The following is a 72,089-nucleotide window of genomic DNA, read 5'->3' as shown; positions in this document are numbered from 1 at the left end:
TATAATTGCGATGCTTTTCTGTACTGTATATATGTCTTTTCGTCCATATCGTGTTCTTGTCTGCATCAGGATGCTCCGTTACCAACGTATCAAAAACTGGTCCAGTGAGTTATTGTGCTCGAAGAGGCGGCGAAATCTATGAGATAAGCGCATCCTTTCTGGCTTGGAATAGTTCAGGTTCCCACTTTGAGCGAGACAGTTATGGTGTTCGTTGCCGGGGATTACTTCCTTCCATCCCTGTCTCCTACCTCTTTGCAGCCGTGTCCTCTACGGACTTCCTTGTAGCTGTATGGTCTTGGCAGCAATAAGCAATATGCTCCAATTCGGAGCTCCTGCTGCCGACTCGGCCAGCGAAAAGCAGTAAAGAAGTTTTTGTTTGTGGTTCGATGAAACTCAGCGACGAGCTTGCTTGATTCGAACCAAATGGTCGATGGGGTCTGTGAGCGTTTCTTACTACATAGCGCACGTTAATACTCGGCTGAAGTGTCTACATTTACAAGTCCAGCAAATTAAGCGTTCTGCAGGAGACGTCAGGCAACGTTCCATCAGCAATTTGCGCGGTTTCGACTCTGATTTGTACGCTGAAAAAGCATGTAGGGCGTTATAGGCAAATAACTCTAGGAGACCATCACATGCTATGATTTCATGTTCTTATTTGAAGGAGTTCACATCCTCTTATTGCGCAGCTTTGGCAACTGCAATTGCATCACATGCGTTCGTTGTCCTTGCTTTGCCGACGTGGCTGTTAGAAATGCTAACGCCATTTCTTAAACCTCACTGAGAAAATGTCACGGAACGGGGAGACAACTTCCTATATCTCCTACCTGCCAAACAACAACCCGAGAGAAGGTACGTCAGGACTAGATAAAACGTTAAGTTTTATTTCGCTCTGTGCGCTTGTCCCGCACGTCCATCCTGCACACGCACGTCGCTTCACCTCTCGACGTCCCGCCTGTCCAGCGCCGAATCCCGAGCGGCCAGCCGAGAGAGTGTCTGACTTGCTTCCGCGTCCGACCTAAGCAGGCACCCCGGATGCAAAGCTTGCCGCGTGGCTTCCCCCCCTGCCCACTTTCCGACCAGCTCTCGCCTTCCTTTCTAAGCGCGCTGCGTGCAGCGACCGGCAATAGACGGCGTCGGCGGACAGTCACTTCCTAGATCGCTGGCTCCGAAAACAGGGCTGACCCACTTCCACAGCTCGGACGCCGTGCGTAGCCGCTTTCGCTTTCGTCCGTTCACAGATCGCTTCCACCTCGCAGCGTTCTTTTCTTTCTTCTATATTTCTTTTTCTGGAGACTGATTTTCTATTGCTTTGGTTGTCAGTTTGTATACGCGCCTTTTCCTTGCCTATAGCATTGTGACTTTCTTTTCTCTTCCCTTCATCTAAAACTTGGTTCCTGCTTCTAGGTTTTCTCTATCCACAATTCATCAGTAAGAAGAAACAAAAATGAGTGTCGAGTGCGTAACCCGCGTCCCGGAAAAAGACGGAATTAGAAGAGCGTCGTGCGGGCTTCGTGCACCGTTGAACACGCGTCTACCCCACGGGCGAGGCGCTTCCGCCATAAAGATATCCGTGTAGAGGTACCGGCTTTTTGGCTGAGTCCTTTAAGAAACACCATAGACGTGGAATCTTGCACACTTTGGACACGCGGCACAATGCACGTTGGTGACTCAAGGTTCAGAATAGGTCGGTCCCCTGACGGCAATCCTCTAGGCTCTTCCCCATAGCTTCTAACTTGTTGTAACACATATGCAGTGACATGGATCCATAGCGCTGCGTGTTGCCTCATGTGCCATCTATTTCAGTCTCGCTGCGCCTGCGCTATATGCAACGTATTATAAGATAACCTATATCAGCAAGCCCATAAAGCTACCCTCACCCACATGGGCCTGCCAAAAAATCCCTAATAACCATCATGCATTCGTTGTCATAGTGTCGTCGTGATGTGGTCGTGTTCGTTCCATCGTGGTACTTAAAACTTCGTCATCCCACTCTCGTCATGCCGTCGTCGTCACACAGTCGTCGTCACACTGTTGTCGTCATGCCGTCGTTGTCACGCTGCTGTTTTACCATCGTCACCCCTTCAGAAACATCATCCCATTGTCGTCGTCCTGTCGTTGTACTGCGTTCGTGTTTCCATCAACATAATTCCTTCTGCGTCATACTAGCGTAATCGTACCGTCGTCATTCAATAGTGATTATGCCGCCGTTGTCATGCCGTTGTCATGATTGTGCCGTCGTCAAACAGTCGCTGTCACGCATTCGTTATCATGCCGCTTTGGCAGTGCCATCGTCGTCTTTCCAGCTTCGTCAGCTGGTTGTTGTCATACACTAGTCGCCATCCCATTGTCCTCATGACGTCGCTATCACGCTGTCCTCATTGTAACATCGCCATTATTTCTGAATTTTCATCTCAATGTCGTCATGCCACCTTTGCCGTTCCGTCGGCGCCTCTCCAGTCTTCGTCATTTCTCCATGCTTATGGGGGACCTTGGCAGGCGAGTGCCATACCAAAATAAGCGAGTGTCGGAGACAGTGAATGTTCCGTACAGTCGAAGCAACGAAGTCCCAGAATGGTCACTGCAGAATTTAAATAAAATTCACTTTAGGAATGCGGTGTGTCGCTGCATTGCTTGAATGCTAACCCGTTAGCATCGACAGTCATCGTGAGATGAGTTCTGCCGTAGTTCTTTTTTCTTTCTTTCTATCTCCATACACTTCTTGCTTAGCTAACCTATGGCACTAGTGCACCTAGAGGAACCTAGAAACAAGAGATTCCACATTGACATCGCTTGAACTGAGTAGGACCAAGTGCCGCCCTAACAAACGAATGAATCTGAGAATGACAGTGACGAAAAATGATAAATGAAAAAAAAATTACCATGACGAAAGAAAGATATCCGCTCGCATATTATGTTTGTTTAGATTCTGTGTGGTCGAGAAGCTTTCTCAAGAAAATCATTCATTGCTGTCACAATCAGAGATAAATATATGCAAGCCTACGTGTATATTCAGGTGGTACGCAAGTTTCCTCAGCTTTCCTCTCGACGCGACAAGGAAGGAAGTGTCGAGCGCTCCATTTCATCGCGCCTACGATAGAGTTCCAAAAGGGAGAAACTTGAGGAAAAGCAAGAGCTTGCGGAAAAAAAGGATTCCCAGACCCGCGTGTGCAAACCCTGGTGTTTCCGGAAAGGTCTACCGTAGCTCGGAAGGAAGTGTCGCTCGCGTGCCAGTCGTTTTTCTGCGTGGCACCTTCTGCTGCGCTCTTGGCGAGTTGCATCTGCATTTAGGTAAGAGACACTTGGGTGTAGTAATTGTTTGCTTAAACTGACACAGGTTAAGCCCGCCTGCATATACCACCGTCACCACCACCGCCGTCAAGAAACAGCGCAATATTACTGGTGCATTGGTGCGACCAAGTTTGTCTCTTATAGAGCGTAACTCATGTCAAAGAAAACTTTAAGTTCCTTGTCCACTATCTTTTTATGCCTCATAACTATGCACATTCATAAACAAACGAATATATTCACAGTGGTGTTGGATAATGTAACAATTCTTTCGAGAACGGAACCTAGCTTGAGTATAAACTTCAGTTTATAATTTGATGCTAAACTCGAGTCTGAACCGAACATTACATTTCTGGTGCTGAAGAGCAAAGCAGTGCACGCAGTGGCGTGCTTATCGCTTTATTCAGCGAGCATTATTGCGAGCTTCAACGAGCAGTATGATCGACGTACGCGTAATTTCTCCCCCTTTTACTACGAAATAAAACTTCAGAAGAAAACAAAGGAAGAACACGCCGGCTGCTTCGGCGGTGACTGCGACCACGTATTCGGAAAAGAGTGTTCGAGCGAAAAATAAAATTACACATCGAGGTTAACAGTAATGGCGGTGCTTAATATTAGTGCGAGAATCACAAACAAAATAATGAACAAGTTTAATTTAATTGTTTTGGTGCTCATAATGAACTTGCTGAGTTGAAGCCCGTGTTAGTTCGAGTAGTGTACTACATAACTGACCAGGGCTTTTGACAGCACCAGTTTCTAGATCGTTCTGCAAGTGGCAGCGAAACGTCATTAGCGCACTGCTCATAACTTTCCCACGAAGCCGTTCTTGCGCAATGTGAGGCAACGCTGCGTGGAAAAGCAATGACTTTCGTAGCTAATTTCGTGGACTGACGAAAATAAGGCCATTGTCATAATTATTACTTAATGGGCATGTCTCCAGTGCTGATCGTGGCTTGAGTTCCACATGCTAGTTACCAAATAAATTGAGTTAGCTATATATTCCTAATTAATTAGCGTATTGACGAGTAACGCGGAACATCTGTTGTGCGAAACACCGCTGGATATGACTCACCAAGAATGATTGTTTTATCTCAAATACCACATACTTACTTTTCTTCTTCTTTTTACTGGCATGATATAATAGGAGAGGCTGGCGCCTTTATGTGGCACCGGCTGCTTCTCGTTGCTTCACAAAGAAAAGTATTGTCTCAAAATTTGTAACGAAATGCAGCACAAAAGAATCACAAAAGCAGGCACGCAGCAATATAAAAAAGTTCTGTACATGAGTCCAGGGACCCACAGTTGCACATGTGTACAGTTGCACATGTAAACACATGTGCTTTGTTGTTGTTGTTGCCTATCACGTGTGCGGCTCCTACCCACGATGGAGGATTGGCCAAGAAATGGGTGGATTATTGTATTGTTCGAGAAGGCAAAGAAGTTCAGTTTCACAGGCGAGCGCACAGATCGCCAGTATAACCACACGTAGCATACTGCATGAACTATTGACAAACTTACAAGGATGGAGTTACATCATACATGTATCTTTCAGCGGGCACTAGCATTTAAAACAGATCCAAGATACTGGCGTTTTCTAACAAAAGGTTTAAAGCCACGAGTGTTTTTTTCTGACACCCCGTTGTTGGCCATGGGCGAATGGTCCTGGATCTAACAACATCGGTTATATCAGTTACGTTCTTCAATAACGAAGTCTGGCCTATGTACTCCCAGAGGGCGCTAGCGCTGAAACCTTGCTGTTTCTCGCAGATCGATCGGTCGAGGCTCTGCGGGGACTTGGCTGGAGATGCTTTGACTTCTGCCGTTTCATTTTATTGCTTCCACGAGGAATGGGCATAAGAATCTGTGCAACAGAAACGACGAGATGGGGATAAAGAAACCGCCTGTGTGTCAAGGAACACCGAGACGACCTTGCATGCTAGACGCGACGCTACGGTCCGGATAAATGCAGTCCGTGTGTATAACCCTCTGCATACATAAGTGGAGCTCGTACCAGAAATCATTATCGGGTCCCTTCAATGACACGATTGCCATCGGCGCGCCGCCGCTTTGATTATGCAACGTTGTTTCTTTACTCACATTCTTCTTTGTTAGTTTTCTATACGCATGGTGGAAGGGGAAGACAAAAAAGGTGAGAAGTGATAATGACAAGACAAATGTCACCTGTGTTGAGCCTTAATTCAAAGGCAAGAAGAAAAAAAAAGGCCCTATCTAAGGGCGGTGTGAAGGTATGGACATATGCTGGGTCTCCTACGTAACTTCCGCCAAACTTAAGCTGAACAGAACTAAGGGGATGTTGTTTGTCGTTGTTTGGAGATACTCAGATTATTTCTTGTATTACACCTAATTACATAATTAGTTTTGATTAATGAGCTTCCCAAATATTTTACTTAAATGAAAAGTGTAAATGAGAAAATTGTTGAGCAACATGAGAAACTCCCGATACAGCTTTCTGTTGCTCAATACGTGATACATAAACGTGTTTTTCTAAGCATGAGTGAAGCTCGCGAATACACGCTAAGTGCCTCCAGCGGCAAGCCGCGCGATAATTTTTCACTCACTCAATCGGCAGTTCTTAAAGGCTGGTAACGTGGCCTTACGACTTGTTTTTTTTTTTTTCCACGCCCCTTAATTCGGCCTTCGCGGGGCCGTAAGATGTGGTCTAATTAACCGTAAGGTCGAATTAACAAGCGGTGGCAAAATGCCACGAGACGCTTTGATGAACGGACGAAGCCGAGGGCTGAATGTTAATACAAGCGGGAACAGATGGTTTCACGGGCGGAAGGAGCGTCGGCCACTAAAAGATAAAAATAGGAAAGTTTTATGCCTCGGGAAACAGTAACGCCGTCTGCTGAATTTCTTGCGTTTTTAACCATTTAGTAGCCGTTGCGTCCACGAGAAGGCGCCGATGGGGGCCGTTGGGAGTCGAATTAACCGGAGCGGCATGCTTTCGCGTTCGTGCTAAACGTGATTTTATTCCATAGCAGCGTGTGCTTTCTCGCAGGGACGCTCCCGGGTGTTCAAACTAAGCAAAATAATCGAATTATCCGATGTTGAATTAAGTGGAGTCGACTGTATTAGGCGTCGGCGCATCTAATTCTTTGGTATGATACCTAACTCACTTTATCTGTTCAGAGAAGCTCACGCGGCTATAGATTCGTATATTGACCTAACACGACCACTTACTGCAGAAAGAAACCTTTAAAGATCGCTATCTTTGCGTCTCACAGAAAACCAAGGTTGCTCTGTTGCAATAAAATAGCGAATCCTATGTGAGCGTTTACTGCGGTTTCATCAAACTCCTCCTTACGTTAGCCGAAGTCCACTGTTTTGTTGCATGTTTTAAACTCAATATTTGGGATGATGATGACGGCTCGTCGTAATATTAATAACTCTCTAGTGTACGAGAAGTATACACCTCTATTAAATTTAGTGACAGTTACATAAATATACAGGCAGGAACCCTGAATAGCCGCCGTATTTGATATTTCATGTACAATTAATCTTGCCTTCTTCGAGTGTGCTGCGTAACGGCTGAACTGTAACAAGACACGGCATGACTAGTTGATACTAGGTTTTGTTATTATTAGATAGCCCGCATCGGAATTCCAGCCAAACCACAAGGAGTAAATATATAATCTTGCCTTCTTTGAGTGTGCTACATAAGGGCTGAACTGTATCAAGATACGACGGTAACTGGTTGCTACGTGTTGTTAATAGTAAATAGTCCGCATCGAAACCCAATGCAAACCACAAGGAGTAAATATGTAATCTTGCCTTCTTTAAGTGTGCTGCGTAACGGCTGAACTGTATCAAGATACGAAGTTCACTAGTTCTTGCGTGTTGTTACTATTAAATAGTCCGCATCGAAAACCCAGCCAAACAACGCGGAGTAAATGGTGAGGCCAATGCTGTGTATACAGACACAGTTATAAAGGCCTCTTCGTAGTCCGCAGGGCGTTTACGTTCGGAAGGAGCCGATAAGCCGGAGCTTTGTAGAATTACCCGGCAAGATGTTAAAGAAAGAAAATAACAATAATTTGTATACATTGAAAACAAGCAGGTTTAGGCTTGTTCCGCAAGGTCCGACGGCTTCATTATCTTTCCGGCGGTAAAAACCTGCTGCAGATGTAAGCAGCACTCCGATGACGCACATGTGTACGGAAGAAATGTCGGGCTGTATTTTACTCGACGTTTGACGTCGTCGCAAGATGGCAATTGTGACGCAGGAATGGAGACGAATAATGGTGTTAAGGAAGCTCAAGTTTAGCCGCTAGATCGATGCAAGCAGCTGCCACGACACCATATCAATATTTATAACGAGGCACTGCATTATCGAAAGGTGTTGCGAAAGCACCAAGACACGTCATTACGGAGCGCTTAGTAATGCTTCACGCGGAAGGCGGGATCGACTGGCGCAGAGCGACACTCTACGGAAAACTACGAATATGGGCAGATTATCGCCTGGTGTAGCCGGCGCCACTTCTGATAATGTCAAGCGCCTTGCTGCGGTTATTTTTTTCTTTCTCTCTCGTCCTCTCAATCCTCTCAATAGTCGCGATATAAAAGAACGGACGTTGATCGCTTTATAGAAGTTCTTGCCTAAGTGTGTAGTTCGCACAGTAAAGGCTTTACAAGAGGTCACGAGACAAGCACTGCTTCCTTACACCAGCGTTAAACGTTTAGAAAATAGTGTGAACACGGGAAATTTGTTGCCATGTAAGCGCGAAGCAAGCAGTGAAAGCAAACAAAAAAAGAAAAAACGTTGCTGTAAGAAAGATAATAATGGGAAGCATTTCGCGAATAAATATTTATTGATATATATATATATATATATATATATATATATATATATATATATATATATATATATGTATATATATATATATATATATATTTTAAATTTGGCTGACAAACACGTTGGGGTACACTCTGACATGTATTGTGTAAAACGAGCTTATTTCTTTCCAAAATGCGCGGCGTGAAGTACAGAGAAGTGATACTCACAGCAGCTGCGCCACACTGACCCTGGGTTGCCGTCCATGGCCGGCCTTGCCATGAGCCACGCTGCAAAACTTAATCCAATCGATGCGTCTCGGCCGAACTCGTGCAAGGATCGCGCCGTGGGTGCCTGCGTTTCACTGCACAGGCACGCCGGCGAAGCAGCGCCGCACCGACCATGAACCACGCTCGCGCACTGCGAACCGGCGCCGTTCGGAGACGCTCAAGAGCGAACGGAACGGGAGTCGCCGACGACGCGAGGCACGGGCTCTCAGTTCAACGGCCCGTCCCTTCCCCTCTCATTGAGCGAAGGCGGAGAGACGTTGCAGCGCGTTTCGCAGCGCGGCAAGCCTGGTCCCGCAAACAGCCGGTAAAAACAGTACTCTCCCTCGTTTCTCGGTGACGTCACTGTTGTTTCTCAGTCCGCGCGTTGTCACTTCACCGTACTCTGCCATGAGGAGGGTTTCTTGCGGCGCGAATTCGGAGCAACCGCGGAGGCAGAGAGACGAGCGATAGGCGCTACTTTCTCCTCAGTGCCTTCTCTCTTTCTTACGCTCTCTTTGTAGGAAGAGCTTGCGGCGAGGGCACTATTCCGATGCCCAAGAGGAAAGCGACAAGGGGTCGTCTTCCTGGGGTCCGCGCAGGCCGTTACAGGTTGTCGTTTTTGGCACCTTTCATTTTCTTTTCCTTCCTTACCCGGCGTTGCTGTTGTCGCGATCGTTTGGTTTATGGCGTTGTATGTAAGTGTGCGTGCGTGCGTGCCTGCGTGCGTCTGCGCGTGTTATTTCCGCCTCGGTTCTCGCACCGCGGTGTTGTACATGTGCGCACGCTGCTACTTGCGTTCTTTTGTTTCCCTTCTCCTCGTTCCTTCCGTGTATAGGACGCGTGTGGATGCTTTCCTTCGACTCCACATCTTTGTACCCGGCTTCTTTGTACCCGGCCTTGAGACTAAACAAGCGAAGATTCGCTTCGACGCCACCTCGCGCGGTTTCAATAGCGAATGGACCTTTCGTATTCCGCGCTTTCCAAGGAAATGAGGAGGCCCACTGTGTGGTGACCTTGAGCTTGTCATTGTGAGCTCGGTGAGTGCTGCACTACTGTTCTTCTGCGTAAGTGTTGCTCGAATCGGCGAGTTCTGCGCATGCCGTACTGTAAAAATCATAATACTGTATTCTAGAGGCTAGGATTGAAAGCAACGTTTTACTTTTGAAATTTTCATTAAAATTTTGTCATGATGGGAAGTTATCCTTAATAGGGATAAAAATGGCTGGTGTCATAGACTGAAAAGCTTCCTGGCACATCACCTCATTTATACACTAGCTACCGAAGTATGTTGAAGAATCTGGGTAATCTTTACATACTTTCTGTTACAAGCAACAAAGACTGCTGTCGCTCTGTTCTTCGAATTGTGTATTCCATTTCAACAACCCGTTTCAAGGAAATTTGCCCATTCTCCTGCTGTTATATAGGTAAAGCCTGCTGTTAAATCCACTGCAGCTATGTATTAATAAATGGCCCTTAACATTACATAGACCTTGTGTCTAAACGACGCCCCCTGCATGCCAATGATATGATCTTCCTCACTTTTGGCAGCATGGACACAGAAACTTAACGTGATGAAAAGCCAGCTAGGAAGGTACACAAAGCAGGTCAGGTGCGTGACCAGGTGCAGTAAGGGGCGTTCTTGCGTCAGCAGAGAACCCCCCCCCCCCCGCCCTCGCCCCCTTTAAGTGTTATTTTAACCCGTAAAACAACTCCTCCGTCACAAATGAAAGAGTGGCGAGAACATTCACTACGCCCAATCGAATTAAGTGACATATAGGGCCTTATGGGTGTTGCATCACTGCAATTCTCAATATGTTACTCCCTTGGCCATACAGATGGGTCAAATAATGCTTCTGTCGTCAAAACTTGAATACTAATAATGCATAATGGGGGGTACTCAGCGCCAGTCCAATCAAGTATGTCATTCTAACAGAAAACTTATTTTGCAATAGGCACGTCTACTTCTCACGCTTATACTCGCGGACTGCTTTCTGTAGCAATGAAGGGAAAGCTACGGGTGCGAAGCTTCTGCACGTGTACTACTGCGCCAAGTGTTCCGGCAGGGTTTGACAGCGCTTTTGATTGCTTGAAACGGATACGGGGGGGGGGGGGGGGGGGGAATGGATCAGCGTAGCTCGTGCGGCGCTTTCCCCCATTTACCGAAACTCGCAGGGAAAAGCTTAAAAATAAGTCAGAGCTTACGCTCAATGGTGTATTTTCTTTTATTTTGATGTTGCTAATAATATGTGTTAATGCGTTCTCTTCCCCAGTTTAGGCTAATGTGGATGAAAATGAATGGCTCTTTTCCGGAGAGCTTTCACTGGCATGCGCTTTGTATCCTTCGCTTTCCATTCGTTGCCACATAAAGATTTCCGTGAGTATAGCAACATCTTGAATGATAATTAATTAAGTAATAAATAATTAATTCGTAAATAATTATTTGACTAATAATTCGTATACATTTAGGGTCATAGGGTGTTTCAGTAGGCTGTGGGAACATTAAAAAAACACATCACAGTAACACGTTATGAATAAAATGGAGGGGATTCCAATCATTGCAAGATTAAGGAACGAAGGAATGAAAGTGGTGGTGGTGGTGGGGGGGGGGGGGGGGATTAGTGTGGCAACGAGGAACAAACATCTTATGCCGATGGCCGATACGAAATGATATGAATGAAGGATGGGTAAGTAAGTCTTACTTAAACAGGGTATTATGGCAATAAATCGTATGAAATAAGGCGAAACGTGCAATTTTTCTACGTGAAGAAAGCGATGGAAGTCGTAACGCTGTTTTCATAGATGAAAGACTGGAAAGATGAGAACAGTTAGAGAAAATTTTCTTCGTTCATTCGGGCTATCCGTTTACATTAACAGTCATCGAAGATGGTTTCTGCTAAGTTCGAAAATTAAGGGGAGAGTAAACAAATTGTATATATATATTAGCGGCCAACAAACAAAGAGACGAAGGACAACACAGAGGAAATTACTTCAACCTAGTAATTGAATTAAAGAAATGAGGAATTATTAAAAATGAAAGTGGATGAAAGAACTTGCCGCAAGTGGGGAACGATCACTCGTCTTCGCATCACGCGTGCGATGCTCTACCAATTGACCTACCGCGGGGCGGTTCTCCCACCCACTTTCTGGGGTACTTGTGTTACTACTAGAGCTAACCCTGGAAGTGTTAGCCAGCGCTACCAGTCACAAGAATTGCTTTCACAGTTGCCTCCACCCCAAAAAAGATCACGTACTCGTGACGCCTGCGGCTGAAAGAATGTTCCACATCCACCGCCAACGTTTCTGAGCGGTGGCGCTGGCTAAGACTTCCAGGGTTAGTTCTAGTAGTAACGCATAAACACCCCGGAATGTATATGGGAGAACCGCGCCGCGGTAGCTAAATTGGTAGAGCATCGCACGCGTAATGCGAAAACGTGGGATCGTTCCCGACCTGCGGCAAGTTTTTTCATCTACTTTCAATTCTAATAATTAATCATTTATTTAATTCAATGATTAAATAAGTAATTTCCCCTGTGTTGCCCTTGGTGTCCTTGTCGACCTTTTATGCTTTGAGTAATAAATATTGGGCCCCTAGGTTAACCCCCTTTCTTTACACACACACACACACACACACACACACACACACACACACACACACACACACACACACACACACACACACACACACACACACACACACACACACACACACATATATATATATATATATATATATATATATATATATATATATATATATATATATATATATATGTATTGAAGGTGTTTATTAGTGACCGGCGTTTCGGACCGACCGTTAGAGTACGAGCGCGAGCGCTGAAGAGAACGACCCACTAGAAAGCACTGGAGAGGACAACCCACTACACCGCTCCCAATGCTTCTCTACAATTACCCCCGGGAACAAAAAGGGAGCCACCCTTTGTCCCGCAACGTGCATCTCGTTCACAACGCAGGTCGTCGCAAGGTAGGAGCATTGAATATACTGAAACAAATAAACAAGGACAAGATCGAAGCAAGCTTCGTGGACGCAGCTGCATAAAGAGACGGCAAAGCTTTTGCGGTTTCCGTCGTGGACACGCTGGGCAAAGTCATCAACTGTGCTTCCGTCCGGACGACGAACCCCGAGGTGGCCGAGAAAGTTGGCATTGCACTCGCCATGCAAGATGGTCGGAGAGAAAGGGTGTATAGCGATTCGAAAGTGGCCGTCAGGGCATTCCAGAAAGGCCGGGTAGCCCGGCAGGTAATTTAAATTCTGAAAGGCGCCAAACACGACATCTCCATATACTCCATCTTTTGATTCCCTGCCCACGTGGGGGCGATTGAGGGGGTTCCTCTGAACCTCAAGGAGTCTGCCCACGAGGCTGCGCGTGGCTTTACTGACCGCGCTGCCCACGGATCGGGCGACTGTTTCCCCGGACACAGAGACGCTCCTATCACGCACGATGAACTTACTAAATTATTTTACTTAGAGAGAAGGGTGTTCCCGCCCCCTCACTCCAAGCTAAGCAGGCCGCAGGCGGTCGCGCTCAGATTCTTGCAAATGAACTCCTACCCAAATCCGGTGTCTCTTAACAGCATATATCCCGACATGTATCCGAATTGATCTTGCGTGGCCTGTGGTGAGGTTGCTACTTTGCCTCATATGCTTTAGGAGTGTGGGTCGCTGGACCCGAATTTCACCAAGGAAGAGTGGGACGCGCTCCTGCGAAGTCCCGTCTTTGAGGATCAAATCCTGGCCGTCCAGCGTGCCCGCGATCGGGCCGGCAGGCTTGATCTGTTAGTCCCGTGGTGGGATTAGCCGGGTGCGCGTTTTATAGCGTCTTGCTGGATCCAATAAAGGTTTATTTACTCACTCACCCGGCGACCTAACAGCTTGTTACTATTACTGGGTCATAGTAGGTCTTGAGGCGGACGAGACAAGGTCTCGTCCACGACGGCGTATGTCTGTAGATAGTTTAACAGGTTCGATCACGTAGTTGACGGGGGATGCGCGTTCGACGACACCGTAGGGCCCTTCATACTTGGGTAGTAGTATTAAAAAGAGATCAGGTGTAGCGGAAGGAACCGAAAGCCACACAAGCACTCCAGGAACGAAGGTGGGCGCAGAAGTGGTGTTACCGCGAGTGCTCTTCTGGCGCTCTAGGTCATTGGAGGTAAAGGCCCGAGCGATATCGCGGCACTCTTCAGCATGTCTGGCCGTGGCAGAAATGGGAGCACATTCTGATGTATCCAGCGGGTAGGGTAGAATTGTGTCGATGGTGTGCGACGGGTGCCAAAAAGGGTGAAAAGCCGTTGGTGTTCTGAGTAGCGGTGCTGTACGCGCAGGTCACGAAGGGCAGAATGACGTCCAAATTTTTCTGCTCCGAGGCGACGTACATGGCAAGCTTGTCGCCTAGCGTACCGTTGAAGCGTTCCGTATGGCCATTGGTGTGAATCGACGAGGCAGGAAGGAGGCAACATCGCGCGCTGTAGCGGGGGGAGGGCGGCAGTTTCAGCGTATGGCGAGAGGTGGTCGACTGCCACAATGGCCCAGCGGTTTCCAGCCGATGTCAGGGGAAGGGGCCCATATATATCCATGCCGACGCGCCCAGACGGCCGGGTAGGGCAAGGTAAATGTTGCAAAATGGCTGGCGAGAGGCGGGTGAAGATTTCCGGCACTGACAATCGGGGCAAGAGCGAAGGAACTTCTGAACGTAGCTGTACATCCCTCGCCAGTAGTAGCGCTGTAGAAGGCGCTGGTACGTTTTGAAAACTCCCGAGTGGGCACACTGTGGATCGGCGTGGAAAGCTGTGCATATCTCGCACGTAGACTGCAAGGTACTACTAACAACTAGTGGCGCCCGTCGGGGTTATAACTGCATCGGTGAAGCAGCGTGTCGCGAATGGCGAAATGGTGAACTTGACGGCGCAACGTGCAAGTGGTTGTTGTGCCGATGAACCAGAAAGCAAGTCTATAAGGGAGACAATCCAATGGTCCTTGCGCTGCTCGGAAGCGATGGTGGTAAGGTCGAACGAAGAAACGGTAAACTGGGATAGTGAGAAGCAAGCATTGTCGTCAGGTAAGGGCGAGCACGAGAGGGCGTCGGCGTCAGAATGCTGGCGTCCGCTGCGGCACAGCATGTGGATATCGTACTCCTGCAGGCGAAGTGCCCACCAGGCAAGACGGCCTGAGGGATCTTTGGAGGACCACAGCCAACATAGTGCACGGTGGTCTGTGACTACATCAAACGGAAGGTCATACAGATAAGGCCGGAACTTAGTAAGAACCCAGATGATGGCCGGACACTCTTTTTCCGTCATAGTGTAGTTGGTCTCAGTTTTGTAAGCGGACGACTTGCATAAACCACGACATATTCATAAACCCTTGCTTGCGCAGGGCAAGCACAGCGCCGAGGCCAACACCGCTGGCATCTGTGCGAGCCTCGGTAGGGGCTGTCGGGTTATCATGGTGCAAAATTGGCGGAAACGTTAACAAACGACGGAGCTTTGTGATGGGCTCGTCGCACCCGGACGACCACGAAGTGAGGGGTCTGTTCCTTCTAAGCAGCTTCGTCAGGGGCGATATGATGGCGGCGAAATTGTGGTTGAAGCGTCTGAAGTAATAACAGAGACCTACGAAATCGCGCCATTCTTCGACGGACGTTGGTTTATGGTTTAGGAGGTTGGCTTAGGGATTTAGGTGATTGCCCCCGAAGTTTGGATGGATTGGGGAGTATTCCATCCTTGAAAACGACGTAACCTAGAACAGTCAGCTGCCGAACTGCGAATCGGCACTTCTTTAGGTTTAGTTGTAGACCAGCGTTTGTTAAACACGTCAAAACACTGGGACCATTGAAGGTACGCGGTGAAGTCAGGAGCAAAACTACAATTTCGTCAAAATAGTACAAGCACATGTGCCACTTCAAGCCGCGTAGAACTGTGTCCATCATGCGCTCTAATGTTGCCGGTGCATTACAAAGTCCTAAAGGCATTACGTCAAATTCGTATAAGCCGTCGAGTGTGACAAAGGCTGCCATTGGCCAACCGGCGTCCGCCATTTGTACTTGCCAATACCCTGAGCGCAAATCTACAGATGAAACGAATTCTGCGCCTTGTAGACTGTCATTCGCGTCGTCTATGCGAGGGAGAGGGTAGACGTCCTTGCGGGTGATCTTGTTGAGGCGCCGGTAGTGCACAGAGAACCAGAACCACCTTTCTTCTTAACACTGACGACAGGCGATGCCCATAGACTGTTAGAAGGTCTTATCACCTGGCGGCCAATAATGTCGTCGACTTGTTGGTTGATTACGTGACCTTCTGCAGGAGATACACGGTACGGGCGTTGCTGCAATGGCGGTTGCGAGCCAGTGTCAATCCTATGAGCAATAATTGACGTCCGGCCTATAGGGGAGATTGCCTTACATCGAATGAAGAACAAAATTGTTCTGAGAGGCACAAAAGCTGAGACAGCTGGACCGGTGTAAGGCCATCGGCAATAGAATAACCGAACCCATTACTGGGCGATAGTTCACACGTAGAAACAGCACTGAGCGCACAGCAACTAGCACAGTAACGGTCATCGTTCACGTCCATAACTTGCACGTCCTCGATCGCTTCTACATTGCCAGGACATTCCCGTCGGAGCAGCATCACAGGGTATGGGAACGGGTTGCAAACTAAAATGGTGCTGGAGCCCTGTGTGATGTCCACTGTCGCACAAGGTAGGAGCAGACCTTTCCGAGTGAGAAAGAGGTCAGATGGAGACAGTAGTGCAACAGCGTCTGAGATTCCGCTGCATTACATGGGCATGACCATTGACGCATTCGGAGGAACGTGGTAGTCGGCTTGGACAAGTAGGTTCTCCAAAAGCGAAGAAATGTCGGTGAGCGGCAATTCTAAAAGCGGCAAGAGTTGTATTTCCGCCCGTGCGCAATGGATAATGGCATTGTGGCGCGAGAGAAAATCCCAGCCGAGGATAACGTCATGAGAGCACGAGGAAAGGATTATGAATTCTACGGCGTATAGAACATCAGCAATGTCAACACGAGCAGTGCAAGCTGCTAAGGGGTGAATATTCTGTGCACTGGCTGTGCGGAGGGACAGCCCAGAAAGGGGCGTCGTGTCTTTCCGAAGTATACGGCAAAGCTTAGCGTCCATAACACATACGGTGTATCCTGTGTCCACTAGTGCAGATGCTCGAACACCGTCAACAAACACGTCGATTACGTTCGAGGGACTGCGTTAAGGGCTTTGACATTTCGGCAGTGTCGCAGCCATTGCTTCTTGGACTGCGACGATGAGCTGTTCTCGTCCCGATTGACGGGGCGAGTTCGTATTGGCGACAGAGAGCGACGGCGAGGAGACGGCGAACGGCGGGTAGTTGGCGTCGGGCGCAATGTCGGCGACATAGCCGACGAGTGTTTGTTATATGGTTGGTTGGGCTGGCTGGTAACGGGCGATGCGGCGCTAGGCGGCTGCTTACGATTACCAAAACGTGCGATGTGACCGGCGTAGCCGCACGCAAAGTATGTGGGCCGGTTGTGAGTTTTTTTGTGCACGTGATCTTTTTGGGTGACTGCAACCGGTCAATAAACCCACACATGCTACTTGAAGGCATCAATGTTGCCGGATTCGAGACCGTCGTTATGTAATGAACGTTCTCGTGACGCCTGCGGCAGAAAGGATGTTCCACGTCTGCCGTCAAGGTCTGTGAGTGGTGGCGCTGGCTAACACTCCCAGGGTTCTACTAGGAAACATAAGTACCCAAGAAAGTGGATGGTGAAACGGTGCCGCAGTAGCTCAATTGGTAGAGCATCACACGCGAAATGCGAAGGTTATGGGATCGTTTTCCACCTGCGGGAAGTTTTTTTTTCATCCAGTTTCATTTCCATTACTTTATCGTGTTTCTTTATTTCATTTATTAAGCACAAGTAATTTCCCCTATGTTGTCCTCGGTGTCACTGTTTGTTTGCTTCCTATATATATATATATATATATATATATATATATATATATATATATATATATATATATATATATATATATATATATATATATATATATATATATATATATATATATAGTTGAAGAAACGAAGGAGCACACTTACGAAAATTCCATTTTTAATGTTGTAACGTTTCGGCCGTGGCACGGCCTTCGTCAGAATACACATATACATATATATATATATATATATATATATATATATATATATATATATATATATATATACATATATATATATATATATATATATATAGTCATTTTTTTTCAAGACAGACAGGTAGGAAGGAAAGGAGGGAGGCAGAGAGCTTAACCAGAGCGGTTGAACCGGTTTGCTCTCCTACACCGGGTAATGGGTACGTAGAATGATAAGTGGAATGCAGAGCTTAATGGATAAAGCGAACATACACACGATTTTAGCCGGCCACAATCCTCGCACACTATCGCAGCAATGTATCACGGGAACACGAACGCCAATGAAGGCTGGAGCCGTTTATTCAGGTTTGTCGTCCTTAATAATCGCAGCAGTGCTTTCGTCCCGTTCTGTCGCGATCGCTTAAGGTCGGCATTCCAGAGTGGCTTGTTTTGACAATAGTCTGTGATGAAAACGAGCTGGCGCAGTAAGGAGTGGTCGTTTCCATGCACTGTAGTGAAGACAGTCCCACAGAACGTGTTCGAGGGCTCTTTCGCGACCCCAATCATCACCACAGTCATCACACAGCCATTGGAATGCGAAAGGCAAGGGACTTCGCAAAGGCCACCCCCAGTTATGGTCGACAAAGCAGGGTAGCGGTAATTCAAAAGCGCTCACAGAAAGTATCAAATCAATTCTAGCTTGACGGCCGCACCAGAGCACACACGTGTTATTCAGGAACACTTGGGGCAGAAGGGAGAAAGTGGGCTTTAAAGGGGGCTTTGCTTCAAGATTTCGGGAGGGCATCACTGAAACGGGGTCATGTGTGGCTGCTGGGGCATCGGAATGGCTTCGAAGCTTCAAATCTGCTTCGATCTCGGTGAGATGATCAAAAAGGGCGTTTTATACACCACACACCTGCCTTCTCACCCATTCTTCGCGTGATATATTCAAGCGTGCAAAGATAGTAGCCGTTTTCGCAACTCATTGTGCAAGACCACATAAACACGCAGAAAGGGAACGGAACACGAGCGCTAAGCCGCGTGTGTGAAATGAAGTGCGGGCATCCGCAAGAGCAGTTTTACTTTTGCACATGAGATTATGGAAATGTGCTATAACTATTCGCAATTTGAAGGAAGTATTGATTGGTCCTTCGACGTGTCCTTCGTGTTTGGTTGGTACTGACCGTTGCGGAAACTGCTAAATTATCGATAACAAAAAACAAAAAACAAAAGAAAACGAAAAGAACATGAGACTTGTTCTGCTTGCAGATTTATATATAAGTTTGCACGCTAGCCAGTTCTGTAAGAACAGGCTCTGACCAATAACACTTGTAAACATGATGGTAATGGAGCTGGCAACTAATGACAAGCAGCGTTTATTAAGTTGGACCGTAAAAACGTTGAGTATCTGAAAAATGACTGCTACCAGGGTGTCGTACTGCGTATCCACTGTATATGACAAGATCTTTCAACCATGCTGGTTTAATGTGCCGTGATAGATTTTTATTTCTTGCTGTTACTTTTATGTCTCGTTCATTTTTGTTTATCACCGCGCCGTTACTAGAAGGAGAAAATCGGGCCGTAACCTTACTTTCTTGGAAGTATGTCGTATGCACTTCAGTTGCGCCAAAAATATTTTCTCCTTTCGTGTTTATTTTCAACATCACTTCGTATCAGGTCAAATAATCGAAGTCCTCGAAGGCCATATCCTTGCGATCGCATGCAGTTTTACTAACCAATACAACTGTTTCGCTTCTGAACGTTCCAAGTTGCGTCTTGGAGGGCAAACTCGAAAAGCGGCAAAGCACCTTTTCGTTGGCGCGGAACTATCGCCTTCGGATGTTGGCTGCACGCCGTCAATCGGTATCTCATGAAGTGCGCAGTGCCGAAACGGAGTTCTCCCGCTCTGTGCCCCTGTTCTCGACACTGCAGAAAGGTAGACGAATCAACCCTCGCCAAAGCCCCCCCCCCCCTCCCCCCTGCTCCTGAGCAGCGTACCGTTTTCGTAAACACAGTCGCGTCCTTGTAGCTCACGATCAGCTCCTTGATAACTGCTGCCCGGAGGGAGTGCCAACCGCTCGGAGAGATTACGATCGCTCCCGATCGAACGTCATCAGCCCAGACGTGCCTGCTGTGCGAACACCCTTGAACCTTACACAGTGAATGCACTACTCTGTGCCCAGTTATGATGCAGAACTGTACCGGTTGTCCCGTATATAGGGTCTCCCAAGTAACTTGATCCAAACTTTAAATATATGCAAGCGCCACGCAGCTGTAGAGAACGAAGGTAATGCTGTTTGCCGTCGATCGCTTGGAGATACTCGAATTATCTTTTTCATTCCGCCTAATTCAAACGTAGTCTTAACTTCTGAAATATTATAATTTGATGAAAAGTGTCAGTGAGAAAATTGCAGAGCAGCATGAAAGACTCCCGATACGGCTTTCGGTTGCTTAATACGGCCTATATAAAAGTGTTTTTCAAGAATGAAAGGACCCCGCGAATTCACGCGAAGTGCCTCGAGCGGCCAGTTGTGCGGCGATTTTTCGTGTATTCTTGGGCTTCTTTCATACTTAGAAAAACACTTTATTTAGCCCGTATTTAGCAACTGAAAGCTGTATTAGGAGTTTTATTGCCATAACAACTATATGGACACTTCAGGCGCATTTATGCCGTCGGCGTCACCGTGATATTCCGCATAAAGTCCAAGGGCGATAACATCGTCACCACGCACCATATGCTGTATGTGCGAGCCTGCGAGAGTGACTCGACGATGGCGGCTCAATCTCGCGCATGCAAATAGAGGAAATTGGGGAGGAAGCACGCCGTCTTCCGTCGCGTGCGCGGCACCAGAGATAGGGAGGCCTTCTACTCTGGGGGCGGCTGCGTATGGTGCGGCGCGCGGGCCCTACCTTGAAAGCGATCTGTGATGGAGGCAGAGTACACTGAGGGCTGATAGCTTTGTGTGCACTGTGTTTTCGCCGCATGAAGTCCAAGGGCGATAACATCGTCGCCATGCACCATATACTGTATGTGCGAGCCTGCGAGGGTGACCCAACGATGGCGGCTCCATCTCGCGCGCGCAAATAGAGGAAAGCGGGGAGGAAGCGCGTCATCTTCCATCGCGCGCAAGGCACCGGAAATAGGGAGGCTTTCTACTCAGGCGGCGGCTGCGTATGGTGCGGAGCGCGGGGCCTACCTCGAAAGCGATCTGTGATTGAGGCAGAGTACACTGAGGGCTGATAGCTTCATGTTCACTGTGTTCTCGCCGCATCGTTTGTGTTGAAGCCAGAGGCAGCACGGATGTCAATTAGCCGACGATGACTGCTCAATCTCGCGCGCGCATGGGAGGAAAGCAGGGAGGAAGTGCATCGTATGCCGTCGCGCACAAGGCACCGAAGAGAGGCGAAGGAGGAGGAGGGGGGAGACCCTCTCTTGAAAGCGCCCTGCGACGAGTACAGATTCTAGTTGCGCTGTCACCTCATAGCTTCGTGTACTCTGTGTGTTTTCGCCGCTTAGTTCGCATTGAAGCGACAGGCAGCACCACGATAAATTCGCTCGCGGCTGCAGCCGCGCTTCCTCACTCTTGCGTTTTTACGAGTTTCCGTGGTCATCGAGTGAGATGCGTTCAAGTTTGCTTGTGTGCCCGTGACACCATGCTCGTTAATTTAGTCAGTAAGCGAATGTTTGCAAGTTCATACGGGCGATAAAGCTACTATCGTTACTTCGTATAGCTCTCTACTGATTCGCTATCGCAATCGATGCTTCGCCTTTCGGGCGAAACTGCGACTGTTTAACGAACCACGAGCATTCAAAAGGCGCAGCGCGACTGAGACGGACGTAAAGAAACACGAAACCACATCACAAGCGCTGAATGACAATTGGTGTAATTTGCACCAAAACCCGCCTATTTAGGCGCGAAGGCTTGCCACATGACACCATATGTGGCAAGCCTTCGTGGTTTTTTGTTTCTTGGTGTCCGTCTCAGTCGCGCTGCGCCTCTTGAATAACCATCAATTTCCTAAATCAAAGTTTTACTGTAACCGAAAGCATTTCGTATGTGCTAACAACCATACATGTGCCGTTTGCTCCGTTGTGTCTGCTGTACCTCAGAGCAGCATTGTTGGGTCGCTCCTATTTCTAATCTACATCAATGACTTGCAATTTCCTATAGCCTCTAGAATACGAATTCTTGCTGATAATTGTGTACTGTACTGTCCTGTCAATAACCTCACCGCCGTCTCTTTCTTCCAGGAAGAGACGGCATATTTCATATTGAAGACTGGTCGGCTACATGGATTATGTCCCTGAACACTAGTAAGACTGCACAGGTTTCATTCCATCATCGAACTTACATCCCCAGTGCTTACAAGATCAATAACTGTACTACATCTACCACCGACTATACAAGTACTTAGGCATTCCCCTCTCCAAAGATTTGTCTTGGTCAGATCATGTAACTCATATAATCAGTTCCGCAAACAATATTATTGGTTATCTTCGCTGCAATCTCTTCATGGCACGGCCATCCGTAAAATCAGTCTTCTATAAAACGCTTGTACGACCAAAACTTGAATATGCATGTGCTATCTTTGACTCACACCACTATAATCTAACTAAAGCTCTCGAATCCTTTCAAAATTATTCTTTGACTATTCGAACCAAACTGGGGGGCGTTTCTTCACTAAAATCTAGACTACAGCTGTCGCCTCTTGCCTCTCGTCGTCGCATCTCTCGCCTCTGCTTCTATCACAGGTTTTTTTTTTTATTCTGCATCACGTGAAAACCAGCTGATCCAGCTGGCTATCGTATTCGTCGAACAGGCCATCCAAACTCGGTAATCCCTCCACAAGCCCGTACTACTATGCTCCTGCAGTCACTTTTTGTCCAAAGTGCCCGAGACTGAAATGGACTTCCGAGACCAAACTGCACTCATCCGCGATGCAGCTTCATTTAGATCTGCCATCGAGTGTTTTGACTTATCTTTGTGATGTCATCATCATCATTATCATTCCCGCCTTTTATGTGCTCACCTCTCATGTAATCTCCTATTGAGACCATTGACGTATCAATAAATAAAAAAAAATATAGTAATAACACCGGTATAGTGGCATTCGCTACCAAATTAATCTTGTGGAATGTTACTTTTTATTGTCGAATGTAGTAAAACAGCGAATAAAATGGCAGTAATGGGCGATAAATGTAGGGACTGAACCTGTTATTCTAAAAGTTTAATTTACTCTCGTTTACGGTATCAGTGGGAAAACAGACCAGCTCCTTCGTCTGCGAAGACACCTTTGTTTCGAATTGAATTGTCATTCTGCAAGGTCGCACATGTCCGTTGGTTTAAAGCAGAGCTTTTTTTGGGAACCACCCCGGTCTTTCCTGACCGTGGGTGCTTGCTGCTGCCTTGTCAATAGCTTACTTTGAAAATTTATCTGAATTACATGCACGGTGTTCGATTCGAACCTCGGTTCCCTATTGCCGCAACCCGATGCTCTAACCAGTTGGCCACAGTCACACGTATGTTTCTATTGTGCCGCCGCCAACTAGGTTTTTGGGGCGATTGCCCGCGGGCGTCGCATTGCAGAGCACGGGTGCGCGAGAGCTCATGTTTGAGATGCGCGTTGGGCTGCGGTTGGACAGCTGGTAACGTAGATGATGCGGGTTGGGCCTGGGCCATCGGTGAAATCTTGCTTTGAGATTGCAATCACATACAACCTAACACAAGTTTCAGCTCTCTTTATGCGTTAATGAAGAAAGACATGCTTCGCCGTTCAATATCAGATCTAATGCCCTAACATTGTGTGTGTTGCGTGTGTGAATCTTCAAACACACGAACTGCGCACGCACAGCTGGCAAAAAATGGCAGGAAAGCAGACTGCCATCACGAACGCAAAAGCAAGCAAGCAGGCAAATAAATATACTTAAGTAACTTTCACTTGCGTAGATTAATTTCCTTCTCGTTCAGGAGAAAGTGCGCTGTGGTGGGTTCCCAATAATGTTCTGCCATACAATTTTCGATGCCTGTCAAAGCTATATTAGGAATCGCAGTTAGACCCTAAATGGGAAGCAATGACAGCGATAGCAAAGTATTAGAATGTTATACGAATTAAGGCTCAGTATAGATTTATTGGCACTGTAAATTATAGTAAGCATTCGCTTACTAAGGGAAACATTAGCTTACAAACTATACACGGTGGTCGTCATACGCGCAAGGACACGCATGACCGTAGTATACACTCAATGACCACGAGCCCATGCAATCATGACGCTCTATAGTGATGGGGTGTGCTAACAGCGGGGAGCATGCGCGCTTGTTTCAAACTGAATGTTTCATGCTGCTGCTCCTTTTTCCATTATGCGCCGCTACCTCCAAATCTCTGCAGATCACGCGACATCCAACACTGGACGCGCAGGACGAAAACGCGCATTAAGCTTCCAGCCTTCTCGGCTCGTCCTGGCACCCACAGCTGATCACGTGACCTCCAACACACGTTGCATGGGCTTCGTATGCGCTTGGCCGCACTGGCAGATTGGGCTCAGCGGGCTGGGTCCGCTCTTACCGCGCATGCGCCGTCGCGCAGTAGACAGCACGACGGCGACGGCGACCGTGCGAGCGGGCCTCGGGTGTGTCCGTTTAATTGCTATGGCAATAAAGATTATTCACTACACATCGAAGTAAAGACTTCAATGTCACATATTTAAGAAAGAATGTCTTTGTAAAGCCACGCCGTAAAAGTAGTGCTGGAGAATTGAAAACTTTGTTATTTCGTTTCAATGTTAAAAAAGCGAAGTTACTCTCTTTGGTATATTTTCTAGTGTTAGGAGCCCCTCCTTGGTGCTTTCTTGAAGTTTTACGTCAGTCTCGCCCACTTTTCTTGAATAGAAATAGAAACATAAATCTATAAATATTGAATTGCCAGTGCAGTGACATGCTAAACACGGCGTATATTTATGGTTATTTACGTGCTCCAACGAAAGAAGGGAGGGTTTTGGGAATTACAGGCCAATGTGCATTTCTTCGTGTCTTACTGTGACACCTTAAAGTCGCTGCATCTGGTGTTCGTCTTCCTGCACGAAATCTTTAAAAACTGCCTTTGGCAAATAGCGCAATTATGACCCTCGGGCTAAATTACACGTTGAAGCAGCCAATAATTCTACGAGAATATGAAATGCTTATTGGAAAATTAACGTAAGTACAGTAATTATAATTTTTACTGGTGTAATTAACATTTCAATTAATTTGTGTCCGACGATGTGCATTGTAGTTCTTGCATAAAACAGCGTTTTCATTAAAATAACTGAAACGACAGTGCATTTTTATAGCGAGTTTGTTGGCGCGTGCCCCGAAACCAGTGCCATCCTCACAATTCACCCCAAGTCGGTATGCCTTGCAAACTAAATGGCTACAATTCGTGTATTGAAATGCGTGCCGTAAAAGACATTAATTAAAAGTAAATTAATTTAATTATTTATTCAATTAAGCATCTTGATTTCTTGCAGAAGTATTGGTTGCCTCATCGAGTAATGTAATTTAGCTCGAGGGCTAGAATTGCGCTATCTCAAGGACCATTCTTAAACATTTGGTGCAGCTAAGAAAAACGGCCTATATAATAGGATATACATTCTATATTACAAACATACATGAATTTCAGTCACCGAGGAACTTCTAAAAGTAATCTTGAATTGCCATTTGTGGAGCCATCACCCACATGATGCTACATCTGTTCTCTAAACCTTGGAATCGAGATATGGCCACATTTTTATCTTCTTCTGAAGGGGGGGGGGGCTTATTTGCGTCAATACTTCGATGGGGGCTTGAATCAGGCTCGATTCACGGTAAAAGAATACCCATTTGGTATCAGAAGATGTAGTAAACGCGGATTATACTTATATTTGTTCTGCAGCTGTACTGTCACTGGTTGAATAATCTCAAGCCGGAACAGCATTCATTCACTTCAGAAATAGCACAACACGATTCAATGCGCGTACTTCACCATCCCATATTTTAGTATTATTTTTATTTTTCAATGACAAGCGAGTGACATGAAAATGTTGTAAGGGGCCATCTCTCACCGAAGGAGAATCGCCTAACATTAGTGAGCACCGAAACGTCTCAAGATTTTTAGGAGATACGGGACCAGAGTCCTCCCGGCGCTTTACGGCAAAATTTCGCTCAGGTTTCTTCCTCGCACTGAAACGAAACAACGTAGTAGTGAACGTTGGGTGTCGACTGCCAGTTCGAGAAGCCGGTTTTCGGAAGACATTGCCAGAGATATTTCCCACTGATGGCAGTGCCCTCAGACGCCAGCGTTGTCCTTAAAGATCTCGATCTCGATCTGGAATCAGCGCAATCAGGTCAATGCTGTTGCGTGTTGCCTTTCTGCTTCTGTGACGAAGTTGCAGAGTGAAATGCTTGCCCGAGGTGATGGCGTAACGCTTGAATTTTTTTTTGAATTTCTGTATCGCCGTGGCGAGGTTACTGATGTGTCCTCGAGGTAGTGCACTTGAAACACGCAGTCACAGTGGCCGTGATTGGAGAACTCGAGACCTTGCAGCCTTCACTTCCTGTTGTTCGACCAATCGAATGCAAGCTGAGGGTTACACATGTGTCGTACTTTCTGCACAGCTGCCAGAGGAAGAACCTTGGGCCCTTTCAAACGAAGCTTATATAGCGGGGTTCCTGTTCCAGGAGAAAGTTTTACTGTGCTGCAGGAACCACCGTGTCATCACTCGACGATCGGCAAGGGGCCTTACGTTTTTTGCCCAAAGCTTATGTAATCGCGATGGAATTGTTCCACGCGTCCGTGCTGCAGCACATAGCGAGAGGCCTCGAAGAGCCCGAGGCTCAAGCGCAAGTGATACCGGAAGTGGCCGGTACCAAAGCAGCTAGTGGTAACGTAAGGTTGGCGCCCGTACTTCCACTTTGTGACTTTTTCGTTTCCTCGTCCATACGCGACAGCCCCATTAACAACGGTGAAGAGGACGTGAAGAGCGGACTGTCGGACGCCAGCAGTTCTGACGACGATGGCCTGAAGCGCCCCAATGACCTGTACGAGAGGTACCTGTTTCGAATCCGAACACAACGGGACGGCGAGTCTCACCGAAAGTTTCTGCAAGCGCTCAAGGACCAGGCCGACAACTGCGACTTTGGCGATTCCTCAGACGTCATGGTTCGCGACCAGGTGATATTCGGCACCAACAATGCCGAGCTTCGAGAGCTTATGCTTGGCCAGCGAAACCTCACAATGGCCAAAGTTGAGGAATTGTGCCGAGCTGCGGACGATGGGATGCTCGGAAATCACGTCTTGGGCAACAGCAACAACAACAACCCCAACTTTCGGAAGCGGCGCATTCGAAAAAGGTATGGCCAGTCCGAGAGAAATCTTGATCAAGGAACAACTTGTGCCGCATGCAACATTGTCCATGGTTCCAGAAGCTGTCCTACGCAGGAGAGAATGTGCTACTTGTGCAGGAGAAGGGGCCATTTCGGACCAGAGTGTACCGCGGGGCCAGTTGTGATCGAAGATGCGCTCGAAAACAGCGATGAATTCGAGGAGTGCGAACTGTTCGGCTGGTTTCACCCAGACTTCTTCAAAGGATTCGGTGTGTTTTGATGAGTTATGAATGTCGAGTCATTCAGCCGCGGGATGACCAAAGATTCCTTGATCAAATTGCTGGAAGTGCTGTTGCGACAAAAGTGAGCTATGTACTATTCGGCGGAAAGCTTCCAGGCCGAAGCGCTCGTCGCTGTACATGACATAAAATATTGCGATGGTGCAACAGTTGTTGGAACCGGGCAACTGTAGCAGTACATTTACGCTTGGGGTTCTACTGTGCAAAATTAAACCAGTGGCGCAGTGACTCGCAATTCTTCAAGGCATTATGCAGAGTTAGGTATCGAGGGCTTCGGTCTGGAAACTTATGCGACAGGTATCGCAAATAGGCATTATTGAATGTACCCGAAGACGTCGAATTTCTGTTGTTGTGATCTACGGATTCAATACTGTATTAAAAATTTGGTTGAAACTCAACGTGTTGTATTCGCAGTGCGTAGTAACGTATTCTGTTGCAGGAAGCGCTCAGCAACGGTTCCTGATGGAATGTGTCAGTAAGATTAATGGTTAAGTATGTCCTCTCCATTCTTTTTTCTTGGGTAAAGGTTGAGATAAAAGTTACTAATGCATTACATTGTACATGATAGATAAACGAAGAAGATAGATGCGAGAAGTGTGGTACGTACTACCCTATTCATCCGCGCAAATATATCCTGGTGGGACACACAAGAGGGTTGACCAGATGGAGCGTCAGCAGCAGTCATTGCGTTCAAGAATTAGTATATTCACATGCTCATGAACTAAAACAATGAAGATTAGTACTCATTTGTACGTTTTGGTAATTTAGCAGCATACAAACCTTTGGTCAGAAAAATTGCAGGTCCTGAAATCAACTTAACAAATTTTACAATGATAACTTTTATCGGCTCCTTCGTCACTCTGTTGGTTGCTGGAATCCCAAAGTGCTTCATTAGAATATTATAAAGTAATAAAGTCATAGTGCCTCACGACGATTCGAACTCTAGGCCCGCAGCCTGTCAGTTGATGGATTTAGCTTTCGGCCTTTTCACACATAGTGCACGAAAGAATTATGCGCCCGAACCATACCGTGCCTAGCCTGTTGAGCGTCTGTTACAATAAATGGCTGATCGCACGTTCTGCGATTTATACATAAACCAGTGTTGAGACAGAATAATATGAATGAAGCCAGTGGCGAGAAACGAGTTGTAGGATAGGAAAGAGGAGTGAGAAAGAGGTCGTGCCTTTCCGCTTTTGCACCACAAGAGAGCATCACCGACACAAATAAAAACCGGCCAAAATTATTTTCTCTAAGGGTATCTTCCGGTGGTCGTTTCGGAGCGCCCCAGAAGCAGGCATCTTATTCGGGGGGCCGAAAAATGATGCTCCGTCTACATTCGGCTGATTCTTTAAAATTACTGAAATTCGAGTCAGAGCGCCCCGAAATGCTCCCTCCGGCGACGACGGAGCAATTGCGATATCGAGCCAGTCTATGGTCTCGTGAGCGCTAGCTATGCAGCCTTCATCAACGCACTTTTGCTGGCGACAGCTCGGCCGTGTAGGCGGTTTCGTAATCGTGCTGTCATGCTGTCATGCTTTGTGGGCTTCAAGTCGATGATGACAAAGCGGCATCGTTTGCATTTGTTAGCGGCACCTTCAGTTATTCCTTCGAGTCGAGAGGCGACCAGTGACAGCGGCTCCATAGTATTGCTAAAAGCCTGCTCTGCTAGCGTAGGACTGCTTTGAAGGCGACAGGCACTGTAGTGGTCGCTGTCACTGCCGACTATTTAACTGAATTTATGTAACTGTAATTACGTTAAGTTTATGTAACTGTAATTATCCCATGAAACTGTAATTTTATGCATGTTGCGGAACGAGGCGGATGGGCAGAGGCGGAGGGGAGAGCCTGAACTTGCCGCGTTATGATTGTAGCATAATAACTTTAGTATATTGCAATGGAATACAAGAGGCAACTTGTGCGTCCTGTCCGCGTCGGTGTCACCGTTCACGCTTTCGGTCGTTCAGTCGTTCGCGCTTTCTTCATTTAAAGTATAGTAAGGTGATGGACATGAGCCTCATGCTCATGGGCAAGCCCATGTCAATGAGCGTGTTTTGTCGTCTGACTGCTTTTTAATCCACATTTGTTACCTATATTGCTACCACATTATGGCGCTCTCATTTCTGTCAGCAAAATTTGTACATTTTGCGTCTATCCATAAACATGAGCACAATGAGGGTCTACAATTCGTTACCTTGCTGTTGTCCCTGTTCTGTCCTATCTGCAAATGATGTAACAGATTTGAAGGCTTTTTTTCGAATTGCCTCTATGTGAGAGAGAGAGAAAGGGAGAAGCGATTGGAATTGAGAGCTAAGCATTAATTTGAGGCTAGGGAAATATTAAGATACAAACGAAGAGAACCCTTTGAGAAATGCCGTAAGATTTTGCTGAACGAGCCTCTGCGGTCATTTTTAGTAAGATAGCAACACCAACCACTCATTGCTCTGTAATGTAAAGCCAAACAACACTTTCTTGGAGAGTTAAAATATTTGTACTTAAATGTGGCTTGGGCATTTAAAAAAAATCCGTAGTTTGAAAGGCTGTAGTAGAAAACACAAGTGACAGTACAGTGTCATAACATGCACATGGATGCGATTATACCACAAGTAAAGAAAAAGTAACAGTAGAGGCGACTGGCTAGTGAAAGAAGAGATTTTATGGCTTCCATATAAACGTTGTTATCGACCTCTCGTTAATAACCTTTTGAACGCTGTCGGTGCCGGACGCATCCTTGATCTTCAGTGTGAACTTGTCGTTGTTTCTGAAATACGTGACGGGAACGATAATAAATCGTAACTTGCCGACACCCTGGCACATAGATTTTTTTACAGAAATTATTATAGGGAACTCTTGCGCTATAATTTCTATACGGGAGCAGCAAGCGTGGTGGCTTAACCAGCATGCAAACGATGATCAATACGTGGCTGTGCCTAAACTTCGACTTTCCGGCTTCAAACGACTGCGTCACTGTGCGAATTCATCACTTTCAACGAAATTTCGCTTAATAAATGCAACAATTTGGATGGTCACGTATGCGTGCGAAGCTTCATTGCCTCCTGCGTTTAGATATGCAGGATTGCTTATATGCTAATAAAGATGTATAATCCGTAGTAATTAAAGCATCAAGAAAGTCTGAAGCCGCAAGGAGGAAGGCCAAGCAAATATGTCCTAACCATAATTTCCATTGTAGCTGCACTGTTCAAGCGCTATATAGTTATCTTTAAAACTTTTGTAGGAAACTCAGTGCCTGGCCTAATGTTGCTGTGCAAATTTCCACAACTTTCAACATAATTGATCTCTTGTGAAAGCTTGGTTGCGGCTATACGTTTGCCTGAACGTGAATGAGTCCAGACATGTTAGTTGCTCTAAACAAGCGTAGTTGATGAAATTAGCTCTTATTGGACTTCGAAGTCGTATACTCAGCTTCATTTAACAAAAAATACTGAGTTGATGGACACGGATCTACGCTAATCCACAAACTCATGTTCAATGCTTGAACTCGTCAAATGAAGTGGTCCAAACAAAAGCGTCTCCACCCCATTGACAGATTAGACTATTTCTTTAAAATTTCCAGCGTATCATTAAAACTTGTATATATATCTCTCTAGACTATGTCTTGAACTACACATCTCGCAAGCATGCATTACCATGTCCTGGATAGGTTTGAAATACTTTTTTTGTTAAGGCTGTGTTATTCAAACCATATTCTGCACAGTGTAGACATTTCGTGTTTAGAAAAATTTTGTGACAACGTTCACATTAGAATGATACCATTTTACGTTTATCAATTCACTGAATTTTGCGTATTCATCTTCCCTGCAGCGCATGCTTCTCGTAAAGTGACTAAAGAACTATGGTAAATGCAAGTTGCACGTGCCATGATGGAAGCAGTGTCTTACCTGTTCAAGACAATCACAACCAGTGCCGAATCAGGTGTTCTGAATGCAGCGTATGTCAGATTTGTAGAAGTCGCGCTATTCTCTTCCAGAAAATGGGATTGCTGCAGTTGTGAGTCAATCCTAACGCTGCCCCTCGGAAGTGCTTTGCTGCGAAGATAAAAAATGGCCCGAATAACTCGTAGTGAAGACGTTTTTATTGTAAAAGTCGTGTAAGCTCGCTGCATTTTGTGCATTCAACTTCCCTGCAACGCATGCTTCTCGTAAAGTAATTAAAGAACTATGGGAAATACAATTTTAGTTGTGAGCACTAAAATTTGTATTTGAGTCCAGACCTTAAGAATGATTTATTTATTTATTTACAAATACTGCTGCCTCAGATTTGAGACATAGCAGGAGTGGGTAAGTACATCAAGACAACATACAATCAGCATGTTACATGTAAACGAACTTCGTATACAAAACGCTCGTGTGGCAATTCTTGGAGATGAGTATGTAGGTTATTCCACAATTCAATGGCATATGGCAAGAAAAAAAATTTCAAGCTATCTAAGTGAGCTCGAAAGGGAACAATATTTAAAGGATTGGCTCTTCGTGTTACACGTGCCGAGGAGCTAACAAATGTCACGGGTACGTCGACAATGACAGAAGCATGTACAATTTTGTGCAACATTATAATCCTTTCACACGCGCGCCTATGTGCCAATGGCTCAAGCGATAGCAGGCCAGCAGGCAGAGAACGGGAAAAATTGTGGTCGTATCGATTACAAATAAATCTCGATTACAAATAAATAAACAGCTTTCTTCTGCACAGCCTCAAGCTTTGATACATTTAATATGCAGTGAGGTCACCAAACAACAGATGCATATTCTAGTGTGGGCCTCACGAGGGATTTGTAAGCTGCTAGTATGCATTCTTTGGTTGCGGTTCTTGGTGTTCTTTTTAAATATCTAAGTCGCTTTAGTGCCCTGGAACAAATGAAGTCGACGTGTTTGTGCCATATTAAGTTGTAAGAAAAAGTTACACCAAGATATTTGAACTCGGGGACATAAGTCAAAATCTTCTCATCATTACTATAGGCGAATTTGAGGGGTTTCTTTTTGTTCGAAAAGGTCATAGGTACCGTTTTATTTAAGTTAATTTCCATTTGCCAGGTCTTTCTCCAGTCGCAGAAGGCATTGCCCGCGTTATTCAGCATGTCCTGGGCATTGACACTGGGGATGTTAGAGTACAAGACACAGTCTGCATACAAATGGAGGTTAACAGCATTGTTAGTAACAACGCTCTCGACATCATTAATGTAAATAATGAATAAAAGTGGTCCTAATACGGAGCCCTGTGGGACGCCGGAGGAAATACCGACTGAAGATGAGTGCTCCTGATTAATTAGACGAACTGGGACCGCAGATGCAAGTAGTCTCTTATCCAGCCAAACAAGTGATTGCCATTTATACCTCTGAAAATAGCGTCAAGTTTCATAAGTAACTTAGCATGACATACTTTGTCAAACGCTTTGGAGTAGTCAACAAAAATGTCGTCAATCTGGCCACGATTATTAAGTACGTGTAGTGGCAACGTCGTGAGTGAATTCAGTTAGTTGCGTCACCGTGGAGAAACCTGATCTAAAACCATATGCTGATTATGTAAAAGAATGTTGTTATCGTTGAGGTACTCTATAATATGCTTATGAATTATATGTTCTAGTAGTTTACAAGTAGATAATAACGATGTTGGTCTATAATTGTAAATTGTTTGCCTAATACCAGATCTGTGTATTGGTACAACTTGAGCAACCTTCCAAACACTGGGGAACAGTTTGTGATTCGACAGATTATTTAAAGGTGATAGTCCGATACCGCGCGCAGTATTCTGAGTATCTCTTTAAAAACATGTTTGGAGTGTTATCTGGTCCTGCACTGTTACTAGTATCAATATTTAACAAGAGGCTGTGAACTCCGCATGAACGTTATCTGCAGTTTTGGAAAACATGCTCAAGCACCATCATAGTGAAAAGTAGGGATAATGTCGTTATCTTCAACAAAAACAGATTTAAAATATGTATTGAACGCTTCAGAGATCATGACAGCATTAGAGCACGGCTGTCCATTAATGACCGTAGAAGTTGAGTTGTACACAAGAGGAACCACCGAGAATTTGATGGGTTATCGTTTAGGAATGTCGTCAGGGTGTTCATATAGTAGTAGTCTCTAGCATGCGGCATTTTAGTCTTAAGAATTTGTCTGTGTGATATCAGCATTGAGTTTTCTCTGACATTCTGAGTGCGAGAGCCATGGCGAAAGCGCTTTATCCGGCGAATCAACAGTATAATCTCTTTAGTATACCATGGGTGCTTCGGGTTTCGCTTCACACACTTTCTTGGTACGAAATTAGCTATGCACTCTTTGACAATGTTGTGAAACATTTCAACTAACAAGTCAACACCCAAGGCACCACTCGAAAACATAAACACATCAAAGTATGATGCAAGCGAGGCGACAATAGAATTAGCGTCAGCTCGAGAAAAGTCATGGAAACTACTATAAGTTGGCATATTGGGCTCTAGAGCAACATCTAGATGGACAATTACTGCATTGTGATCGGAGATGCCCTCGACAATGTCACATTCGCTATACAGGAGCCCATCACTCAGGAAAACCAAATCCAAAATAGCAGATTCTCGGGTGCAAGAGCTAACGACCTGTCTTAAATCATATGACACAGCAAGATTAATAGTGCCATTCATTCATTCATTCATTCATTCATTCATTCATTCATTCATTCATTCATTCATTCATTCATTCATTCATTCATTCGACCGTTTGTTCGTTGGTTCGCTCTTTCGTTCGTTCGTTCGTTCGTTCGTTCGTTCGTTCGTTCGTTCGTTCGTTCGTTCAATATGTTATCTGACTTACAAGCAAGACGAATGTGTTTCAAGTCATCAGCAATAGGAACAGGCATACCTAAAGTGGCCCAGTGCGTAGTACATTGGCTGTTTGTAGAACTCTTGAGCGGAGGCATTCACGATGATGGGCGAGTCGACGAAATTGTTTGCCCAATTGGGACCACCTTCAACGTTAAGGGCGAGGTTCCAGTCCATCCATCCACTGACCCAATGGTTGAGGTCCTGTTGGCCCGGTAATAAAGTAGACAGTGTCAAGCTTGTGTGCTTTAGTGCATGAAACGACATTTTGATAACAAATTAATTGGAATGCCAATGCATTTCTCCACAATGTTCTGGAATTTATATCTCGAAACTGGTGCCATCTTGAAAATTCGTTCCAAGTGGATCCGCCTTGCGAACTCCACGGCTAGAATTTGTAAATTGCAATGTGGGCCATAATGTAATGAAGTAATAACTTAATTAGCAAATTTTTATTAATTAGTCGATTTTGCATGTCAATTTTTTGTGCAAGTATTGTTCGCCGCTTCGAGCAGACCAGCTCATGAACTAGAATTGTGATATCTGCCACAGGCAACTTTTAAATATTTTTTAAAGTGTTCGCTGAAACACAGTGTGTATACAAAGGTCATATGTGTGCCAAATGAAGGTACAAGCGAATGGGCTTAACATAAAGTACAAGTATGTGGCACCTCTGCACTGTGTAACAAAATATGTTACTGAACAAAACTCGAACATACAATGTCGGCTAACGAGCATTTCTAAAGCACCCCGACTGGTTAATGAAAAGGTGAATTATATTGTCACGGTTCGCCAAAAACAGAGCAGGAGGACACGTATAATAAAAAGAGTCTGTTTGAGAGATCAAGGGAAGTGGCTGTCTTCGTCTTCGAATCTTCCGCATTACGAGGTAGCGCTCGCTAACACTCCCGTCGTTGCCCTTGTCGTCTACATAGAGCAAATGTGGTGATATTTAACAGATTCGTTAATTTAAATTTATTTTTATTTGATTTCTCTATTTGGTATGTGCCAATGTGCCAATGTTCTTGGCCAATGTTCAAGAATGGGTGCAAAGTCCTCAGGGCTGCTTGATACGTGTCGTACTTTTTTGTGCGTACACTTGTCTTCCCCATTCGTCCTTCGACAAGCATCGTACATCGCCTGCGCCCTCGCACGTCACAGCATAAGCGTCTCACGCTGTGCATCCGCCCGATTTGAAGTGTTGCATATGGCATAGCTTGTGAGCGATGTGGCGCATAAACATAAACATTGGATGATAATAAAGTTGTGACCTTTGTGGTGGTTAAGCAGAAACATTCTATGACATTGCAGGTTTTATAGGAGGAAAGCAAACAAAATTGTACGCATCGCCGTTTAAATTAATTTATAATTTTAATTTAATGTAATTAATCACTTAAATAAAGCTTTGCGGTGTAGATCCCGATATGTGCACTGAATTTGTTTTTTTTGATGGGCTCCTAGCGATGCCCCTCTGAAGTGCAGACAGCTCTGCAATCAGCTCAGACAATTCCAGACAGCTCTCGCTTGGGAAAAGCTCTGTCTCAATTCGGCTCCCCATTGGGCGATGCCCCCTCTAGGTCTCGCAAGAATACTAGGTTATTTGGGACTGAACACACGTCCCGTGGTATACGCGATCCCCGTTTTTGAAGGAAACATGAATCGCTCCTGTGTAGCTCTAAATGCTTATCAGGTAACTTATGAATGATGTAATAATAATTCTATCAACCTGTTTTCAATTGGGCCGTATTTTATGTGCACACATTTCTTTCGTTCGCCTCAATGAAACGGCTGGGCCTTATACAACGTTTGCCACTCGAATTTCGCTAGCCGCTCTCTTCTTTCACATTTTTTTCTTTTTTTTAATGAACCGCAGATATTGATGTGTGTAACAAGAACTCACTTCGAGGATGTCTCTGGCGTACAACTCTGCTCGTTTCCAGCTGCCAAGCTTCACATTGTCTTCTGTTTTTATTGCGGAACCAGTGCACGCTTCGGTGCCGAGGATAAATTTGTCCGGGAAGCTGTCGTGCACTTTGTCCAGCACACGAGGGCCGACAAAACTGTCCATGTACCAATGAACAGCGACTCCCTGAACGTACTTGGCCGCCTCAGGATCGCCCAGCACCTGCATAGGGATGTACATTTATGTCGTAGCTACTATAGTTACGTCGCCTTGCGAAAATATAGAACTTGACATCATCTCGGAAGTGTCCCACAAAAAGAAACTATGCGATGGCGTGAAGTGACGCTTATCCGAAATTGCTTCTGAATTTTCCGGAAGGTTTCCTGAGCCTTTTGTGAGTGAAACATTTGTATCATAATTTAGCAGGGTTATGCGCTGATCTAGTCATAATTGCAAGGAGCGCTGCTAGTGGCAGTGATGGATGGGGGCAGACGTAATTAGCCGACCCATAAGCGAGACGGACAGGACAGTCGTCAAATTATGCTTCGTTTGGTTTCTGTCACTTCTGGTTTTCTGTACGGTGCATATATCACTAAGTGTTACTGCGCTGCTTTCGTTCTGCCTTACTGCCTCTGTTATTTTGTTTTGCATGTCAGCGCATTCAATTCGGCTCGTATTCTTGTTGTATCCACTTTTTGGATTCGTTTGGTGATCACCTGTGTTTGGTTCACGCGAGTACATCAATCTGTCAACAAATTTTACACTGAAGTGTTCCTTGCGTATAGGCGTGCCTCCTCTGATTCAACCTGATTTTGTTTCTTACATTTCTTGATATGCGGTATTAGTAACTTTTTTACACGGCAAATTGAAAGCACTTTGTTCTGCTGCTTGCATCAAAACAGTAACAGTATGAATTTCTGTACGTAGCATGGTTTCTGCAGCCTGCCAGGCTCCGCCATACAGCCCTTTGATGTTTCGGCAGGCTCGAACAATGTATAGTAATATGAGTATGAATACACATGCGAACGAGTCGAAAACGACTCTAATGCGTTGCTAAGTTTCCAATTTCACCTGCATTTGTAGCAGTGGCTTAATGTATATGCCCAAACGTTTATTTGGGACTACTCTCTGCTTAGTAACCGGCTATACAGTGCGCTTGCACGTCGCGCTGCCAAATAATTGCGCGTAAGAAGCGTTCTGATAAGTAATGTCATGTTGGCTTTTCGACTTATGCTGAAGGTACGAGAGGAGCTGAATATGCTGCTTTTATTATTATTATTATTATTATTATTATCATCATTATTATTATTATTATTATTATCATCATCATCATCTACATCTTTGGTGCCACTAGTATAGCACGTATAAGCTGGCGACAAAAGCCAAGTACAACGCCTGTTGTCGTTGAAAACAGATCGGGAGTGTCGTATTTTTGGATAGCGAGCATATATCAATTTGTCTTTTTTTTCATTGTTTTTGCAATGCTTCCTTAAATGCGCGAAAAAATATTGTCTCCATTATAAGGGGCAACGAGGTAACCTCTTGCAAGCAAGCGCATGGGAGCGAGGGAGAGAAACAACGCTATTTAGTCGCCTGCAGAACGCATGGGAAACATGGCCGAATACTGCTCAAATAATATTAGCACCCGTAAATAAATAACTAAAGATCAGCCGTCAGCTGACCCCCCCCCCCCACACACACACAGACACGCGCACACACACACACACACACACACACACACACACACACACACACACACACACACACACACACACACACACACACACACACACACACACACACACACACACACACACACACACACACACACACACACACACACACACACACACACACACACACACACACACACACACACACACACACACACAAAAGAAGAAACCACTTTGGCTTGCTCAATATGTATCAGAACCAAATGCTGCTGGTCCCATTCAAGTGCAACGCAGCACTGTTATCTTCCAGAACCTCGAAACATTGAATACTGGTGTAAAAAAAGACACATGCCTGTAGTGTCAGTAGATGTAATGAACTTCTGCGAGGTCAACATAAACCCTACCCGGTGTTCCATTCATTTTTATAAGTTTTTGTTTACCGTGCCTTACGGCAGCCCCCGCCCCCTATCTACCTCCCTCCCCTTATGTGCAAGATTTCTCAGGAGGATATTGTACAAACCACGTCTGTCCAGTGGGGAAGGACGATGCGGCTATCGTCGAGAATCATAACCTTCAACTTGTCAGCGCTGTAACCAGCTTCGGCCAGAGCAGGTCCCAAATCAAGCTTGATGAAGTCTCTCTGGCTGGCGGCCGTAAATCCGAGAGTCTGCCAGCGGAAGCCCGGAAGAAAACCGGTCGTTGGTTCGTTCTGAGTCGTCAAACCCCAGATTGGAATTCCGTGCCGCTCGTACTCCTGCACAAATCTGGAACAAGATGACATTGAAGACTGTTCACGAACTGGCTTGTACAGTGTAGTATGGTCAACGTCAAGGTCGTGAACAACACCTTAGAGCAACCAAATGCTTTTCGGACTTCGTAGAGGACGCAGTCTTAAGCATGTTCGGCTTTTTTCCTGTTCATGTACTAATTGATTGTTAGGTTTGTTTCATGCAGTCACAGAAGCGCAGGACTGTGGCCTGAAGTTTATTTCTACCGGTACTGTTTATAGCTTAGTCAGATGTGTGTAAGTAACGACCAGTACGCGAGAAACCTCCATGAAAATGTGTATTTTGTACTTTTTCTTATTAGTGTATTAGTTTGCAAGATCATTAGAAGACGTTTCGACCAGCAACTACAAATTCACTGGCTAAAACGTTTTGCCTAACAAAAGCTAGAGAATTCCTGTCTTCGATATACTGCTTAAAGATTTTTATGCCAATCGGAGGCCAATCTTTTGATATTGCATGTGTGACTCGAGCTTTAAACTGCGGCGCAGTCTCGGACCGTGGCAGAGCACCACGTGCGCGTTTCGCGCCACGAAAGCACCGGTCGTGTTTCTGAGGTGGTCGGACCCTAACGAAACTTTGTAAATATTTCTATTGGGTGTATGTGTATATGTGACTGCATGTGTGACTTGTGTGCATGTTTGATGACTGCACATAACACAATTATCACCCAGCACCTGGCGTAGCGTACCAGGCGATCAGCTAGACTAACATCCCCAGGATATTATTTAAAGTTCGTCTCTCTCTCTCTCCCTCTCTTTCTCCTTCGCATCTTTGGTCGCTCGTTCTGCCTACGTGAATAGCCCTCTGTTATAGCTTACATCTAGTGGAACACTTCATGAAGTTATATAATGAAATTGATTGGTGAGGTAGTACGGAGATGCACTGAATGTTTTATCTGTCATGGCCATCAGCAGAAAACCATTCCCGGGAGACTCAGTAACTAAGGCGTGGAAGTGTTGCTCGAACATGAAGCAATGAAACATTGAAAGCAAGATCTTACCGCATTTATGTACATATGTATCCGGGGTCTTGCGGCTGTCGTTGTACGTATGCGGCAACGAGTCATACGTTGACAAGCTTTGGTGCAGTATTGTACTATAGTATGCTTACCAATGCTTATCTTGATTTCTGGCCAGTTTCGCTTTGAATGTAAATTGTGAGCAGGGCCTTTTTACATTTCATTCGAGCTTTCTTTAACTCGCTCGGCTATTTATACGCATTCCCGAATATGGGAGATGTTTTGTATCCATGGGTGAATTGTGACATTTTAAGTTGCTTATAAAAAACGCAAGCTGCTCAGTCATAAACAGATGGTTTCTTTGCGACCATATTTAACGCAGTCGAACTCGTAGCTTCCCATCCATATGCTACGCTTACGCTGGAGTTATCTAGTTATGGCGTTTGCGTTAACTATTTTATCATAATTTTTTTGCAGACTTCGTGCAGGAGCTTCCTGTGAAATAATGTCTTCGATATCGAGAACATATTTAGATATATTCACTGTTATTTTAATTGCAAATAGTCAGATAAAATTTCTAAGTCGAGGTGTAACCCTTGCTAGAAATTTCCATCCCAGCGCAAAAGCGGTCAAAGCTGTTGCAAACCCCTGAAGCGAAGCTTCTGGGAAACATTATGGTGTGAACTACCCGTTTTATCATCCAGATCATTGTACGGCAGAAAGTTTCAGTAAACTCTCAGCATCTGTTCTAGATTGACAGAGCTCACTGAGCATGCAGTGACTAACTCTAAATCTTAAAAAAAAAACTTCCGTTTACGCGAACGACATCCCTGTCAAATCATTGCGCACGCCGCATACCTGACGTAGTATTTTGCCCACGCCTTGTAGTAGGGGCCGCCCGGTTCGCCAATAAGGAACCCTCGCCCCTCAAGCGCATTGCTGGTCTTCATCCAAGCGGGGCTGCTCCACGAGCTTCCGAAGAACCACGCAGGCTCGCTTGACAGAGACATGGCTTTCTTTATGTACGGGATCTGCGAAAGAAGTTACCAGTAGTTTTATTCAAAATATTCATGCAATGCTGCAGAATATTAAAAGTTCGGTCTGTCCATCGTTTAGAGAGCTCTGCGTCACACAAATATTACGCGTTTGTTTTTCTCCTTTTAATACCACTGCGGAGCGTCAGACACTTGTCCTTCATATTAAAATTTCCGCATATCAACTACCGGGTCACGTATGGCGTACACTCGATACACAACGGTACTCAAAATAATATGCGAGACGCAAGTGCGACCTCTTCATGAAACTACTAATAAACTAGGCTGTTAATTGCACAGCTTAATATTGTATTATTCTTTCTGATGTTTTACGGTACCTTAACGTCAAAGTCTTCCGGAGCGAGCGTGAAGTTGGTCAGCTCGAAGTCGCCGGGAGTATCGTCGTAGGTGTACTTGCGTGCGGAGAAGTCACAGCTGGCCAAGGGAATCCTGCCGATGGTGTAGCCAATCCCTGCAGCGAGACACAGGCTTTATTAACGTGAATAGCTTTCTTTCTTGCTCCTTCGTCCCGTTTTCGTGGTGGTCGGACTTCCAGCGATGCAAAGGGCACGTGGTCAAGCGCAACCGTGTCGCGTGGTGTGGTCGTCGCCGAACGGTGACTTTTGTCGCGCGCTGTCTCGCGAGAGCTTGGGGCCATTGGGGTGTCTGAAAGCTGTGATGATTTTGTACAGTGCTCGGGAAGGACAGCTTTAACTAACGGCTCCCCCTTGTGGCCGCTGTGGAAGACCAGCATGATAGTCGCCTTCCACGCCAGCGCTCACGGAGCTGGATACAGTGCGACGAACTGGCTTATATATATATAGCCACCTACAGATAGCTTGTATTGAAGCTACCTTTGTATTGAAGCTTTGGAGGCTTACAAAAAGGGTTCTACTCAAATTGAGGACGACGCAACGAGCTATGGAAAGAAGAATGATAGGTGTAACGTTAAGGGATAAGAAAAGAGCAGATTGGGTGAGGGAACAAACGCGAGTTAATGACATCTTAGTTGAAATCAAGAAAAAGAAATGGGCATGGGCAGGACATGTAATGAGGAGGGAAGATAACCGATGGTCATTAAGGGTTACGGACTGGATCCCAAGGGAAGGGAAGCGTAGCAGGGGGGGCAGAAAGTTAGGTGGGCGGATGAGATTAAGAAGTTTGCAGGCATAGCATGGCCACAATTAGTACATGACCGGGGTTGTTGGAGAAGTATGGGAGAGGCCTCTGCCCTGTAGTGGGCGCAACCAGGCTGATGATGATGATGATGATGATGATGATGATGATGATGATGATGATGATGATGATCATGATGATGATGATGATGATGAAGCTATCGTGAACGCTACCTTGGGATGCTAGGAAGTCGAGAAGCTGCGTAAACAACAAAACGTGACGGCACGAAAGCACGAAAGTCGCGTCGAATTGCGCCCAGTGACAAATCGATGACACAGAACAATCCGGTGAAAACGGTCCCTGTCAAAAAGCGACATGATATGGGGTGCACTGTTGTCGTCATGTCCGCCATGTTCGGGTACTTGCAGGTGAGGTTATGCGTCAGTGATGTCACGTGCAAAATACCGCTACAGGTGCTCTAGTTAGCGGCTCTGTTTCCGATGGAACTATGTTACAGAACCTAAAACTGCATAAATATCCTCACTTCAACAAATATACGTATTCAATTGCATGAATCTTTGATAGGGCGAATAGCTTAATATAGTAGAAAACAACTTAAGGAAACAGCAGTTGGCAACAAAGGTACACGGACCGCGCAGGGTTGTGTTACTCCGCCAGAAAATCACAGAAGCAAACAAAATTGTCGTCATGCGACCTGTTCAAAATGGCGTCGTGCTCGATACTTCCGGAGCGTCTGCTGCTCTTGAAGAGTCTTTTCCTCGGCGGAAGTGATTAGGTGTGTAACAGACGTGGACAAATGGAGTATGGAGTCTGAGCATTTCACACTTCAAAAGTCGGGGGTACGGTTCATTGCACTGTGGAAACCGTTTTACTCATGAAACTTCACTGCCAACTGAAGTCAAACTTGACAATAAACAGTTGCAGCGAAACAAGCGTTGTACTTCAGTAAAGAATTAGGCTTTCAGCGTTCCACCATAATATACGCGAGAAAATGTGTAAAGTTACGCGCTTCCAATTTTATTTTTGTGGTTACCCCCTTTAGGCGTGTTCGGGGCTTCACGGCAGACTTAAGTTGTATCCGACCATAGAAGCGTTTTGGCTATTCGCTTACATTGACGATGAACGTCTGTGTCGTCTGCATAATTTTGCTAGAGCATTTGTTGTAAGGACAGCGCGAGAGATTTTATTGTTTCGTTAACGGTGCCGTTTCATCAGTTTCCTTAAGCACTGCGCTCAGGTTGTCACAATACTACAGGCACGTAACAAGCAAAAAATGGTTAGGCTTCACTGATGGACGGTACCTTGAACGTGATATCAATATACTAAACGGAGAAAGAAATGATGTAGACCTTGTTGATAAGTGTTGCTTCTAAAGAATAATTTTGGTTAAGGTCAAATCACGGATACCACAATATGATTTTGGCTGATAAGGGCCTTTAGCTGTCTAATGAAAAGTTAGTGAACTAACGTTAATGGATTTGGAAAGAAAAAAACAACATATAATTGCATTCTTAGAAGAACGACACCACACAAGTTAATCGCTTTAGGGAAGATAAAACACTCATGTAATTCGAATTACATCGTGCCCAAAACAAAGTTGTAGTTCATGTTACCTTCGTTTGAGTAGTAGGACTTGAGAACATCATCTTGCATGTTTGTCGGGAGCGATTTCACATTTATTCCAGTGGCGTCGGTGAAGGCACCTCCGAACCCAAACACTTTCTGGTATTCTTTTGAAGAGTCGATCACAAGCAGAAGAGTGCCGTTGTTTTGGTTATCTGCGGAGAAATTGTGCATCATAGAAATCGTGATGCCTGCTTCGGAGAAAGACGTTTCCTTTAAAGAAAAAAAATATAATGCAGGAACTCTTCCGGGAACTGTGCGTGCGTAAGCACTGTGTAATTTCTTCGTCTCCACGCATGCTGGTGTCATTATCAATGTTATGGAATTTGATCGGGCCAGTATAAGCCCTTATCAACCTTTATCCGTCGTTACCAACATTATTGGACACGATCCGCGCCTTATCGACCCCTATTGGTCGGTATCAACCTTATCGAAATTGGTCCAATCCTTATCAACCCTTATCTGTTATAAACCTCATCGGAGTTGATCCGACCCTTATAGACATATATCGGTGCTTGTTAACCTTGTTGGAATTGTTCCGCCTATTAATCCCTTATCGCTCTTTAGCACCTTATCAACTCATTGACTGCTTATCTGAGTGTTGCGCGACGTGAAGCGGATTAGCCCTCAGAGAGTGTTGGGCTGCTAAGTGCGAGGACGTAGTATCGAATCCCGGCCACGGCGGTCACATTTCGATGGGGGCGAAATGCGAAAACACCCGTGTGCTTAGATTTAGGTGCATGCTGAAGAACCCCAGATGGTCCAAATTTCCGGAGTACCCCACTACGGCGTGCCTAATAATCAGATCGTGGTTTTGACAAGTAAAACTCTGTAATTTTAGTCTTCAAGAGATCGGTGGCATTACGGTCGGAGGAGGAACAGCCCAATGGACGGCGCATCTCGCGACTACCGAAACGCATCACAGGTATGGCGTGTTTGACATTAATATTTCGCAAAAACAGAATTTTTTTGACGTCTACAATGCTCTAACCCGGCTCTACATCTGGTCCTGAAGACAGCTTTTCTTCCACCACCCCCAAATATTTCAGCAATCTTCCATAGAGACTATGCTTCTTTCACACTTTTTTTTTGTTGAAATGAAGAATAGTAGATCTTGGCGCCTTTATGAAGGCACCGACAACTATTTGTCACTTAGGAAAAGAAACAAATACGCGCAAGAAAGCGAATAGTGTCACAAAATATAGCACTCAGTAGAACATCAGATGCATATACACAATTCCTTTGGCATTTGTTTTGTACCGCCGGTACAACGCATTCATATGGTTCAGATATATTCACCTTCTGAAAGCATCGTTGTTTAGCCCATTCGGTAAGACACTCGACTTCTCAGCGCGGAGTCGTAGGTTCGAAACTAACGACTGCCAAAGATTTCATGGGACAGCAATTATGTGGACACTGCAGTCGCATTGTAACGTACAAGCGAAATTATTAAACACTTTTTACCTGGGACGACGTTTCTTTCCGCCCCCGCACCCCAAAGTGAACAGGCCGCAGATGCTAACGTTACGCTTGTTTCAGACAGATACTTATTCAAACCCCGCCACGTTACACATCTACCCGGACGTCTACCCCAACCACGTGTGCCCCTCGTGCGGCGACTCAGAGACACCCGCACACGTGTTCTGGGAGTGCAGAAACGCTACGCCCGACTCTACCTCGGACAAGTGGGAGAAGACCCTACGAAGTGCGCTACTCCAAGACCAGCGACGGACCGTCCAGCAGGCAGGCGCAGCGGCCGTCAGGTACTCCCTGTCGGTCCCTGCGCGGGAGACACCCGTCGGGCGCTGACGTGTGTCCTGCAGGACCTTTATTAATGCTTATCCAATCCGAGCGCATTTGTGCCGTCGAAGTAGCCCTGGCCCTCGCCGTGAGGCTCCCTATAAAGTCAAAGGGCGATAAAATCGTCGCCGCGTGCCATGTACTCTAAATGCGAGTGAAAGCTTGCGAGGGTGATCCGGCGAATGCGGCTCTTCGACGGTGGCTGCTTACGGTGCGGCCGTGCGGGTGCCGTATCTTGAAAGCGACCCGCGGCGGGGCCAACGTGCGCGCCGGCGCGTGCCTCATACTCAAAGCTATCCGCGATGTTTGCGGAGTGCGGGTAGTGCCGCTAGCCTCGTATGCGTTGTGTTTTCGACGTTTCGTTGTTGTTGAAGCTAGAAATGCACTAAGGTGAATGCGATCGCTGCTGCTGCCACGATTCCTCACTTCAGCATTCTGATAGCTAGTTTCCCCACTCGTCGAGTTGGATGTGTTCATGTTTGCCTTTGCGTGACACCGTGCTTGTTAATTTAATTAGTAAGCGAATATTTACAAGCTTATGCGGCCGATAAAACCACTATCCTACTCGCGCTCGCGATCGGTGCTTCGCCTTTCAGGCGAAAGTGCAACTTTTCTTTCTTTCGAATTTAGTTTGTTTTATACATTAATTACTTTTTAGCGATTCGTCTTATGTGACAGACGGATGGACAGGCGTGTTCTTCGTTGAGTTGGCAGTGAAATGCTTACGCATTTAAAAGCGTATCTGATGTGCGGTACATGCTTCTTGCGGTTTGTTCGATGTGAACGCATAGCATTTCTAGGTCATTAGCGTACTTAACTGTGACCACATGCATTTAGCGGCGTATATCTTATTCTCTAAAAGGCGACATTAAACAGATACTAGCGGCGTATATCTTATTCCCTAAAGGGCGACATTAAACAGATACTAGGACCGTACTCTGTTTTCACTTAAAATTAACGATTATTACCTCGTAGGCGTTAAAAAAGCAAAAAAATAAAATCTGCAAATTCATATTTATTTCATGATATTCGCACTTTCGCTGGAGCATAATAATTTCTATGCAGCCTATGTTCTAGATTCAAGAAGATTGTGAGCGAAACCGGAACTTACCCTCATTCGGTGCCCTTCCAAGAGGTATGGTGGTTTTGGCAAATCTTAGGCCGGCCTTGGTGCTTTCAAACACAACCGCTGATCCGGTGACTAAGTGTCCAATATCTCCAATGTAGTCGCAGTACGTTACATTGCAGACACACACGAAGCTGCCCCAGCCATAGTCTCTCCGCTGACATTCGGGAGCTACAGCTGTGGTGAGGAATGAGTAATACTGGTTAAACTTTCGCACATTTGGCACAGCGACTGTTCACAGAAAAGTCAGTGCTGCAGCACAGAGCGCGCGTACTGATGGGAGACAGCTTGCCTATTAAAGGCCTCTGGACACCAAGGAACAGAAAAGCGGACAAAATAGAGCGTATTACTAACTTCCGGCCTATTCACCAAGAGCGACCAGTGTTGCAAAAGTGCCCACCCAGTACGGCACCATTAATGAATTTTCAATGTCGCCTGCTGAAGGTTGTTATTACCGGATATAAAGCCCACAATTGTAGCTGTGGCAATGAACCAATTTCTTCTCATGATGTTCCGCTTTTACAAGCCGCCTGGAACGCCCGAAAACTGGCCCCAGTTCACAAACTGCTGTCTTTAAGTAGTGCGCCTGTTGTTATCCTGTGAACTGGAGAAGTCACGCGAACACATAGATAGCAGGAGAAAGAGTCGCCTCCGATGCATTTCTGGATGTGTGAGGCAGAACGCTGAGCCCAGCATGAGCTCAGCTAAAGAGAGCGACAAGATCACAGCTGTCTGTGACGTGTCGTGTAAATTAAAAAAAAAAAACAGCCACAATGTTGGGATGTAGCGCTCTGTTTCTGTAGCGTTTGTGTAAAACACGGGATGGAACGAAATACCCACTACAGTCGAACGCTTTTACAACGAATACCTCTATATACCACAAAGAGACCCCTATAACGAAGGATTGATTGTCCCGACTGAATTCCTGTGCTTCCTATGTATTGTGAACGTCTGCACAACGAATTTGCTCGCACACCGAAATATTTTGGTGTCCCCGATGAGTGACTTGTTGCTTTACGACGAAGGCCACGTAGCAGTGCCATCACTTGCTGACCGCAGTCGTCACTGAGGCGCGCTCTGCGCTATCGCTAACGGCAGCACTAGCTACGCACTTTACGAACGCGCCGCTATCAGAACTAGTCCTGCTGCTCTGCTTCCTGAATCGCTCAACTCGTACGCCGCTTGTAATGCATGAGCGGGTGTGACAGCTGAGAATACATTGCATCTGATGACGACACCGTGATGTAATCGTAAGTCATGATGACCGACGACGTCTTTAAAGCCATCTAGGGTGGAAAGAACGCGAATGTTTACGAAGACAACAGTGATGCAGAGCCTGCAAACAAACCATCACTTTTGACGGCATGGTAGGCGATAGCATCACTGGGCGATGCACAGAGAGAGAGAGAGAGAGAGAGAGAGAGAGAGAGAGAGAGAGAGAAACAACTTTATTTGCCGCTGTAGGGTAGGAAGTTAGGGCAGGTAGGCCTAGTGTAGCTCCCAGGTGGGGGCGACGTCTTGGGCCCACAAGACGAGTGCAAGTTGCGTTTTCTTGTCTGCTCTTGTCAGCAGCTGGTTCCAACCCTTCTCGGAGGGAGCTGGCAGTAATGATTGTGGGGGAGGGTTACCCTCGCATCCCCAGAGAATGTGTGCCCGAGTGGCGAACACTCCATTGTCGCACTTAGTACAGACGGGGTCGTAATCCCCTCCAGTGATTAGATAAAGACTAGAATGACTGAGGATTGAATCCGTCTGCAGTCTGCCAAGCATGGTGGCTTGCGCTCGTTCGAGGTCGGGGTGGGGAGGCGGGTACACGCGTCTCGTCTCCTTGTAGAAGTTGGTGATGTCAGCATAGGATTTGGGGGCCTCCGCGAGCGCATCTGGGTTCGAGGGGCCGGCCTCCCGGTTAGTTAGGCCTCGGGCTAAACGGTCGACCCCTTCGTTCCCAGAGTTCCCCGCGTGAGCAGGTACCCACACTAAGCTGACAGTTCTGTCGAGAGCGCAACCGCGGAGGATGTGCGCGGCGGGGAGACAGAGTGAGTTTTTTGAGAAATTTTGGATGGCTTGTTTAGAGTCACTGAGAACCGTGCTTGTGCGGGGATCCGCGATGGCTAGCGCGATCGCGACCTCTTCGGCAGCGGTGGGGGAGTGTGTGCGCACTGTAGCGGCACTGATGAGAGTGGTGGTTGGCGTCGCTACGCAGGCTACGTATGTGTGTGCACAGCTTTGCTTTGCGTAGCTCCTGCGTTTCATCGCTGAACATGTTGTGAACCTCGATGCCATAAGGTAGGCCGCAGGCAGACGCACACACAATAGTGACTTATTTCACTGAGTCCCTCTTGAATTCATGTTGGGTAAATGCTTCCTTTTATTTGCAGTACGTGCTTAGCCAGCTGTATTATGAACCCTACGGTTAGTGACCTCTACGACGAAGTGACGTATTGACGAAGGATTTCGAGGTGCACAGCGCTTTGTTATTTTGTTATAACGGCCTTTGATTGTAGTTTTCGCGCACATGTACACATTTCAGTATCTGCACAATTTTCTTTTCCCCGCTGTAGCGCTTTCTCCGCGGCACTATGTTTTCCCTCACTCGCCACGGTGGTGCAGTGACTTCGGCGCTGCGCTGCTAAGCGCGAGGGCGCAGGATCAAATAAGCCTGGCCGCGGCGGCCGCATTTCAATGCGGACGAAATGCAAAAGCGCCCCTGCGCCGTGCTAAACAAGCGACAGATGGTCAAAATTAATCCGGAGCCCCCAGTAAGGCGTTTCTCATAATGATATTGTGGCTTTGCCACGCAAAACCCCAGAAATTAATTAAATATTCAATCTCATGTTGAATTCCAATGGCGGAGTCGGAGCAGCCGACGGACTCCGCGAGCGAGCACTCGACTCTGGCGTAGAGCAACGCCTCCAAATCCGCGAGTGGAACACAACCTGCGCCGCCGGAGCAAGGCGGAAGCGGAACTTCTATCTCCGAGTTACCCAGGATGCCTTGCGTGTTGTCATTTCCTTCCGCTGTTTGTAGCTGTTTGCTCCCAGCAGCGTCGCACCGGTCACTTGTCTCTTCAGCGCCGTTCAGCTGTTGTTTTTTTAAATGTGCGGAATGGATATCTCGCCAAGCGTGCAGCAGCTTTTGCTTCCTCGCGAGTCGTGACCGGTGGCGCCTCCCAGCAGACAAACGTGGTAAAGGAAATACCTCACGCAGAGTTCCGGTCCACTCCGCCGATTTCGGCGGAGCATCTTTTTCTGCTCCACGGAGTGACTCCCGCTCTGAATCCCCTCTGACTCTCTCATTGGAACACCTTACTCCCGCCCTGACTTTGTCATTGGAACAAACCTGCTCCGAAACGAGCAGAAAAACTTGCTCCGACTCCGCCATTGCAATTCAACATCAGTAGTTGCTTCAACAGGTGCTGTTTAAACCTGCATGTCAGATTTCCCCGATGGAGGTCTTGCGGATTGAGCCTTTTCTGTCTTGTTCTCAGATTCTTGATATGTATCTTCTTCAAGGAGCTGTACAAAGCGAGAATAATGAAAGCAGGAGCCAACTTTTCCACAAGTGGACGTGTCTTCTTCAAGGCTGCATATGCTCTCCTCAGCACAGTATATGTAGATACGGTAGGGAGAGGGTAAGGCGGGTGGGCGAGGCAATGACCGAGGGTGCGCTAGTGGCGAGGGCGTAGAATTCAAAAGAAAGGTGTGCTACTGAACGTCGGTGGAGTGTGAGGTAGCGCTGTGTGTCATCCAGTAGATGTGTCACTGTAGGTTCCTCTTTTCTTAGAAAGGGCTTGGAAAAGTAGGGGGGGGGATTATCTGCTCCACTGGAAGTCGGTGAACTATCGTCTCTCTGAAAGAGAGACGCTACTGCCGCTACTTTTAATCTCTCTTACGAGAGTATGAGCCATTGACAACGCCACTTCTTTTTTGTACCACTCGACTAGAGGCCGCGTTTCTGGGCCGCTATAACGTAAAGCTATTCCAGACTTTTCTATTCCAATTCTGCAACCAGCCCTCCACGATTCTTCTGAAAATTTTGGAGTCACCACCCACTGCGCCTGTCTGTCACATGACATCACGGAAACCGCGAAAACGCCTCATGTGATATGATATGTGCTCACTGATTATGCACAATTAGACGGAACCGAATAAAAATAATAATTTATGATTCAACGCTTTTTTTCGCCATTAGCGAAGAAGGCGTCTTTTGACCAATTGCTATTGCTCAAATGTTCTCGTGCTACGCCCACTTTACCTGTCGGTCCCGCCACGTCACGAATCAATGAAAACTCACCACGTCAATGTGACGTCTACGCGTTAAAGACGCATTAATATGCCGAACGACACTTTTCTGAATAGCCGGAGACTGCTCCGTTCCAAAAGGAATATAAGACGGCTGCCCGTTGATCGCTGCGGCACAGGGTACTCGGAGCTGCCGGGGAGCATGGATTTATTTGCGTATAATATGATTTCGCGTGGTAGTATAACGTTATCGAGACCTTTCGGCACGTATCACTCTGCCAACTCTACTTTGCTGAGGATCCGTTTTAATGGCGTTTTCCACCCTCCGTTGCACGCCGCCGCGATTTTTCGACCAGCCAACACAAGCTAAGTAAGGGAAGAGGACCAATCGCAGACGCCTGTACCATCCTCGTCATTCGGCTATCTGCTTTCACTGAGCTGGCTCGGCCCAACCGACACCATATCCATTTGAGCTTGCTCCCCACCTCTCCTCAGCCAATTAGATAAAATAAACTGCTCTATATAGGTAATGCTCGTCACTTCGAAACCAAAAGAAAGTGACATCCTATAAACGCGAACAAAGCTCGTTTGATTGGACTTTTAAAACAACGCTGTGGGTTACAGTGCGATGCTTGCTTTGGTGCTTACGTAGATTAGACGTTAGAGGAATGGAATAAAAACAGACTGGAATAGTTTTACGTTACAGGGCCCCCGTACGTTGTATGCGTGATCCCAATGAATGCATGCACTGTACGCTTTACTTTGATGCGTGCTTGTGGCCTCTGCATTACGCGAGGGATGAGCCATTGCATTGTTTGCTTGCTTAGAGGGGTTGGAGCCATTGCTGATGGTGATAGTTTTTGTAGCCTTGGAGAGAGAGAGAGAATAAACATTTTTATTGGGTGAATGGAGCTTTGGAGAGGCGTCCTCACTCCAGATTGCCTTGAGCTCGGGCCGCATCCTGGGCCCTCGCAATCAGCCGTTGCTCTTCCTCGAGGACGGAGCTGGCCAAGGCTCTCTCCCAAAGCTCGTTGGTGTGGTAAGGGTTTGGATGATTTAGTAATGCCGCTCTGCGACACCCTGCTATGTGCCTGAGGGACCCGGGCTCTGCGCAGGATCGGCATTGCGGAGAGAATTGTGTAGGGGCTATGACGCGATTTCTGGTTGGGTGGGGATGTATTAACCTGTAGAGTTCGGAGGAATCGCTCCTGCTCTCTAGGTAGTGACTTGTGTGGGGGTGCATATGTTCTGCGGGTTAGCTTGTAGTGTTGTGTGATGTCTTGGTACGAGACTAGAGAGAAGAGTGCATGCGCTCGGGTTCAGATTCCTCGGCGTCGGCTCGTTGGGTCAAATCTCGAACCACGTGGTTGGCGACCTTGTTGCCAGGAATGCTGTGATGAGCTGGTGCCCAGGTGATCATGACTGATCTCGCTGGCGGCTTTTGATTGATGATCTGGAGCTTAGTGATATAAATTCTACTCCTAGCAAAGTTGCGGAACGCCTGCTGGGAGTCGGTCACTATTAAATTATGGGGTTTAACGTGCCAAAACCACTTTGTGATTATGAGGCACGCTGTAGTGGAGGACTCCAGAAATTTCGACCACCTGGGGTTCTTTAACGTGCGCCTAACTCTAAGTACACGGCTGTTTTCGCATTTCGACCCCATCGAGATGCGGCCGCCGCCGCCGAGATTCGATCCCGCGACCTCGTATTCAGCAGCCCAACACCATAGCCACTAAGTAACCACGGCGGGTATCGGTCACTATGACTTGAACCTCTGTTTGGGAGAGCGCCAGGGCTATGGCCGCTTCCTCGGCTTGGAGGGGATATTTTCGTGTGAGTGAAATGCTGCTCCTATGTTCTTTGTTGACGACTACGGTGGATGTTGTGGCGGCGAGTCTGGGGTAAGACCCCGCGTCCGTGTAGGCTGTAGAGGGTGAAGTCCCGTATCGTTTGTGCATGGCCAGGGCCCGGGCCTCCCTTCGCTGTGCGTGGTGCACTGGATGCATGTTGCGAAGTAGAGGAAGTACGGTGATGTTGCTCCGGATGGCAAGGGCTAAGCTCACAGTCTGAGGCGACGGATGGCTGAGATGGGCATAGAGCCCCAGGCGTACGAGGATGGACCTCCCCGCTTCCGTAACCGCCAGCCTTGTTCGCTGACTGGATAAATGTGCTTCGATCAGCTCCTCGGCCGCGTTGTGCACACTTAGTCGTAGTAGGCCTTCTGTGGACGTACCGATCGGCAGGCACATCGCCTGCTTATATGCCTTTCTGATCATTGTGTTGATTTTCTTGAGTTCCGTCGCGTTGAGTAGTGCGTATGGAATAACGTAAGTTATTCGACACACGACGAAGGCTTGGACAAGCCGAAGCGTGTCCGCCTCCCCCACGCCTCTTGTCTTGGTTGTTATTCGCCGGATCATGTGGGTAACTTGGGCTGTTGTATTCTTTAACTTGTGAATTAATATTGTGTTGGTGCGATCCGACTGGAAAACCATTACCAATATGTTTACGCTCTGAGACGGAACGATGGTGTGTCCTTCCAGTTGTATGTTGATAGTGGGCGAGTCGGATGCGTGCTTCTTTCGCGGTGAGACCAGGAGTAATTTTGGGGGCGCAGCGGAGACCGCATGACTTAGCATAGTCGCTCACCACGTCTGCCGCTTCCTGCAAGCGGCTCTCAATTGCCCCGATGGACGCCGTGGACGACCAGATGGTAATGTCGCCGGCATATAGGCCATGCCGGATCCCCGGAATGTTATCGAGGAGCGGCGGAAGGCCTATTAGGGCGATATTGAAAAGGAGAGGGGATAACATTGTGCCCTGTGGTGTGCCGTGCCCGCCCAGTAGGAAGGGGTTTGTGGCTTGGTCCCCGACCTTTAGGCTGACTTTTCTATCTGAGAGGAAATCTCTGATATAGGAGCACGTACTAGCCGCACAGCCCAGCGTGTTTAACTTCTGTAAGATTCCTGTATGCTTGACGTTATCGAACGCCCCTTTAAGATATAAAGCGAGGATAGCCGGGGGGGGGGGAGGGTAGTTGCCTGTCGCTGGTACAATCACGTCCTCTTTCAGCTGAAGTAGGATGTCTTGAGTTGAGAGGTGTGGACAGAATCCTATCATAGTTGTTGGGAGTTTCCCCGAGTCATCCAGGAATGATTGTAGCTGTTTGAGAACGATGCGCTGTTGGAGCTTTCCTACACACGAAATGAGGGGGATCAGTCATAGGTTCTCAATGGCTGGTGGCTTGCCTGGCTTCGGTATCAGACGAACCTCGGCCATTTTCCAGTCCTCGGGGAGGTTTCCTTCCCTCTATAGCTCGTTAAGATGAGCGGTAAGTAGTAGCGAGGGGCTGTCAAGGTTGACAAGTGCCTTATTGGTAATCTGGTCCATTCCTGGGGCTGTGCGGCGTCTCAAGCCCATTATCGCCGCTGTTGCTTCATGTAGATGAATGTCGTCATCTAGGAGTTCGTTAGGGGTGCCGGTGTAGGGTGGCAGAGGCTCCGATGGCTGTGTGGGGAAGTACTGGGCTTTGAGAGTCAAAAGGAGGACTGCCTCGCTTCCTGGAAATTGGTGGATTACTCGGGCCATATTGTGGTGGGATTCCGTTTTGCTGCTGGCCGGGTTGATTAAATACCTCAATAACTTCCACGTCTTGGAAGTGCTCAGTCTTCCTTTCAAGCTGTCGCAGAGGGATAGCCAATTTTCTCGGCATAGCGTGGTAGCGTATTCAGCAGCCTCTTGTGTGAATTGTGCGATTCGCCTCTTGAGCTTGCGATTTAATCTTTGCCTTTTCGAATGCTTCAGCAGGCTACGCCGGGCTTCCCGCATGTGGAGCAAGCGTCGATGCACGGAGTGGTGGTGGATGTTTCAAGAATTTTGGTGTGCGCCTCCACATCCTGGTGAAGCTGAGTGGTCCAGTCCGTAATTGACTGAAGCTGTTCGCTCTGTTCGTTTGTAGCTCTTTCTTCTCTTATCTCCCGCAGCTTGGTCCAATCCGTGAGGCGAGCAGGGCCTATCCTGGCTTTGTATTCGAGCCCATGGAGAGTGGTGGCTAGCAGCACGTGGTCGCTGCCTAAGTACTCCTCCCGATTTGTCCAGCTAGCTTGGGGGATACATCTGGTGAGGATTAAGTCGGGGTTCGTGCCTCTTTGAACACTTGGGCCGAGCATCATGATATTCCTTGGATCGTTGACGAGTGTGATATCCATGTCCTCAACAATTTTGTGAAGCAGGTTTCCCGTGGGGTTGGCGTACATATAATCCCAAAGGGGGTGGGCTGCATTAAAGTCGCCCACTATTAGAAGCGGATGGTTGCCTGCTGCGTGCGTGGCTTGCTCCAAAACCTGTTTGAGGACCGATGGCGCGCTTTTCGGCCGACAGTAGACGTTTAGAACAAACATGGGACCCTTTTTCTTTGTTGACTGTGGGATAATTTCGAGCAGAATGGCAAGCGGTTGGGATTGTTGGATATGGTGTTGAACGGCCACTAGCTTATTACTGACCGGAGTGTGAAGGCTGTCAGCTGTATCAGTGCTATACGTGACGTATCCGGGTAGGCGAAGGTGTGGGTTCGTTTCTTGCAGTGCGATGATTTCAGGTGGTCTTGTTGATGTAGCGATGTATTGTATCAGTGATCCATACTTGTTCTTGTAGCCCTGGCAATTCCACTGCCACACTGTGGTTTCGCCTGGGGAGCCCCCGCGCTTGCTGCATATATGTTGAGGAGGGGCCATCTTGGTTATTAAGGGGTGTTGATGCGTGCGCAAGATGGGGTGCTGGGGAGCCTATAGAGAATCTGGCAAATCTGGTAGGGTCTGATGAACTGTTTTCTTGGGGTGCTGGCTTTGACGAGCTTCCAGTGCTAGTAAGCGTTCCTCTAGTCTCATGATCCGTTACGCCAACTGAGTGTTAGAGTGTTGTTGTTTAGCTGCGAATTGTTGTTGTTGTGCCGCTGACTGCTGTATAGCTGTCAGTTGTTGCATAGTAGCTTGTAGGGATGTCTGAAGGCTATGAATGGCCTTTGCTACTACCTCCTCTACCTTCTGGAGAGTGGCATATTGGACGGGTATTACTCCCTGCGGTGCAGTGGGCTGCGCGGTTGCTCGTTGTAGTGTCGGATTTAAAGTGACTGTGTGCGCTGGCTGCTCTTCCCGTTTCCGCTTCTCCGGGGGTGGGGCTGAAGTATTTTGTCTAGGGGTAGGGCTATTTCTTCCAAGCAATTTATCTTTAAGTGCTATGAATTCTGCGTGTACACTAGTGATTTGTGCTTTGAGTGTGGCGTTCTTTTCAGTGAGACGCCCAATGTGGGCGTGTGCCTGTGCCAGCTCTGTGTCAACAGGGGGGGACGAGCTTTGGGAGAAACAACCTGTGCCCAGCTCACCGGCTGCGTGACCCTTACTGCGCTGTTCCCTTACTTCCCCTCCTGCCGCTTACGGAACGACCACGGCTCGAGGCCCCGCCATGGGATGACGTCCGTCGTCGCGATGAGGTCCTGCACCAGGAACCGGAACCGGAACGCGGCCTGGAACTGCTCCCCTCCGGGACAGCTCCGCCTCGTTTCGGGGACCGCGGCTTGCGGGATGCTGAGCGCTCGCCACGTGGCCTCGGAGACGAGAAGCCTGTTCTCAGGGCCTGCTGCGCTTTCCGGCAGTTGACGGGCGGTAGGAATCTGTTGGGGCAGGTTTTGGCAGCCGTCGGGTGATTCCCGCCGCACAGAGAGCACTGAGAGTGGCACTCTCGCTGCTCCATTGCTAACGAAGTGCCGTCCTCCCTACACTTCGGTGTGGCGGGGGGCCGCGGGCAGACGTCCTCTCTGTGGCCTGTCTCGTTGCAGGTTCGGCAATGTGGCACGGTTTTCTTGTAGAAGTAGCACCGCAGAAGAAAGCCTGAAAGTCGCCGTAATATGGTACCCTTGGAGCAGACGACGCGTCTTTTCAAGGCCACTGGGGTATGAGCCATTGAAGGCGGTCGCCTTAATAAATGCAATCGTTACAGAACTAAAGAACCTTGCGCACCTTGTGTGTGAGCTAGTGGTAAGATTCTATCATCATCATCATCATCATCATCATCATCATCATCATCATCATCATCATCATCATCATCATCATCATCATCATCATCATCATCATCATCATCATCATCATCATCATCATCATCATCATCATCATCACATTATTATTATTATTATTATTATTATTATTATTATTATTATTATTATTATTATTATTATTATTATTATATGCGATTATGGTTATATGCTTCCTTTTCGTTTACTTTAAAGAAAAAGACAGGATATGAAATATAGTGAGCCACTTATGGCCTCGATCGAACGAAAGCTTGTTGTTTTTTTAGTCGCGGCGTTTACATGAATAAGACAATATAACATTGCATTTCCCACATGTTGCATACATTTTAACGGTGATAATGCACTAAGAAGCGAACACAGCGCGAATTTGCCCTGCATGGTGAACAGCAGCTATGACATTGACAGAAGAAGAAGAGAGAAACAAGCTTTAATGACATTCCTATCGCCATTGCTTAGCACTGTATGTTTTACTTAGCACTGTATGTTTTACTTAGCACTGTATCTTTGCAACAGGATGAGCATGTGTACTTATACACCGACGATATCACATCTTTTGCTGCATCGGTAGACTTACATGCTTTGTACCAAACTCTACAGTTATATGAACCACCTAAAAATGTGGCTCGGTGGTATGAATCTCTCACTTAATATCAGGAAAAGCGCCGTCCTAGTTTTCCTTCAAAGCGTTCCTGTGCAAATATCTGTTCTTTATTGACAAGACAATATCCCACAGGTGAGTTCACATAAATATTTGGGTGTAGTGTACACCGGAAAGCGTAATTGGAGAGCGCATATAGAAAATATTACCTCAAAGGGAGCACGTGCAGTATACAGGAATGCTGCGTAGACTTAGCAGCACTCGATCAGGGTTGCGTCGGCATGTTTTCATTATGATCGATTGCATGTATGTTCGCCTGGTAACGTAGTTCGACTGCGTTTTGCTTCTGGCGGACTAGAATACAGAATTCAGCCTCTGATTCTATTAGAAAGAGAGGCATTACGTTTATGTCTTTAGCTTCCCAAGTTTGTCGCAAGCGATCTCTTCCATCAAGAAGCACGCCTGCCTTCTCTTCTAATGCGGTTTCACATCCTAACAGTACAAACTTTTCTAAAGATATACGCATCCCCCCAGAGGAGATCACAATATGTTTTCGTTAATGATCCGGCCTCATTCTTTAACTATCAGGGGTAACGCTCACGGTGCCCTCAAGTTGTTTTCGGACAAAAATTATTGAACCTGTTAACTGTTCCCCTATGCGAGGTGCTCTTACTAAATTCCTTGGTTCAAGTTGCTAAAATTGAATTTGATGATATTTTTCAAAATAATGTAAACACCCCCCTTTCAATACCTGAATAGTATTTTGGAAGACCACCATGCGCATCTGCATACAAAGACCGTTATAGCAACTGATGCTTCCGTCTGTGAAGAAAAGGCAGGTGTGGGCATTGTGTCACCACATCTAAATTGGTCTTTTTCGATTCGGCTACCTGACTTCACGCCAATATTTCAGGCGGAATTATTGGCAATTGTCTTAGCTTTACGCAAATTACCATCATCTCTTTCGTCAGCCGTAATATTAACTGATTGCCTGTCGGTCTGTTCTTCACTAACCACATCCAAATTGTCAGATTCATTAGACGCTGTCTATTCTACTCCCCCAAGACACTTACTTCTCGTTCGTTTAGTGCGGGTGCCAGGCCACAAAGTTCTAGCCTTAAGCGAATATACAGATACACTCGCAGTAGCATCCCACGACGGTCCTGCAATCCCTATTTTACCTACGTAAGATTTCGTCGCTGTGGCGTGATTCAGAAAATATACTGCTGTAAATAACTTCGCGCAATTATCGTTGGCAACATCTGATTTCCCGCATCCCATTTTTCCTTGGAACAACAAATAGTGCCCCTGCAGGAAAACTGAAGTAACGGTTACAAGACTACGGTGCCGAGTCCCCCCACTGAACCTTTACCTCCACAGGTCTGGTCTGGTTATATCGCCTTTGTGCCCTTTATGCAATGAGAGTGAATCTCTTGAACACTTCTTCTTGGCGTGCCGCCGTCTCATTTTTCAACGGAAAATATTTTTAGAAAAATGCTTCCAAAAGCTTGGCTTGAATTTGACTGTTCCTGTAACCCTTATTTTTGGGGCTACTGTACTGGGTTACAGCCACAGGAACGTTTGTGAAGCCCTCTGCATCTTTCTGCGTGAGACAAAACGAATTGCGTGTTAGAATTCTTCTAAATATTTACTATGGTCACAAAATTAACAAGATATCTAGATAGTTGATTATTCATGCCTGCAACAGTAGACACTTTAATTTGCATTTGCAAGATACTTATTTCATTTCACCCTAATCCATAAAAAAATGCTAACAACTCCTCCACCACCCAATTCATGACCGATCCCCTAGAGTGGCTTGCGCCATTTCACTAGGAAACAATGACAAGAATAAAAATCATATGCGGGAGAGAGGACATTCACCAGACTACATTGCGTTCAAAAAATGGTAGCAGGTTAGGCTAGTTGGTGTTAATATTATGGTAGTGGCGTAAAGCGAGAAAAATTGAAACAGAACAGCTGTAGTCAAGGACAAAAGGCCTGGCAGGTTAGGGTGGACGCAGAACTGCTCAAAATAAATTTCTCAATGTGCGTCAACAAGAGCTTGTAAGAAGCGAAAAGCATCACACATCTTGCGAAACATGCTAGATGCACTATTATATGTAGTATTTTTTTTTCATTGTTAAAGAGTGCAGAGAACAAAGTGAAGACGAGATCGCCAAGCACATTTCCATTCGTTGTTTTTGTTCATGTGGTCTCTTTTAATGGTATTAATAGTGCTTGCCAACGAGAATTTGGTAGATGAGTTCATGACATGATTTGCGAGCAACTCGGTTTGCCGTTAGGCGTTCCTGTCAGTGATTTCGCTCGTATAAACAGAACAGTAACACACGAAAGGAGAGGTGGATATGGTAAATATTTGGGAGAGTTGACAAAGCGGAAATTAGCGATCTGGTCAGCCTCGCTGCTGTTCGTCTCTTGGGAACGTTACCGAGAAAATTTGCAACTTCGGGCTGCCAGACAATAACAACTCCAATTTCTGCTGAGTATTCCGTTACAATGACACCACATCTTTACCCTCCGTGTTTCAAAAATGTAAAGGCCAGAAACCAAGGACTCTAATTATGTAATCTGCACTGACCTGGTAGAGTTTTGTGCGAACGACAGTCGGGGTTAGGATATTGGCGCTCAGAATCACAGTATTTGGTTTCGAAAACACAAGTCGCCCCCTGAAGATTATCGATTTTTGTGTCTATAAGAGGCAACCTGACGCCATGGGCTGGTGGCAGCTAAAAAAAAATAATGACTCTAATAACAACTCAGAATGCCCTGCTGTATGACTATCATTACATGTACTATATACAGTGGGGATATTTAGAACGAGCGAAGTTGACAAAGCGGAAATTCGCGATCTGGTTAGCTTCGCTGCTTTTCGTCGCTTGGGAAAGTTACCGAGAAAATTCTCGACTTAGGGCTGCCAGGCAATAACAACTCCAAGTTCGGCTGAGTTTTCCGTTACAATGACACCACCACATCTTTACCCTCCGAGTTTAAAAAAAATATGAAGCCCAGAAACGAAGGACTCTAATTATGTAATCTGCAATGATCTGGCAGTTTAAAACCGGGAACCAGACATTGCATGACTTTTTTATTACTGTTACGACTCTTGTTTTACAATAGTGTAATTTTACATTGCCCAAAACATCTCCGAGCGTTGTAATGCAAGACTTATAGCGAGATTCTCGGATGGGATTGCCGTCCAATCCAAAAATCCAAGCGCACTTCCCTGCATGGCACTGGTTGCTAGGAGTGGGGAAGAAAGAGAGAGAGAGAAACTGGGAGGTTAGTCAGATGGTTAACCATGAGGCTAACCACTGTAAGTACCGGCTGGCTATTCTGCCCTAGCGGCCAGAGCTTTGTAGCGTCACTAGCAAAATTCATCCTCGCTGACTGTTACTAAGCACGGAACTCTTCAGGCCGCGGCGTGAATAAAAAAGAAGATTGTAGAAACTATCGAGGGTGATTGTAAACATAAGCGAACACTCGAACACGAAAGTTCGGGCTCGTAGCCATGTTTCGCAGCATTTACCGGAGGCATTCTTTCTCGATGCGGCATCACCATCGTCCTTTCAACTCTCCTTAAGTAGCGACACGGAGGAGAGCTAGCTGGCAACTGCCACCAGGAGGGTGACTACGCCTGTGGGCTCTAGAAAAGAAAAGGTAGGTAGAAAAGGAAGTGGGAATGAAGACCTAGGAGCGAGGGAAGATGAAAAAGGCGGGGGACGAGAGAAGCGAAGAACAACAAAAAGAATAAAACATCCGTGGGCGTCACTTAACGTCTGACGAATGGTCCACAAATTAGCGCAAAATTGGAGCAATATGCTAGGCTATAATCGGGAGTCTATATTTATCGCCTTCAGAAATGCTAGACGGGCTTTGTGTGCTTGATCACGTTGGGATGCAGGAAAAATGGGAAATATAATGTAGTCCATTGTAGCATATGATAAACCAAGTGATCGGTAGACTCTGTAAAGCGAACACGACTGTGTATTCACGATCTCCTGGAAGACATAGACACAGAGTTTATGTTCAGGAGGAATGTGGGACATGTCAAGAATGATGAATCGGAAATTCTTGAAGCGTGTCGGTTAATTAAGGGCTAAATGAAAATTGCCAAACTAAGATTTTTTGTCTTTTTAGCGTTGTACGAAACGCTTACAAAATTTCCTCTCTTCTCTGGGTGAACGAAAGGTGGATGGTGAACGAAGGGTGGAGGTCATATCCGGCCCACATAAACGACGTAACTAACCAAGCAGCTTGCAACCCTAACGAGTGGGCCAACTGCCTGGCGCGTGAATTCACGAACCGCGCCCGAGCTAACGGTCCGGCTCTCCCACAGGATTGCCCCTTCAAAAATCACCTTACCACCTTTCACGAAATTACGTCGCATTACAGATACAACAGGAGGAAATTCCATCCTCCCAGCCTGAAACTGTGCAGGGCTCAGGCTGTTACTTTCAGGCTTTCACAGACGGGATCTTACCTCACCCCCAGAGCGCTTAGTTGGATAGACCACAATTTCCCGCAGTCGTGCTCCAAATGCGGTCATGCGTGCTGCTCCTTCGACCACATGCTCCGGCTGTGCCCGTACAACCCGGGCTCCGACTTTCAATACAAGGCCAAGTGGGGCGACTTGCTGAAGAGCTCGGATTTCACAAACCAACTACAGGCCGTCCAGAGGGCCCGCGACGTTGCGGAGGGTCACCACCTCCCTGTCCTGTCGTGGTCGGAGCCATCAACTTGATTGCGGAGCCTTTGGTACCCCCCAATCAAGTTCCTCAGGACACTCTAATAATGTTCTTGTCACTGTCACTGTCACAGAGAATGGAAGAAATATTATGAGTCACGTGTATTGAAAGCATTCATTATAACCTTTGAAGTCTCTTACGGAAGCTTTGGAGCTCTACTAGCGCATTTGAAGAATGACTCAAGAAGTCTGCCCAGTGTCCGAGAGGAACTCAACGTACCACAAGATTAGGTACTGAGGGATTAGGGCACCTTTTGCGCTATGCGTGGGCAAATTTCTGAAATTGTTACCTCGTTACACCCTTTCCCAGAAATTCTTCCAAGGCTTATGCAACGAAATTTTTCTTTAGCTAAACTGACGCTAAAGGAGTAGTATACACTATTAAAGCTACCTTGGAAAAGCTGCAGGGCTGGGCATTGCCCAACGTTCTTATTAGCAACCTTTAAACAGCACCTAAACAGACGACGGCTGCACCCTATAGTAAGCGGAGATGACGTAATTTCCAGGACGTTGTCCCAGACATTCATCAGCGCGCCGCGGGCGGCGTGTAATATCGGAGGTCATACCGAGGATGTCAGGCGTCACTTAGGGGTTGTAATAAGGACGATGTTTCTGTCCTTTTTTATTTCGTTTTGGCGTCAAAAGCCTCCATTGTTGTGAGCTTCCCGTGATGCATCCGTGCGTACTTCAAACGCAAAACTTGGGTGAAGGTAGCGCTTGTCTATACACTGTTTGAAAGTGGGCGTTTTAGAGGGTCTAAAATTTTGTGTGAGTTTGTCTTTACACGGATGTTATCCGCATGTTGCCCAGTGTCCCATAAAAACTCTACGTTAAAACAAGTTTTGATTTGGAGAAAATCGGTAATGCATGGAGAAACTACATTATTTTTAATGTTGGTGCGGCTGCAAAAAAATCATTCAGTGCACGTTTTTTCCCTACCTTTATGTGGTACGCGAGGGACATGAAGTGTTTTCCCAATTTTGTCGATGAACTAATCGAAGCATTTTGTTTGTATTTTTTTTATATATTAGGGGCAGGGTGTGGGTAGGTCATGGGGCTACTGCCCTGCCTCTGCCCATAAGATCAAGATTCGCAGAACTTCAGAACTGCGTCAAACAATGCATTGAAGCCAAGATGCAGTATAGGTGGTGTAATGTTTTAAATGTAAACGCAGCCATATAGCAATCAATTGCATACGTTTGGAGTAAATTATATGTATTAATTGCTTTTTTTACAATTTAAGACTTTTATCCTGGTTTATAATACATGCCGGATCAATCGCGTTGCTTCCACCTACTTTCGCACACAATTTATTGTGTATAAATGTTCAACTGCTTTAGTGGAGCTAAACTACCCCCACCCCTCACCCTGCTATAACGCCTCCTGGGCGAGAGTAGGTAAGTAAACAGAAAATAAATTGAGGGCTTTACGTATCAGAACCATGATATGATAATGAGGCACGCCGTAGTGGGGGCAGCGCATTAATTGTGGTCACCTTAAATTCTTTAACACGCACCCAATGCAAGGTACACATAGGTAAATAAATGAATACCTACATAAATATTTAGTTTTGCTCATGGCTGCTTTTGGCAAGAAGACTGTGGTATAGAAGTTATACAAAAATAAAAATTGGATTCGGGGGTTTTAGGTGCCAAAACCACGCTATGATTGTGAGGCACACCGCAATGGAGGATTAAGTTTGACCACCTGGCATTCTTTACCCGCCGTGCTTAATTAGTGGCTATAGTTTTGGGCTGCTAATAACGAGGTCGCGGGATCGAATCCCGGCCGCGGCGGCCGCATTTCAATGGAGGCGAAATCCGAAAACACCCGTGTTCTTAGATTTATGTGTGCGTGAAATAACTCCAGGTGGTCAAAATAACTCCAGGTGGCCACTACGGCTTGCCTCATTCCGAAAGTGGTTTGGGCACCTAAAACCCCACAACTTAACTTTTTGGAGGGATTCTTTAACGTGTACCCAATGCAAGGTACACAGAGGTAACTAAATATAGATACATGCATAAAAATTTAGTTTTACTCATGACTGGTTTTGGCAACAAGTATGGGGTATAGGAGTTGCATAAACAGCGATAAAGTGCCTGAGAAAGGCTGGCGAGGTGTCGTCCTAAGCAGCTGTACTCGTCCGTACTCTTAGAATCGTCGGCTATCAAGACTTAACGGAAAACGCATAACCGCTGTGCTATCGACTAGGACCGCGCCTTCTTTCCCGTCACGCACACATGAGCACATATTGTGAAGTCATATACGTATAACTACCGTGATTGTACATGCCAAAACGGAAGGCAACAAGAAATGCTTGCAGAACGCAACTCATCAACCATTTATTCAGGAGGGCGCGGTTTTCCTGCCTTCCAGACGAACGTAGTTATCGACCGCTCGTTGATGACCTTCTGGACGCTTCCTTCGCTATACACGTCTTTTATCTTCAGCGTGTATTTCTTGTCGTCTCTGGAAGGTGCAAACGGAAAGTTAATGAGAATTACGTCACTATCGGCAACAGATAGCGGTTGGATGCAGCGACAACACTTATATTCGTTATATATGCTGTCCAAAGAAAATGTCGGTGCGTTTAAAAATAAGGTCACAAAAGGCAGCATGCATTGAGGAAGATGTGATAAGGCGTGCGTTACTATTGGTACACTTTCAACCCAGCATTTCACGTTGCGATTTAATAACGTCATCTTTAGAGTGCTTAAAACGTGGAGCCTATACTGCGACCACGAAAGTGTGCACTTTGTGTCTAAGAAGCAGTACTACACTCCTCATGAAGTTAGCCTAATTTGAATGTGTAGAGGATTGATAGCTCATAGATCGACATTTTCATAGATTTATAGTACCGCAAGGGAGCCTCGATCTCTGCTGTACTTTTTTTTTATTACGACACCGAAGGTATTGGAAAATTCAGATGCGTGTAGCAGTGGTGACTTCGTCGCATATTCTGGCCCAAAATATTCATCTCATACCTGTCTCAGCGGGCTTGAGCAAGGTTAACCTTCAAATAAGCGCAGCGTCTCTGAGATAGGTGAAGGCAGCAGTGAGAAATGTCTAAACTGCAATACGTAAACTTAGTACTCTTTTACAGCCACTGTGCTCTAAGAAGGGTCACTTTATCCACTAACAGTGTTGAGCACCTCGGTCCCAGATTGTATTTATTTATTTATTTCCTTTAGTTTCTAGCTAAGATGGATGTATCTGGCTCAGAAAGTATCTACTGCCAATAAGTTTTACGCATCGATGTTCGTATTGCGGCTTTAATATTTTAAGGAAAACAAAACCAGGCAGCATTGCGACAAGCAGGGTTAGGGAGCGGGAATATATTTAATCACTTTTATCATGGCGCTACAATGATTTGTATTTGTGTTGGATAGCACTAGAGCAGAGTTTTATTGAGAAAGAATTCTAGCTTATATGTTGTTATAACTATGCTCCTCTGCGGTTGTATACTGTAAGAGCCTATACCTAAGTTCCGATATAGCAGTTTTCACTACCAAACGGTAAAGCTATGTTCCCACACTTTTGTCTACTGCTGCCTCTTGAAGGCAACCCTTTCGCAAGTCGAATCTCTTCCAGCCAGACCTTTCTGAAGGACATGGTTTTGTTAAATCTTTTGCTCACTGATAGATTGCGCAACTCTATATGAACCAATAATAGACAGCAGGAAATATATTTGTTGACGATTGTGACTATAAACAGTCTAGAAACAGTAGGCGTTGAAGAGGAAAGTCTCTTCAGGTTCAAAACCGAGCCATCGATGTTTGAAGACAGTCTACAGGTAGCTGGAATTCATTGTTGTTGATCTTTATCTATATTACTTACTTGTTAAGGACGATCACAACAATTTTAGAATCCGGCGTAACAAAGGCAATGTGCTGGAGATTTTTCGCAGGCGTGTCATGGGAATGCGCTTGCTCCAGATGTGACTCAACCCTTGTAGTGGACATTGGAAGGAATTTGCTGTGAAAGAAAGAAGGTATTCAGCAGATTTGCCTCCATCTGCAGTCGCCAATGAAGGGGTTCAGAATTACAGTCGATTCGACCAGTTATAAAAAACTTGGCTAGTTCACAGCGTTACGCAACGTTTCCAGTTGACTGATTCTAAGCTTATTTGCACCAATTTATTTATTTTTTGTTTCTGTAGAAGAAACACTTATAGAAAAGCATGGTTCTAAAGATCTAAGGCTGCTTAGAGGAAAATTTTTGCTTCAACAGTAGACAGTTGAGACAGCAAAATAATTTGATTGCGTATCAGAATCACATTAAAAATGTCGTGTATTCCCGAGGTGGGGTCCGCTTTAGAAACTAAGAGCGCGGAAAACACAGATACGGTAACAAAGGCGAACACCGCAGCTTTTCTCTGTGACGCTGTGGTATTCAGCTCCGTCTGTTTGTATTTGCCGCTGTTACTTTTGTCAATGCAGTTGTAGTAAGAATCAACTCTCACAATAGTCGTTTGGTGAATGGATAAAAAAAAAACTTTCCGTTGAACTTTTCTTTAGAATTTATTGTCAGTGAGGTCAACGAAATGGTGCCTAGTCCAATGGCCCGTTTGTGAACAGGTTATGTGTGTGTGTCGGTATGTGACGTTCCCTTATGTGACGCTTCTAGAAAACAAAATTACGTTCTGGTATTTTTCGTATATAGGCTTTTTTCTTTAGTGATAATTTTTATAACCACAAAGGTAAGAAATAATATTTAAAAAATTAAATTATGGGATTTTACGTGCCAAAACCACTTTCTGATTATAAGGCAGGCCGTAGTGGAGGACTCCGGAAATTTGGACCACCTGGGGTTCTTTAACGTGCACCTAAATCTAAGGACACGGGTGTTTTCGCATTTCGCCCCCATAGAAATGCGGCCGCCGTGGCCGGGATTCGATCCCGCGACCTCGTGCCCAGCAGCCTAACACCATAGCCACTGAGGAACCACGGCGGGTAAAAAGTATTTCAATGCGCGCTCCATCATCTATCATCCTCGTATATTTTCGTACGGCGGCACAAGGTTTGGCACGCTCTCCCTGTTGATTATTGCCGCGTGAAAGCCTCGAACCAGTGTGCGACGTCATCGAAGAAACGTCTACGTCGGCTAGAGGTTTAGTTATGAAAACGGGCACATTATTGAAACCACTATTGATAGAGAGCAATCAACCAGAGGCTCTTCCTTTCAAGCACTAAGCGAAGGCTAACAGAGTACCTGAAATGGCCCAAAGCGTAGTACATTGGCTGCTTGTAGAACTCTTGAGCAGTGGCGTTCACGATGACGGGTGAGTCGGCAGACATTTGAACCCAGCTAGGGCCGCCTTCAGTGTTTAGGGCGAGGTTCCAGTCAATCCAACCGTTAACCCAATGGTTGAAGTCCTGTAGGTGAAATATAGAAGTAATGATCGAAATAAAAAAAAATAAAAACTGAGCAATAGCGAGGAGGAGAGAGCAACAAGTTGTTACTCGTGATATAATAACTGAACTTATAAAGAAGCGGACTTGATCAGAAAGTCTAACGTATTGTCACGTAAGCCGCCGTGGTTGCTCAGTGGCTATGGTGTCGGGCTGCTGATCGCGGGATCGAATCCCAGCCACGGCCGCCGCATTTCGATGGGGCTAAAATACGAAAACACTTCGATTTACTTCGTGTACTTCGATTTAGGCGCACGTTAAACAACCCCAGGTGGTCGAAATTTCCGGAGTCCTCCACTACGGCGTACGTCATGATCATAAAGTGGTTTTGGCCGTAAAACCCCATAATTTAATAAACGTATTGTCACGTAGTGGTGACGGTGAAGAAAGCAGCAAAACTGGGAACTACGAAACTAGCTCATTATTCGGCGAAGCCGTGCCCTCACAAGCAGGCTACACTCAAAGAACGGCGATAGCGGCGAACGCGGTCGGCGGTCGTCGAAAATTTCATCTGCCGGTCAAACGCGTCGGCGTTTATACATCAGTCTCAAAAGTTCCAGAGTAATCGGTGGCGCCAGCGTGTCTTCAAGAAAATTCTACACAATTCACGTCGCACATGCAATCAGATTACGCAAGCTTCGGTGACAATATAACCATCAATAACATTCGAGAAACTTCCGATACATGCGGCTACGTCCCGCGTTGAACGATAAAAAGCGCTCACCCATAAAAGCTAACGAAGTCCATGGGTCAGTATGCAGCCGGTGACCACTGACCAGCACCAACCGCGTGGAACGCATTTCAGGCGCCGCAGTAACGTATCTATACGTTTAGCCGCGCAATACACATGCTATAATCAAGGCTGAGAACACATCAGTGTGGCCAGCCAATTCAAACACCTTTAGCTTAATCCGGCCTCTACAGTGTCTTGGGCATTTCGTGCTCTAAAACCATACGTGCATTACGCGTCAAATATGTAGTTAAGTACTGGCACGTCTAAAGAATAAAACAATTTGCACGCGTAAAGAAAAGCATCCATTAGGGCCAAGCTGACCATTCCAATCGCGTATACATGATAAAAACGTAACAACTCCTCAGTATAACTTAGCTTGAAATCGCGTTTTTTTATTGTCACCAATGTTTTATATAGAGACGTGTAATATAAAAGATAGCATAATAGTTTATCCTTACGGAATCACAACCGAATTTTCAGCAAAGCTGCTTCTTTCGAACAATTGCATTAAGAATCTAATTTGCCTGTAATAAACCCCATATTTGGCACGTTGCCTTCTTTCCATATATATATAACACTCTCAAGCGTTTATGCAGTGCTTCGTTACAAAGGCAGTAATTCATCCGCACACATCTTACTTCGCAAGAACATTCGCCTTAATGTTTCCCCCTTTTTTCACTATATTTGGTCTCGATGGTATTTACAGTTAACCTAGGGCAACTGGTTCAATTAGGCGCCGTTCAAAAAAAAAACGCACCTAGAACACTAAAGGGTGCTTGCGCAATTTATTGCAAAAGCCGCAATTAATATAGAACACGCGTACAATCACCAATAATCTAACCCTTAGTTCACAAAATATAATGGAGGTGCCTTGTTGAGTTCTGCGAGGACATCGGGTAAATGTACTAGACCAACTTTATGAAAAGCAAGAAAAATTGGTAAATAAGAGGGTTCAGCATTATTTTCAACGCCCCTAATTAAGCCAACAACGTTATATTTTTGTCTATACCATACACTTAAGGTGGCCCCCTCCTTCATTGCCACGAAGTATAAACTTGGTGTACAGTAGAGTTTCCTCAAGACATACTGAAACATATAGCTGATAATGACCGCATGACACTTTCAAGCACTTGCTTAAGAAATATTTCGCAAAGGCTGTATTTAATCCATACGCATTTCAGGTGTCCACAGTGGTTCACTATAGTGGTTCCTCTATTTTCACTAAATTTGATCGCATTGGCATTGCATTTATGCCAGGGAAGCGTGCTCAATTGTGCGCTGCTAGTGAAGCCCGCTGATAACACTCCGGAGCGTTTGAATACGTAATTTATTGCAGAAGCCACAATTCATCCAGATACTTTGATACCTACCTACACATTATTCGTAACGTGCACCGAACTTTAACCAAATATATACGAGGTTTCTAGTTTATTTCACCAAAGACATTGGCGAAAATAACTAACACCATACAATGAATGGACATGTTCATAAAATGGGGGTTCGGTTACTAGTTACCATGATTCTGATTAGGCAAGAAACGTTAAAGTTTCCCCTGAACATTACAACTACCATTATCCCAATTAAACAGAATTTGAATATTGGGTCATGTACAGTTCTTTCAGGACTCTCGCAAACATTGCGGATAACGGCAGTATACCATTCTGGAACGCTTGAATAAGTGATTTTTTCCATAGGTTGTAACTAGCGTACAACGAATAAACATTTATCGTACTAGGCCCGCAACACGCTTTTCACTTCAATGAAATACAAACAGCATGCCTCGCATACATAGTTCGCCGAAGAGAGCGGAAAAAACAACTGCACACTCCAAATAACCCATGTAAATTGCGAGAAAACGAGTATTCAGTAATTACGTTCAATTCACGCAAATAACCCACACACTTCGTACTTTCGGTACACGCCACCAGTAGCATGGCTGCTATTATATTTAAATATAAAAATGTTGCTGTTATTGATCCTGCCAGGGCAGTGGGGAAGCTTCGTAAACTTTTCATATAACGTCTATAAACAGGCCGAAAACGAGGGCTTGTCAACAGAATGCGATGTCGGGGTAGCTGGTTCATGCTTGAAATGTGGTTTTTGGCGCCGCAAAACTAAGTGGAAAAAGAAGGGGCAAGAAGAGAGCCAACTTGCGACTAAATTAATTACACACTGCAGAAACACCCATATTTCTTTTACAAAGAAAAAGGGGGATGCTTCTGTTAGTGTCCCGTCGGTCTCAATGCAGAATAATGAGTGCCAATTTTTAGATTCACTATGGTGATTTGTAATTTTTAGTCTTGATGACATGTCTTGTCGCTTTTCAGGGAGATAAAGCTGTATTTTTTTACACGTGCACATGTAGTGTACTGGGCGCTTGTGCTAATGTCAATGTTGTGTGTGTAAAACATGGGTGTCTCTAATAAATTCAGTTGCAAGTTGGCGCTCTTTCTTTCTCCTTTCCGTTTAGATTTTTCTACTATTTATGGGGTTTTACGCGCCAAAACCACTATCCGATTATGAGACAAGTCGTACTGGGGGACTCCGGAATAACTTGAACCACCTGGGATTCTTTAACGTGCACCCAAATCTAAGTAAGCTCATATTCTCGCATCTCACCCCCATCGAAATGCGGCCGCTGTGGCCGAGGTTCGATCCCGTGACCTCATGCCTAGCAGCCCAGCACCATAGCCACTTTGCATACACTTGGTTTGGCTGCACCAGAACCCACATTTAAAGGGTTTATCAATATTAATTTTGCCTCCAATAATCCGCACACTTTAAGGTTTGCCTGCCAATCAACGTTTTCCTCATTGCCTGAAAACTATAAATTTCGTGAGTGATCTAGCCTTTTCACAAAACCGTGGATACCGGCATACAACGTTTTTGAATGCTTCCAGGCGCTTTGACTACTTGGACGCAAAATGTTCTTTCTAAGCATTTCGTAAATAACGCCATGTCAAATATAATTTAGGCTTCATATTTTCAGCCTTGGCGTCAATTTTAACGTTCATTAGGCTGAAGCATCACATGGATAATCTGCGATAGTTGTATAAATGTTCTTTTGCCCCAGTGAAACTTTATATCGATGTGTGTGAGAACCGCTGACACACTACTATGCCGTACTTGGCGCAATAGCGGCAGCTCACCTCGATGACGTGGCTCGCGTACTCCTCGGCACGCTCCCAACTGCCCAGTATGACCTTGTCTTCGTGCTTCGCCGCAGAACCAGCGCTGGCTTGGGTGCTCAAGATGAACTTGTCCGGATAGTTTTCGTGCACGTGGTCAAGACCAGCGGGACTGACGGATTTGTCCGAGTAGCGGTGGACGGCGACTCCGCGTACGTACTCGGCCGCCTCGGTATCACTCAGCACCTGCATGGTAATATGCGCGTTTAGTAGTTTCAGAAGTGCAATCGCTCTCTCATTGCAGATCACAGCACGGGATAACAGTTTACAATGATCGTTGCGAAAGTCCCTTGAGATCGTGTGCATGGGCTCTGCGTGTGGGAGAGTCACTTTCTCTCTCTCTCTTGCTTTTCTTATCCTTCTACATTCCTCTCCCTCAGTGCCAAGTGTATGGTAGGAAATCATATTTTTCGTTCTGGTTAACCTCCTGCCTTTCTCCTCTCTCTCCCCATCTGTCTCTCGCGGGGCACACTCTTTAGTACCAATTAATGTGTTCGTGAACGCGTCATATTTGCTTATTTGTTAAGAGGAAGCTTAATCGAACACATAGATGCGGGCACAGGTGAAACCAGGCAACCTATATGGCTCCTCGGGCCTGCTTGGTATGGTAGACGGGGGAGGGAGCGCAACATTAGTTGGAACTCATAAGTTTCTGGGGTGGAATATAAATCAGGAAGAAACTCTGAGTAACATGCTGCCAGACTGTACTATTTAACTTGTTGGAATCGTAACGCGAGAGTAGAGGTGTAGCCAAATATTTGTGGAGGGGATAGAAGCCTCACCTGGCCCCCAAACCGAGGTATTATTTTCAACATCAAGGCCAGGGCCTGGATAAAATCGCAAGGAAGGTCTCATGAAGGCACGTTCCGTTTCCCAAACACCTGCGACCTTCCTGCCGGAGACGGCCTTTCAAGGAACGTGTGAAGAAAGGACTAAAGTAAACGCCGTTAACAACCGTAAGTCATGCGAGCGGTTGGGTGGACGGAGCAAGATAGTCTCAAAGTTGGAAAGTTAAGTAATGAATGTTTGTTGATTACCACGTATCACCCGTTTCCCCGTGGTCGCCACCACTAACGGCATGTATC

The 72,089-nt window shown here is 46.1% G+C and overlaps 3 protein-coding genes across 3 annotated transcripts in view; all 3 read right to left on the bottom strand.

Moving 5' to 3' along the window:
- The window catches only part of LOC142572176 (uncharacterized), a 22,639-nt gene extending 14,046 nt beyond the window's left edge, over positions 1 to 8,593 (bottom strand). The window contains exon 1 of the mRNA XM_075681106.1: positions 8,311 to 8,593. The gene's annotated coding sequence lies outside the window, so the exon portion shown is untranslated. The remainder of the gene's footprint in view (positions 1 to 8,310) is intronic.
- Positions 8,594 to 31,013: 22,420 nt separating this feature from the next.
- On the bottom strand, positions 31,014 to 57,753 carry LOC142570359 (lysosomal acid glucosylceramidase-like). Its single transcript, XM_075678747.1, has 9 exons — positions 57,697 to 57,753; positions 55,655 to 55,889; positions 43,042 to 43,206; positions 40,630 to 40,763; positions 40,116 to 40,288; positions 38,032 to 38,275; positions 35,836 to 36,060; positions 33,976 to 34,139; positions 31,014 to 31,164 (listed from the first exon to the last, which is right to left on the bottom strand). Exons 1-9 carry the CDS (start codon positions 57,751 to 57,753, stop codon positions 31,014 to 31,016), a joined length of 1,548 nt encoding a protein of 515 aa, XP_075534862.1.
- A 6,261-nt stretch (positions 57,754 to 64,014) lies between these two features.
- LOC142570358 (lysosomal acid glucosylceramidase-like) overlaps positions 64,015 to 72,089 on the bottom strand; it is a gene marked incomplete at its 5' end in the record, with an annotated part of 25,919 nt that continues 17,844 nt past the window's right edge. Inside the window, 4 exons of the mRNA XM_075678745.1 lie at positions 64,015 to 64,141; positions 65,510 to 65,647; positions 66,884 to 67,047; positions 70,966 to 71,190. Coding sequence (XP_075534860.1) covers positions 64,015 to 64,141; positions 65,510 to 65,647; positions 66,884 to 67,047; positions 70,966 to 71,190 — 654 coding nt within the window. The remainder of the gene's footprint in view (positions 64,142 to 65,509; positions 65,648 to 66,883; positions 67,048 to 70,965; positions 71,191 to 72,089) is intronic.

The sequence above is a fragment of the Dermacentor variabilis genome, chromosome 2 (assembly GCF_050947875.1).
Source record: "Dermacentor variabilis isolate Ectoservices chromosome 2, ASM5094787v1, whole genome shotgun sequence".
Taxonomy (NCBI): Eukaryota; Metazoa; Arthropoda; class Arachnida; order Ixodida; family Ixodidae; genus Dermacentor; species Dermacentor variabilis.
This window is presented reverse-complemented; position numbering and strand designations above follow the sequence as displayed.

Excerpts from the sequence above, each read along its gene's own strand:
- LOC142570359 (XM_075678747.1), bottom strand. The coding sequence starts at position 57,753 with ATGCCCACACCTGCCTTTTCTTCACAGACGGAAGCATCAGTTGCTATA. Across the intron at positions 40,289-40,629 it reads CGGAAGACTTTGACGTTAAG|ATCCCGTACATAAAGAAAGC; the intron begins GTACCGTAAAAC and ends CTTCTTTCGCAG. Across the intron at positions 31,165-33,975 it reads TACGCACTGGGCCACTTTAG|CAAAGCACTTCCGAGGGGCA; the intron begins GTATGCCTGTTC and ends TTATCTTCGCAG.